A 71,450-nucleotide genomic window follows, 5' to 3' on the forward strand; every position below is an offset into this window, starting at 1 on the left:
ATTCTTTTCGGCGTTAAAGAAATAAATGTGTCGGAGTTTTCATGGCTCTGTGCGGAATCGTCTTTATCTTTTTATTTTTCTGAAAAAAAAAACATGAAAGAAAGAAGTTTCTTCTCACGCCCCTCAAAATTTCATGAAATTTTACATCTCTAGGCCAACCGTGGCTGCCACATTCACGAAATAATAATTTGCGTAAACGGCATTACGGCAGTTGTATAGACGAAAACACACGGACGTGTCTTGCATTTACCTCGCCGTCAAGGTTTCTCCGCTCCCTGCAGGTCGCACTGTCGTCTGCGCGCTGTGGCCTGCGCACTCAACATCAAAATTGGGCCTCAAAATTAGGGCCACGTAGCGTCCACCTCCGCAAAGAGTAAACATTTCTTAAAGCGATTACCACAGTGCGTGGTATCAGCGTAAATTTTTTTCCAGGATGAGTGCCCGTCTGTAAGAGGGGAGAGGAGGAGGCGTTGGTCTGGATTTTTTTTTTTTTTTGGGGGGGGGGGGTGCTAGAGGGGTGTTGGGGGGGTATAAATCCCTGCCCAAGAGACGCGAAGTGCGTTTGGCTCCAAAAGCGACGAAGCCAAGCCTGGACCGACCGTCGCGCTCCGCTCAATCGGCTCTGTCGGAGCTATATAGGGGCAGCGTTCTGGCTTCCACTGAATCAATCAATCAATCAATCAATATATTTTTATTCTAGTTTCCTTATACAAGAAACCAAAGGGTCCCGGACAAAAGGTGCTTCCTTGCACCTGGCTGGGTCCGGGGCCCTATATACAAACTGTACACGGAGGAAACAGCAAGTGTAATGTATGCGCACACAATGCTAGCATATGTGTGCGCATACATTACAGCGTTCCTACTGAGCAGCTGTCTGCCTACCATACCGTGCTCAACGTCAAGCTACATTTATGCAATCCTTTCTTTGGAGAACGGCGACAACTTTCCTTTTCGTGTACCATTGCCGTGCGGCACCTACAATGCCGTTGGCACGCTCATCACGCCAGCGTTCCAAGACGCCTTCAGCGCCACGCTAATTCTCGCAATCGTTCTTAATTCGAATTTCAAACAAATTCTTATATCCCTCTGCTAAAGAGGAAGTACTTCAAATCACAGCTTCCCTTACTAACTTCCGTTGTGAGCACTGGCAGAGCAAGAACACGCGCGCTTTTTGCTGTTCGAGAAAGCGCGCGCGTGGCTGCCATGCTTTCAAGCCACAAGAAAGGTTCGGATTTTTTGCAGGTCTCACTATTCGGTGAGACGGCCTAATGTATCACGCAAAGGGGGACAAAGTATGACAAAATTGGCGAGATGAATTATGATCCGTTTTTTGGAAATGGCTGTATGTTAACTTCTTCCTCGCGTCCAATTAAGTCACAATTGCACACACATTCATCAATGAGCATGTTCGTGGCAGCTATATCACAGTCTTCTTCTCTTGCCCGTTTAACTTGACTAGTCAAACGCATCCCACCCATTGCTGTGCGCATGAAAGGTGCACTTATGAATACATTCAACACGAGTCCAGCACTTTTCTCCCGAATCTCCACCCCGAAACATTGAAGACGAGTGTGGCCCATCCGGGATCACCGCAGTTTGCCACTTGAATGTTTTCCGCAAGACCAGCATCACCCCCAATACGAATTTGTTTGCGTGAATATTTTCAGAAATGGCTGAGGGCGGCAACGATAATTCGCAAGCAATATTCGTTATATCTAAATTATTATCGAAGCGGATGTGGAGAAAATTTTCTTTACGTGTGTGCATGGCGTGCTGGTTCCGAGAATCTTATGGACCCAATTTCGTCGAGGTTGGGTCTGCTCTAAACAAGTAGTCGACGAGGAGGAAGTGCGTTTGGAGCCCAGTTCTGTTTCATTTCTAGGATGTCAAAACGGTCAGCTGTTATTACCACGGCTGGAGGTGGAGGGAAAAAAAAAAAAAAAAAAAAAAAAAAAAAACGGAATACGGAAAGCAATGCCACTTTCACAAGTTTTCACACTAGCTCCCCACCGTGACGATGTTATCGATTTTGACACATGTTATGATTTTGACACAGAATCTTTACACTGCGATGGAAAATTGTATTATTGAATTTCGTTAAACGCGACGCACAATACGACAGAGATGTAGAGCCTAGAATTTAATGGGCCATTTCTACTTTTATTTCCTGATGTTAAACTCTTTTATCTCAAAATTCCCTATAACGCTTCACTTTCTAGGTTTATTTTTCTTTCACCCGCGCTCCGATATGCAGTTTTATTTTCGTTTCAATCATAATAGAAACACATTTGAAACCGCCTGCTTCTAGGCCGATCCCCCGTAGTGGGTATGAGCGTATACAAGCCAGTGCTTGGACCCAAGAACAACTAGAGAAAAGCGAAGATACAGCGCTGTCTTCGTCTTCTCAGTCGTCTTGCGTATACCGTGAGAGAGACAGAAAGCTCTTTATTGAAAAGCAGAGTGGTTAGCCAGCGTGTCCCGTTTGTGCATCACATCATTCTATTTTTATTTTCTTCTGCTAATGATTCTTTTTTAAAATGTCCTAAACATATTTTTAAATAAAGGCTTCACAAATTCATGCCGCTCGATTCTTAACCGATCCCACACAGTGGGCATGGACCACAGTTACCGAGGTCACCATCATCAGCTCTGCCGGTGTGCACCGCGGCCATGTGCATAAAAAAATTCAAAGGCTGCCGATGCAGGCCGAGCGAAGCCTGATCTGTATCGCTACGAAATCAGCAGTTGTATTTGCTCACGCTAGAAGCTGCAGATGTCCACTGTGAACTTTTCTTGCATGCCAAGCTGCACAGCGCAAGGCATTCAGCCAGCGTACTAACCATGGCTACCATCAACTTCGACACCGACGCGGCTACAAATGCTTTGACTGGTCGCACCTATCATCGGGCTTCAGGTCTTCACGAAAAAAGTGCATACTACGACCTCCACCTCCTGGTACGCCAGCATTGACCAGCGGCCCAACTCGTCATGATTGTTCTCACTTTGACTTTCCTGCTTTACGTCGTCCTGCCGTTCCTTAGGAAAGCCTGTAAGTTTCAGTTCGGCACGGAAAAAGCCTTATTTCCGGTAAAACGTGGCTGATGTTTCTTCTATCGAAAAATGTCGCAGTTTCGCTTGAAAGGCGAAGCATCAATTGCAATAGCCAATTAGTAGAGAGCTATAAGGGGTAGGAATATATAGTAGTTTTATCGGCTGCATATACTTGACACATTCGCTTACTAACTGAATTAACTAGTGTGGTGTCAGCGCGCACAAGCAAACATGAATAGACTCGATGACCGCAGACAACCACTGTCAAAACGCGGGCGTGGGGAAGCGCGGCCGCCGCAGCGAGCGAACGTTCATGCGACCCCTTCAACGGAAACTGAGCGGCGTACGCGCAGCGCATACAAAGGTCAGAGCCGTGTGGAGATCGCTTTCAAGATACGGTGCGCGCGACAACACCGACAGCCGGTACAGGCGCAAAGTACAAGAACGCATTTGTTGGCAGAGTAGAAGCCGCCCCCCCCCCCCCCACTCCCTCCCGCGCTGCCTTCCCGCTTTGCTCCTTTGCCGTACGAGATTGCGTCGCCAGTTACCCTTGCGCCCGGTTGCAAGATACGCATTTGGTGCCGCAGCACAGCGTCGTCATACCTCCACGGCCTTTCGCGCGACGGACTCGCACATACGGCGCGCGGCGACGATTTTATCGCCCTTGGACTTTATACGGAACCTCACGGCGACGGCAGAAATCCGCTTGAAGTGTCCATATAATTGCTATCGGAATAAAAAAATCCTACAAATTAAGAGAGAGCAAAGACAATCGCCGCCTGTGTTGCAAATTAAAATGTGTCATGGTCATTCTCGGGAGCTTCTGGAGCTCAGCCATGCATTACGCCGGCAACATGGTCCGCGTTTCCGACTTATTTTCGGCATGGTGTCGCCCGCCGTCGGCGCGTTCGGCCTGGACATACCATGTAGTTACCGAACAAAGTAGACACCCCACTGTACATTTTTCGTTCGTGATAATGGTTGCCGGCAAAAAAAAAAATGAACATGCTGACACCGGGCGACACAATGCCGAAAATACGTTCCATGTGTTTGCATGAGCGATTTTGTCCAATCCAGTGCATCAGTTAAACCAACAGCAGAATTCAACAAGTTTCCAATAGGTTCCATTAGCTTTCCAACAGTCGCTGAGGCCATCTATAAGATGTGCCGCACATCGTATCGAAGACTGCGTCATATTATGTGCATTCTGCTCAAGGTTCCAAGATATACACTTCTGAGGTAAAATGGAAGTTGTATGTTTTTAATTGTCCAAGTCTTGAAGCCATTTCGGGTGCTTTGGTTTTATTTAAAGTAAAACTGTACGCTGAGTAACAGAAAGCTGATATAATCTGTAGAATACTGAGACATTTGTAACAACTTGATGAGGGCTAGTTGGTTCATAGTTGAGCGAAGGTAAGAGCACGTAATGAACAAAGACGAGAAAGGAACGAAGACCACAGGACAAGCGCTGACTGCCTGAAAGATTGGCATTGTGATTAGCGAGTGTTTGATGTGCGCATGTATTTTGAGTATGTATAAAAAGGCTGGTTTTCTTGTAATAAACATTCAGTTGGCAGTCAGCGCTTGTCCTGTGGTCTTCGTTGCTTTCTCGTCTTTGTTCATTACGCGCTGTTACTTCATACCTTCGCTCAACTGAGACATTCATTGCTTTTGTAAGCATTTTAGAGCTGGCTTAATTTAGTCATGATGCCCCAGTTCCAACAGTGAAATAAGGTAAAAAGAAAGTGCAACAGGCAGTTACACCAGTTTACATGATTTTTTTTTAAGAGCAAGCACAGCTGTCATTGCCAGACACAAATTTTCTGATAGCTGGGCTCTATTTTTGAATTTGAAAGTTAATAATATGGAGTCATCAAAACATCACACTATTAACCTTGTACCTCTTCAGTGAAAAAGGTGTACATGTACTGCATACTTTCTGTATGCCGGATGGTTCACAACAGACGAAATTGAAGAACCTCATGCAAGCCGCCAACTGAACAACAGCTCTCCTGTACTGCCATGTGTAAACCTGGACAACACACAGTTGAAAGAATTTTTAGTAAAGGGCAAGCACAATCCTGCTTTACTAGAATTGCTAGCACCTGGGAAAAATTGTTGTGAAAACTAGAATCCCCCTTGTGTCTGCCACCTGCAGCCCCTTCTGTTCAGCTTTGTACTGATGCATGCTTATGATCATTGCATCCCTCCATTTGATCATATTTTTCTCTTTCCAGTTTCCAGGCTGTTCAGGAAAGCAAAAACATCGGCTACAAATGAAAGGCCAACCTAATTATGCAATCAGAATTGCAGCATTTACTACATCTACTGGCAACACTTGTACAGACTGTGGATTATAAGTTTGCCAGATGACGACAAAGTAGAGTCAAGCTGTTCACTGCTAGACATGTTTTCCACAATGTACCAATAAAGAAAGATCTGCAAAAGCAGTCACTGTCAGGGTTTTATTTTCCTACTTACAAATAAAAGCTGCACACACACAGGCACAAATACCAACAGTCTTGATGTGCATATTTACATAAAGATCACTCTGCGTGTCTCAAGGGAGGACACGGGTGAAGAACACTCGGCCTCATTACCGGGATGGTCAGAACACTTTCTTGACACGCTGAGGCAAGATGGACTCTTTGGCCTTGTTGAAGAATGAGAGCAAGTTGTAGCGCTTGTTTCGCTGAGAGAAGTAGTTTGAGACAACATCATTGTCATCTAGAAAACAATGCAAACATAACATGCTTTTAGTGTAAATGTGAAAAAAGTTTTTTTACACAAGCATTTGGTACCTAATGCGCAACTTTTCCCTTGAAGAAATTAAAACAAATAATGTGGTTTTATGAACCAAAACCACAATCGGATTATGAGGCACGTCGTAGTGGGGGACTCAATTAATTTTGGCCACCTAGGGCTCTTTAATGAGCACCTAAATCTAAGCGCACACGCGTTTTTGCATTTCACCCTCATCGCACTGTGACCACCGTGGCTGGGATCGAAGCCGCGTGTTCAAGCCAACTTTAGAGGGACACTAAAGGGAAAAATGATTTCTTCTGTATCAGTAGATTACCCTTCCACAATACCGAATACATCACTCTTACCGTGAGAAGCCGCTTGGTAAGCCAGAAAGAAACGAACAACACAGAGGCGAGGGGCCACCTTGAAGTTCCTGCACCAGCTCATCGTGACGTCATGAATTTTAACAGCGTCTTCTAGGTCTCAGTTAATTCTTTAGTGGTAAAGATTGACTACATCGTGTTCTAAAGCTCGGAGCCCAAGACTGAATATGGCAAGTTTCGCGAACTTTTACAGAGCCAATGTGGCCCAAATACGAAAAATTACTTTAGAAGTCGTGACGTCACACAAAAGTGCTGACATTCGAGTTTCTGGGCGAAAAAAAAAAGTAATAATTTGAGCTTCATTTTCTCTTCTAATAATTGACCTATTGCAGTGTAATTAACGACAGCAGAATTTTCAAAGAATACTTTATCAGTCTAAGTTGATTTATTGTTTTGCTTTAGTGCCCCTTAAATGAGGACATGATGTCTAATTCCAGCAAATGTGCACATCATTATACCTTGCTAAATACTTATTAAGGGGACACAAAAGAGAAGCACTAAATCAATTTTGACTCATGAGGTATTCTTTCAAAACTCCATTTTAATTTACTTTACTGTAAGAAGTTGATTACTAAAACAGAAAATGAAAGACGAACTACCTCTAAAAAAAAAAAAATGTTGCGCCATTACTCCAGTGCTGGTGCAACAGCACAATGTCACGGAATTTTGAAGTATATTCTCATATTTGGGCCTTGTGCTGCAGTAAAAGTTATCAAAACGCACATGTTCAAACTTTCAGTTCTTTAGAACTCAAAGTTCTAGAAGCGCTACCGCCTTTGTCGGCGAGATTTTCCCGCGGAAGCCGCATTATAACCGGTATTTCGTCTCACGCGACTGCACTGTAAGCGGTATGCGTATACATGGAGTGCTATGGGAAAATTACCAGGAGTCTCAGAAGACCGTACTATATCCAGTCCTGCACTATAAGCAGTTACATTATAAGCTGTCTATACTGTATACAGTGGTTGTTGACAGAGCTAAGGGTAATACTATAGCACCGTGCATTGTTATGAAGCAATCCAAACATGTTGGGGTTGGCCAAATAATAAATTGTTGAATAGAGACAGCGAATTCATAGGCTGCCTAATGCGAGAGACATTTACTCAATGCCTGGTGTTATGCACAAGTGACCTGCTCCATGTGTTTGTTCAGGAATGACTATTTGGCAATTTCAATTAGTGAATTCTCAAATAAAATATAAGTCAAATAGCAAATATTATTTGAATATTCGCACATAGCTACTCAATCAATTTACAACATGTGTTCTCATCACTGCCCAATTGATGCACGCAGGACCCAATGATGTCTCATTATACACAATTTAAGGTACATTTCATAAATGCAGCAAGCAGGGTGTAGTTTTTATTTTCCATTATTTTAAGCCCAATTTATGCAAGCCAACCCCAATTTTTATGTCTTTCAGTGAAAGGAGGTGTGCAAAGCAGCACTTTGACATAAACCATTATAGCAGGTATGATGAAAGAAAGGACCTGTTTGAATTTAGTGCACATGCCTTAATCCTAATTATTTACCACTCACAATCATGTTTTTGTATCGGGGGAATAAATCCATACAGCAGCTAAAGGCTTTGGTTAAACACCTGTGTAAGTTTGATAAATTCAGGGACATTTTGTCTGCAGTACGATAGTCATCAGCATTCAACACATGGTATACACACAGCTTGCAGTGACACGCTTTATTGTTATGCATTTATATGATTCACATTCAATGCATTGGTGCATGCGTAGTACTAGTTATGGGGCATCAGAAATGAGAAAAACACAACGAAATCCCCCTAACAGCTATTACAGCAACAAGCCAGCATAATGTACCTCAAGGCTGAGAGCTTGTCTTCGGCTGATACACCCTATATTGTAACATGCCACACACGACAACTCATAACATGTCATTTACTTGTTGCCTTCATTCACATTTAGGCCGCTGTGTGAAACTCTCATGGCCACACACCGATAAGCTAGTGTGAAGCACACAGCAAATTCTGGAATACTCATATTTCTTTGTTGCTAAACATCCACACTTAACAGCGGAAACAACAGAGCTATAAATACACTAGCGTCTTAATTTTTATTAATAATGACTGCTTGAAATCTCAAAGCAACAACTGGAATGTTGGTTCTAGGATAACATTCGGGGTTCGTTGCATGCACCAAGATCTGAGTATATACGTTAGAGCACTGCATGGGCCTGATTTTTCGGCCCGAGCCCGGCCTGGGCCCGCTTTACGAGGCCCGAGCCCAGCCCGGGTCCGGCCCGAGTTTACAAGACTGAGATGAGCCGGGCCCGGCCCGGGCCCGTGGTTCCAAGCCCGGGCCTGCCCTGGGCCCGTGTTACTGAGCCCGGGCCCGGGCTTTCATTACTAAGCTTAGCTAGCTAGGGCCCGCGTGTGCATGACGAGGCCCGGCCTGTAAGATTCTTTTTTTTACTTACAGATTGTACTGTATCTGTCAGCCTCGCCTTCTTGAGGTATAATCAGCTGCAGTATATAAGCAATAAAAGACTGAAATATTTGTTTCTCCCACGGGAACATCAGCGATCCGGCCCATTGCCTGTGCTGCTATTTTTCCACTGGTGCGCATGCACTTACCTTGATTTGTACAATATGGTTCTATGATGTCATTTAGCATGCAACTATACAGGGTGTTACATTTTAGCTGCACCAAAATTTTTAAAAATTGCTTGTGACAGATTTATCAGTCATTATCAGCCTATATTTATGACCACTGCAGGACCAAGGCCTCCCCCTGTGATCTCCAATTACCCCTGTCTTGCACTAGCTGATTCCAACTTGCGCCTGCGAATTTCGTGACTTCATCACCCTACCTAGTTTTCTGCCGTCCTCAACCGCGCTTCCCTTCTCTTGGTATCCATTCCGTAACTCTAATGGTCCACCGGTTATCCATCTTATGCATTACCCATGACCACACTGCTCTCTTCTGTCTCTTAACGTTAGGCCTAACATTTTTCGTTCCATCGCTGTTCGTGCGGTCCTTAACTTGTTGTCGAGCTTCTTTGGAACAAATTCTTGGAAGGGATCTACTTGAAACGAATTCTCAGGACTGAACCAGTTTCGAGATAATAATTCTCAAGGTGTATGACGAAATGCATGGGCGTTCCAGTTAACTTTTTGAGGAAAACGCTGTTTTATGCATTGAAGCCCAAAAGTAACTGGAACGCCCACGCATTTTGTCGGACGCTTTGAACATTATCTCGAAACTGGTTCAGTCCTGAGAATTTCTTCCAAGTGGATACGCCTTGTGAACTCAGCGGCTATAGTTCGTTAGATTGAAAGATGTACTGTAAAATAATTAATGAAAACGTTAATTAGCGTAATTGTTATTTATTCAATTAGGCATTTTGATTTTTCGTGGAAGTAATGGCCGCCTCATCGAGTAGTTTATATCAAGAATTATAATTGTGCAATCTGCCACAGGCAATTAAAAAAAAAATTTGGTGCAGCTAAAATGAAACACCCTGTTTATATGTTGGGTATTACATGGATTTGTCTGATCTTCGTGCTTGGGGCTTCAGACGTGTTTTTGTGGCTTTGTTTCTATGTATATATAAGCAGGCGAATTCACAAGTATACAACATCAAATAAACGCACAAGTAAAGACACCCCTTGCCTTAACGCTAAAATAATGCAATAGTATCGACACTGGTAATAGAGCAGTCGCAAAAGCGGTAACATGAAAATGGTTTGAGGAGCGGTTCTTTGTGTAATTTATTTTTCTTTACGCGGAAAACAATGTTCGTTTTTGTGGAAAAGAAAAAAAAATTTAGCGTAGCTTGCACTGGCGGCGCAATGCTAAAGAGACAGCGGAGCTGATGGGCACCTAGCTCGTCCAGTCTTTTGGGCCAGGCTAAGCACTACCAAGCCATCCCCAGCATTTCCCAGGATTTATTGATTACTGATCGATTATTGATTAGCTATTGATTGACTATCGTTTGTCTATTGCAAGGTATTGCCCACATATTTGGGCTAGGCTAAGCACTACGAAGTCCTCCCCAGCATTTTCCGAAATTTATTGATTATTGATCGATTATCAATTAGCTATTGATTGGCTATCGCAAGGTATTGGCCACGTATTTGGGCTAGGCTAAGCACTACCAAGTCATCCCCAGCATTTTCAGGAATTCATTGAGTATTGATCGATTATCGACTAGCTATTGATTGGCTCTGATTACCTCTGGAGCCAATAAATAGCTAGTCAATAATCGATCAATAACCAATAAATTCCAGAAAATGGTGGGGATCACAGGGAGAGGCCTTCGTCCTGCAGTGGACATAAATATAGGCTGATGATGATGACTGATTGGCTCGCAATTGCCTATCGATGACTGACTAAGCTTAAGTAGTCCCAACCATGCTTGCTAGACTTATCCAGGCTCAGCTTCACTAGTTCACAGTTGTATCCATTGCACTTGGACCCTTTCTGCACGACCTGCTGCCAGGATCGGCCCACATTTTTGGATTCAGCAGACACATTACACCCGGCTGAAGCAGCTCTGTTAAAAATGTGAACCCCCCCTTCATTTGTTTTCCTATTTTCAGTGATAAGATATACAGTCATCTTTCTTGCACGTGTCACTTCAGCTTGGCACAGAATGCATTGAACCATGCAATGCATAATGTTAGCGTGTGCTCGAAGGCCTGGCCCTTTAATGAGCGGGCCAGAGTCTGGCCCGGGCCCGTGGCTTCAAGCCCGAGTCAGGCCTGGGCCCGCGGCCTCAAGCCCGAGCCCGGGCTTTTGGGTCGGCCCGGGCCCGTGCAGTGCTCTAATATACGTGTTAGTGCATACATCTTTCACCAGAATGAAGCTGCAGTAGCTGGGTATCAAACCTGCCACCTCTTGTTCAGCAGTCATGGCTGCTGATGCATGACAAGGAGTTGATTGGTGATTTTAATGTCCATGATGGGAAACTGCTAGTCAAACTAGTTGTGGCTCTTAGTGGTATACCAGGCTTGATTGCAGTCAAAGATACACCAAATTACCAGCATCACAACTACGTATAATAAAAAAAAAATGATGCCTCAATCCACATTCACCCTTATGGTCTTGCAAAAGTGCTTTTTGTTTAGCTTTATGCCTCATGCTTGAATTTATTAATAAAATTTACACCACACATACCACTGAGAAGTGGCCTCCGTTCTGCAAGAGTCGGGAGGACGCTGTCATTGGCATTAAGCGAGACCACAAATGCAAACGGCACCAGCCACAGGCAGAGGGTGAAGTATGCAAGCACCTGCATACATAATGACCATTAGTACAGTATCCGCTAGGAGGCGCAACTTGACTACGCTAATAAATTTTAAAACAACACTTGCCTCACTCAAAGTATAGGCTTTGTTAGAAAAGTAGTTGAATGCAAGGTAGTGGTTCAGGATGACAAGAGCTAGAAAGGAAAGAAATATTCAAAGTTAGGTAGGCTAATTGTATTACAAATGTATGAATAACCCTTCAAACTATAACTAATCCAGAATGTGTGGCGTCAAGCACCTGAAGGCAACCTGTAAAACAGATGGTATTGCACATGATGACCGCAATTTGCGTATCTCAAAGGATGTAGCCATGCAAGCTTCTTGAGTGTGCATCCTCATTAGAAGTTCCAGCTTGCAGAGAGTTGTTTTCTAAGTGAGAGATGGTGACAGACTGACATGTGTTAGTTGGACAATCACACATGATGCCAAAGTATGGCTTTCCAATGCTTAAGCATTCCATTTTCAACATACATTCTCAGAACAAGTAAGTCACAAAATCGCAATAAACTGCCTGGAGATCAAATTCATGGTCAACTGCTTGGTGTACACAATGTTGGTTTTTGTTTGATCTCCACCAGATTGGTGCTGACCCTATGCATAATGTGCCATTTTCTTTAAAACTAATTACATAGTCAGGAAGCATTTGTCTTGTCTTTCTTCTGTCCTTACATTTATTTTTTGCACTCTATGTACAGGATGAACAAGGAATATTCGTTATTATAATGGTACACCGTTAAGAGTATATTAAGCGCCACCAATGAAAAGTTTACAAGACAAGGCAGACAAGACACAATGTATTGGATACAGGCACAATATAGCAATGCAAATTGTGGTCCTTTTAATTTTGTAGGAAATAGACAAAAAATCGCCTTCCATCCCACTGTTTCTTTTATTGCTTGTGATAATTGAGCTATTACTGATAATGATACATGTTGCAAGATTTCCAAGCAAACAAACATTTTTTTTTTTTTTTTGCAACTACCTCAGTAACCCCACCAAACAACCCACGAATTCACATCCAAGCCACAGAGTCATCCTTTCTCTAAATAAAGGTTTTATTAATTCATTTTTATAAAGTAGTTTAGTTTGATCATATGCAATCTTTGGCAGTATTCTTGAGGAAAACGTTTGGGAGATACTGCATAAATAGCAGTGGATGCATCAGCGCCTATGGATGACAGCGTTTCTGGCACTGTGCCAGGAATGCTGTCACCTGTAGACTAGTGATTGACCAAGAACAGTGCCGCAAGTATAGAATGTGGCACCACACTTTTCAGAAAAACATGTATTTTATACAAAGGTAATGACAGCTGCAGCGTTAATTACTGTCTCAAAATGTAACAGGGCCTCACCACAAAATACCCTTTGCTTTCCTACATTAGTACATGTAGTTTTGCCTGCTATGCACGTCACAACAGCCACTTTTGCACACATTTGGCATTTACACATCCATTCTGTAGCATCACTCTGCAGAAAATCACACCGCATTCATCCACTGTGGTGATCAGTTTGCTTACTGTACACTGGCAGATTACACTGATTTATTACTGTTAATTGCGAACCAAGTACTCTATCATGAGAACAATCTTGAAATAGCGCACAACAGAAAGGAAGACGAACACAGCCGCCTGTGTTCGTCTTCCTTTCTGCTGTGCCTTCCCGTTGCGTGCTATTTCAAGATGGTTCTCATGTCAAAATAGAAACTAGCCCAACATTCAGCTCTCTTCAAGTACTTAAGGAATCATAAATCAAAATTTCTGCCAAGAGAAGCAAAATATTTACTTGAGGCTTTTCATAAAGTAACATTTAACTTGCACAAGTCTATTAGAATTCAGGATTTTAGGCAGTTATTTTACAAAAGAAAAAACTCATGCTAAAGTGCACTAACAAGTTCTGAGAGATAGAACTTCTAGCAAACAATAAAACTAACAGATCACCAGCAGAGAAGTACTTCCCATTCATTCACTTTGTGTTTGCTGTTTCTTACATATTCAGAATTACATGCATGACTATCTGTACTCCATTTCTTTATCAAAGCAAAACTACCCAGGTTTTGAACTGCCCTCTGAGCATAAGTTCTTTGTGTAAATGCGTGCAGTAATGTTAATGTAGAGTTTATTTTTCACAGGCTGGAGGGTACGTGGCTGTATAATGTGAAAAGATGTATCATGACAATATGTAAGTTTTCGGTGGGTCACACTACGCACATTGTGTTGAAATATGCTCTGTGTTGGCAGTCATGCAAATGCAAGCAGCTAGCCACTGGAATGAAATGCAACTTTCTGTAGTATATCAAACATTGCCACAATGTGTGCAGTTCTATCCCAATAGTAAATGCCTTATGTACAGCAATTAGTTTCGCTCTGTCACTACCTTGCGGGCTTTGTTAGTACTGTACAAAAACACGTACCCGAGGCCGACAAGAAAGGCACAGAATAGAGGTTGAAAAACGGGAAAGTGCGCAAAACCAGCATATGCATCACTTGGCTGAGCATGCCACAGCCAATCATTGTCGTGGGAAGATCTTCAAAAACAAAGAGCCCGATGTAAATGGCGAGCGTCACCTGCAACATTGCAATTCATAAATTAAATCCAATGTCACAACTCTTTACGGCAAAACACAGAAGGCAAAAAAGTAAAACTGGACGCACCAGAATTAGTATCCTAATTATCTTGCCAGTCATAACGGTAAATTCTTCCACAAGCTCGGCCAGGTAATATAGACCAGCCGCTGAAATGACAACAAAAATTTACTCATGTGAAGGATAGACAGACGCGTCATCACGCACCACCAAGCCACGCATCAAAAGACAATTAAGAATAGTTGGCGTGATTTTGCTATTGCGAGTACAAGGTCCCAGTACACCTAAGCATGCACCAATAGTCTACGACGAAGCGATAATATATATCATATATCTTTAATTATCGAACGCCGTACAAGAACGCACCAGCTCATGGGAAATGGCTGTTAATTTTCAGTACGGGAGTTAATTACAACGTACCCACTGCCAGGATGGAGAAGCATACTTGGACGAACGTTGCCACCCAACTTAATAAATATAAATAAAGCATTTCGTTTGGAAAACGCGAGTCCTTCTAACCAACGAAACTTGTCGGCTGCAGAGCGCCGATACACCGCAGCGGCCGTAGCGCCGATCCATAGGCCGATCCGCCTAGCGCGCTTTGGTTGCCAGCTCCGGCCACGCTGGATCTTGCACCTCACCAAATCTGTCAGCAAGTTAAAAACTATCTTTTCTAACGTTTCATTTTGTAATAATTATTTAAAATATTTCAGTTAAATAGTTTAATAAGCCGTAAAGTAATAAAAACACTTGTAATTTTGGTACAGTGTACTGAAGTATTGTCAGGTCACTTGTCACCAGGTGGCCAGAGTCCGCTTTTTTTTACTATTATTTACTTGCGTAAAGTTTCTGTAGCGGTTTCGCCTTACAGCACCGTGGTTGCGGTGATCTCCGACAGAATGATTAATTTTCGTTCAATATTGAAGAACTGCAGCAAGTTATGCAGCCTTGTACGTTCAGCAATTTCATTATGCGGTGTTTTTAGCCAACTGCTTGTGATTCTGGTGCATCAAGATGACCGCTAAATCTTTCGCTCATTTCCCCAGTTCAGCGATTGAAGGAGCGAAAATGTGTGCGATGAATATTATAATGTCGCAAGAAAAGAAAGAGAAGCACTGTGCATTGGGACGCCAGCTGTATCAGCTCACTGTACCATCTTAGTGTTACTGCGCGCATGATGCTGCACTGATTGTGAAGCTCTCCGTAGTGCATTGAAAGCCGTGCCAATAGCGTGTTCCTCTCTTTTCGACTGATGATTAAATTGTGTTGCCATGCCGAATTTATCAAAATGCTTTAACATGATGTTTATAAGCAACTACCTTCTGCAGTTCCACCTTGCAACTTAGCTTTAGAATGTGTAAATGTTTACTTCTCATTTGCAGAGCACACACAGGCATCAGAGGTGCATAGCGGTCACCGCTGGTCAACTACAAGCCGTGGTAAGTTCTTTGCGCATGCGGCTGAGGTGTTCCGTAATTATGTCCCTTATTTCTGGTCGCAAGTCGTTACAAAATTATTCAACGGCGCTACGTCCTGAAATTCTTGTGACCTTGCTGTTACCTTGGTGCTTCTACTAAGAGCTTTCGCGTATTCATTTTACATGTGTTGACCTGGTCTTCACCCAGATTTCGGTGAGTTCATGGATTCACAGACATATTTAGTCTTCTGGTTGTATAGCATGCACGAGTGTGTATCAGGATACCTCTAACCTACAATACTGGTTGCCTGTGCACATATACGCCCGCCCGAACTCTTTGGGGAGCACTTGTGGCGTGTATGTACTTAATGCATGTGCATTAAGTACGCAAAATAGTAAAGTAACACGACACCTAACTTGCCTTTTATATGTGTGAAATGTCACTGTTGATGTAGGACCATGGGCGATGCTTTCATAAAAAAAAAAAAAAAAGTGTACTATATATATGTCCATATGCGAACCAAGCTCACCTTCTTGATCACACTTCCTTTCAGAGCATTGCATATTACATCTAGGAACCACTAACACTTAATGATAACAGTGTGATGTGTGCATTATTGGTCACCGCAGTCACTCCTACATTAAATAAGCAGCACTTGGCCTGTAAAAAGCTGCTCTTTTCTTAGAAAGACTTGCATGCACCAGAGTAGTGCATGCTCTGGTGCTTGGGAAGCTTTAGCTACTTGCATTTTGTTTACTTTTCATTGCTTGGACCGCACTTCCTTGTGTGTGTGTGTGCTTTGTGCAGATGCCATTGTTTCAGTTTCACTTCTCTTGCTGGCTTGTGCCATGCACTTGCACCATTCGTCAGTTTGGGAGTACATTTGCATTGCACGGAAACGCAGTGAGCCCATGATGAAGTGAATGTACTGGCTGCTGCAGTGTTCTGTGAAACTATTACTTTTTCGTGCATACAGATTTCTCTGTATTTAAGTTTGGGTAGGACGCGAATATGAATAGTAATGTATAGTTATTGTGTAAGTATAGCAGATAGCAAAAAAAAAAAAAAGCGGTTACTACAATAAAATTAAAAAAACAAAACAAAAAAACTTCTACATTATTTGGCAGTGCTCGTGATTAAGTGCTTCAACTCTAAAGCATTGTCAAAGAAAGTTCTGCTCAAGAATAAATATCTTGTTTTAGCTAGGGCTGTCCCATTTTCTTTGGAACACAATCCAGGTATCTCATCTCTATCTTGAAATGAGACGACCTAATCTCCTGTTTCTTTGTATGCAAGTATCAATATTCCACAACACAGCAAGGCTTTGTTTATTAAAGAGAAAGAACACACTTTATTTATCGAATAAAAATTAAGTAGAAGGCCCCCAGTCGAGGACTTCGCTGGCGTTATTCCTCAGTGCTTCTCTGACAAATTTCATCAGGTCCAGATAGGTCGTGACTCGAGTCTGCCTCTCGGCCTTCTTCTTCTTATTTCTGAGGTTTTACGTGCCAAAACCAGTTCTGATTATGAGGCACACCATAGTGGAGGGCTCCGAATTAATTTTGAACGCAAGCACACGGGCGTTTTTGCATTTCGCCTCCATCGGAATGCGGCTGCTGCGGCCGCATTTCTTGCAGACTTGCACTCGCACAAAACATATTATGTCGCATACTGAAAGCATAAAATTGCACAAACAATGCGTGATTTGACATAGCCTTAAGTTTCAAACATGTAGTTGTAATATATGCAGTTATTCTGTAGAAAGTGTTGCAGAGCGAAAGGGAACTCCACTATGAAATGCACAGACTGAGATTTCTATAACCGCTGTGTTTGTGCAGCATTGCCAGCTTCGTATGAAACAGAGTACTATAAGCAAACAGTGCCTGTTGTGTGGGCATCACCACTCAAGGTAACTTAAGCATGCTTCGCAACTGGCCACACAATTTTATTAGTCCCAATGGGTGCTCATAGCATATGTGAAGTCCTTTATGCCACGCAATGTGATTTTGAAGTTTTGCCTGCCACATGACTCACCAGACACTTTAGACTACAGTAGACCTCCATTGATATGTTTTTTAGAAGACCATGGAAAAAATGCATGGTCGAGAAAAATGTAACATGCAGTAATGCTCACGGAAGTACCAGCTACTTGCACAAATCTTTCTGTGAAGTTCAATAGAAAGCCAACGAACTATTGAAAACACGCTATCTAAAGCTTTCTATCGCTGCTTGGCAGTTACCGTGAACGTGGAGCAGTCTTAGCTGTAAATCACACTAAATGAAGGTTGTGATTTTCATCTGGTGATCGTGTCGAAAGTTTGATAACAACCTCTTTTTGAGCACTTGTACCTTTTTTTTTCAGTATCTGTGCAGCCATGTACAGTGGAATCTCATTGATACAGTCTTCACGGGAACCAGAAAATAAAGCGTATCATCCAATGTATTAACCAACTAAATCCTATTATCAGGAAAAGAAGAAAAAACGTAACATCCCGAAAAACGTATTATGCAGAATTGTATCAACGAGGTTCCACTGTATATCGAAGTAATCGCACAAGCTATGAAAGACCACAAAAGAGCCATTTGATGTAAGTGCTGCCGATGGGCGATTCATGTCGGTGGTGCACTGTTGCAATTTTTAGAGTGTAGCTCTTAGACGCCTATTCCTGCGTCGAGCGTTGGCGTTCCCGACGTAACCGTGCAAACGAGTGCAGCGGGGGAGGAAAAAAGCGGCGAGAGCGAAGAGAACGTGAGGATGAGGGTTCAGTGGAACCATGAGGTGGAAAGTGGAGGAGCATATGGGCGAAAGTGTGAGAAGAAAAGCTTAGTGCCGGTGCAGTGTCTGTGGCCACCACCGCTACGAGATGGCGCCAGAGTAGCACGCCGTCGTCTGTTCACTCGTGACTTCTTTATCTTTCTTCAGTCATCGCTTTTCACAGGCTAACAAATGTTAAACGTTATCCCACGATGCGCCTGCATGTATCAGAAGTTTCTCGAATGTTATCGGTAGTTCTATCCATTGGCTGTTGACATCAAAGCTTTTAGTAATCTGATTGTACACGCGACGCGAATTGTGTAGTACTTTCTGGAAGGCACGCGGGCACCACTGATTACACTGCAACCTTCCATGAGTCACGTATAAAAGCTGACGCGCTTTACCCGTAGATCAGATTTTCGACGATCGCCAACTCTGCTACACATCTCTCTCAAATTCTTTGCCTCAATATATTGCGAAATGAAAACACATATAGAGCTGTGCTCAAGTTTCGCATTAGGGAGTATTGTAATCGTCGGTTCATTTTTTACTTAACAACTTCGAAGAGAAACGTAAGGGGAAGCTAACACACATGACTCTATGAGAAAAAATGGTATCAACATTTTAGAACATAAAAGTCGGGGAAACATACCAATGAAGTTCTACTGTATGCTATAGTATTGCCTGCTATTCACAGAAAAAGCTTTCTTACATTTCATGTGTTTTTATATTTGATATCTTAGCAAGAGCCAGTTTCACGCCCTCAAGCCAAGATCAAATGCACTCTCATTCCTGGTGATGGTGTTGGGCCAGAGCTTGCTGATGCCGTCAAAAAGGTCTTTGAGGCTATCAGTATTCCTGTTGAGTTTGAAGAACTCTTCTTGAGGTATGTTTTGAAGCTGAATAAGTGGCAGTGGAAAGTTACTGTTTTTTTTTTAACTTGTTACAGTGAGATTCATCATACAATTAGTGCACCCCTTGAAACTGTGATAGAGTCTGTGCAGAAGAATGGCATTGCACTCAAAGGAATTTTGTCTTCACCAAACATCTCGCACACAGGGGAATTGCAAACGTTGAACATGAAGATCAGGTAAAGGAAGTTTTTTGCATTTTCATATGAAAATATCTTGTTTAGGTGAATAATTGCTAGTGCTAATAAATGCTTCTTGTTTTGGTTATGGATTTCAGAAACCAGTTGGACCTGTTTGCCAACGTTGTTCATGTGCGCAGTCTACCGGGGATCAAAACTCGGCATAATAATCTTGACTTTTATGTTATTCGGGAGCAGACAGAAGGTGAATACAGTGCTCTTGAACATGAGGTAAGGTGGCATTTTGCATTTGCATCTTTCAGCCTGTTTTTAATGGATGTACTGTACATTTTGTTGTGAGTACCGTACTTGACTTTTTTTTCCAGAGTGTACCCGGAGTCATAGAATGTCTTAAGATTGTCACGGAGACTAAGTCCCGCAAGATTGCGAAATTTGCCTTTGACTATGCCACCAAGCATGGCCGGAAGAAAGTCACAGTGGTACACAAGGCTAACATAATGAAACTTGGAGATGGCTTATTCTTGCGCTGCTGTCAGGAAATATCGGAACTCTACCCACAGATTGAGTTTGAGTCAATGATCATCGACAACACGTGCATGCAGGTGACTACTCTTTTGTCTGCATTGACTTTTTCTTTTTTTTACTTTTTCTAGATGGGGCTTGTTTGGCATTAAGGAAGGTTGATTGAGAAAGTTGATGCTAATTTTCCATGTGGTACTATAAAGAGCAAAAGTATTAACACTGCTTAATGTGCCAGAAAGTCCTGTTACCTGAAAGCTTGGAAAGCAACAGATTTCTGTTTTCAGTTGGTGGCCAATCCTCATCGGTTTGACGTGATGGTCATGCCCAACCTGTATGGAAACATCATTGACAACTTGGCTGCTGGCCTTGTCGGTGGTGCTGGTGTAGTTCCTGGAGCCAGCTACAGCTCAGACTGTGTGATTTATGAGCCAGTAAGTTTCTCCTCCTTTTTGTTTTGTGGCCTGCTGTCAAGTCAATAACTGTGTGTGATAAATATGAAATGCTCAATTTGTGCTGCTTATGATGCAGAATGGCAGGTAGTTCCTTACAAGCATAGACCAGAACAAGACAAGACGCAGGGTTCTTTGCTGTGACAGCTCTTGTACTGCATTCTTTTGGTCTAGGCATGACCTTTGGGAGCAAAAATGCATTATGATGTCATGGCACATGGGGGCGTGACCTGCATTTCATGTCAGCTTGTGGTACAGCGATGCATTGTAGCAACTCGGTCTGGTCATCTCATTCATGTAGCATAAGCAAGCATGCAAAGATTATGTACATGCTATTTTCTCAATACGTGCTTCATAAAAGTACTTTGTTTTTCCAAGCGTGAAAGAAGCCCGCGAATACACGCAAAATTGCTGTGTGGCTGGCTGCTCGAGGCACTTTGCTTGTATTCGTGGGCATCTTTCACGCTCGGAAACAACACTTTTATATAGCACGTATTGAGCAACAGAAAGCTGTATCTGGAGTTTTTCATGTTGCTGTACAATTTTCTCCTTGACATTTTTCATCTAATTATAATAATTGATAGGCTGATTAATTTATTAGGACTAATTATCTCATTAGGTGGAATGCAAAAAATAATCTGAGTATCTCCATGAGACGGCAAACAACATTATCTTGGTTCTGTCCAGCTACGTGGCATTTTGCATATTTTTAACGTTTGGCCCAAGTTAAGTGAAACACCCCGTATCTAGCCTTATTGCTACACAATGTCAGCAAATTTTGTTCGATGTCATTATGTTCTATGACATTACGATAATGTTGATGATGGCATGTCAGCAGTCAGAGGCCAACGTTCGCATCAAATGAAAATATCTTGAATGCCTTTCTCGACCTTCTTACTTGATAAGTGTCATCCTTAAACATGTGAGAAGCATGTGGTAGGTAGAGTTTCTACAACTTCAAGAGTATGTGTCAGTATTCCTAAATGGTTTTCTTCCTAGATTGTGGTGTGTGCTTGCAATAGTTGCAGTGATCTGATTGCTGGGCCAATAGCTATGCTAATTGTGTCAGGAAGCCAATCATGCTGTACTGCTACACTTAAGCAAAGTTTGAGTACTTTGCATCTAGCCTGTGATAATTCTTGCTCTATTTCAAACACAAAACGGTTAACAAATTCTGTTTATAAGTTTCTCTTGGCAGCTTTGTGATTTTTGCGATTGTGTGTCATTATAATAGCAGTGCCTGATAAAGCACCGACATTTCCACTCAACCTTCAGAACAAACAAAACCAAAGCTACCGTAGCAAGACTGGGTGGCTTCTGAGATTTATATCATAATATTGTATTCTCTCACATCACCCTAAGCAAGGTATAATAAAACATTTCTACATGAAGCATTTTCCACATGTGAAAACACTAAGTGAAAATGCAGGTGCAACATCCCGTGCTCATACTATGCAGGTCAGTGCCTGTTAATAAAGGTAACCTAGTTAAACCCACACTACCAGAGGCACAGTATACGGGGTGATAATTTTTCAGTTTTATGGAATTTTTAAAAATCCCCTGTGGCAAATAGCATAATTCTTGTCATTGAACTGGATTATTAGAAGAGGTGGACATTACTTGCACAAGAAATCGAAGCACATAATGAACTAATTAATGTAAATTCACTAATTAACATTTTCATTACTTTACAGCCCATATTGCAATTTACGAATTGTAGCTGTTGAGCTTACAGGACGTGTCTACTTGAAATTAAACTCCAGAATTATGTTATCTGCAACAGGTTATTTTTTAAAGTTCCGTAATTAAGAATGATCACTCTGTATATTCTCCATCAGAAAGATGCAACCACACCATTCAGTATAAGGGCCACAGCTGATAGCAGTTTTAACTGGTAATAGCAATTCCTGGGCATACCATGAGCACAAATAGCATGCAGTGTGCACAAATGTCGACAAGGTGCCAGCCAGTTAAATGCATTTTGCTAGCTACTCTTATATGTATACCTGGCAAAACTTGCCTTAGTCCATTGTTTTGCCCTTTATGGAGGTTGCTGATGCGTATGTAATATGTATTGTGCAAGAAGTTATTTCAGTCAATACTGTAGTGGCAAATTGCGTCACTAAAAAAAAGGTTCCTTATGTAGGAACTTTCATTTAAGGTTTGGTTTATCCCCTTCAGGTGCTGTGTGCACAATTGTGCATACCAAAATTGTGCATTGAAAGTAAAAGCACGGATGAAACTAATGATATTTAAGATGTGTTGCATACATACTCTATTTAAACACTTCTAAATGGACTTGTGCTGCATGTTTGAATAGTATGTGTAAACTCTACCAGTAAAAAGAGTTCAAAGGAAGACAGCTGTCTGTTTGTCCTCAATGTCACTATGTCGTCATGTAGCAGGTAAAATCTTTAATTTTAATCTTAAATTGTTTTTGATTCTGTTTTACATCATGCATATTTTTTAAGTGGCTGTGTAGGTGCTTTGCAACTATGCTAGACGTAAAAGAGTTTGTTTTTATATATGACGTTCCTGTAGAGAGTTCTCACTTGGAGTCTGTATTGACACGTACACATGTTTATCTTTCACCGGTAGCCGCTTTCAACATTGGCTGACAAATGTTAAACGTTATCGCTCGGCGCAGGACGCGCCTGCATTGGAAGCTTCTCGGACGTTATCAATGCTTCTATCCGTCGTCTGTGGTCACCGACGCCCATGTAATCTGATTGTATGAGCGACGCGAATTGTCTAGAACTTTCTGGAAGACACGCGGGCATCAGGGATTAATCTGGAACCTTCGATGACTCAGGTATAAAAGCCGACGCGTTTCGCCGCTGATCAGATTTTCGACGATCGCCGACTGTGTTCGCCGCTATCGTTGTGCTTTGAGTGTACCTTGCTTTTGTGGGCACAGGTTCGCCCAATAAACAACCAGTTTCATCGTACACAGTTTTACGACTGTTTTCTTCAGCGTCACTACTACGTGACATCTGGTGGAGGTGCTAGTTCGTTCATGCACCGAACGCCCCCGCAAAGCCGCGACCCAAGCCCGAAACCGGAGAACGAGACCAACGTCGCCAAGGACCAGCGAGCTAGCCGTAGGCAGCAAGGACTTGTGCCGGAGTTCGGACTTCTTCCCGAAAAGACCACTGCAATCAAGGCCAAGTCAACGACCAAAATGGCAGCACCAGCGTCCCCCATCCTGCTGCAGCAACCTCGGGAGCCACCGACTTTTCGTGGATCATCGGCTGAAGACCCTGAAACCTGGCTGGAGACATACGAGAGGACCGCGACGTTCAACAAATGGAGCGACGACGACAAGCTGCGCCATGTGTATTTTTCATTAGATGATGCTGCTCGGACCTGGTTTGAGAACAGAGAGACCACCCTGGTGACGTGGGACCTATTTCGTGAGAACTTCATGAGGACTTTCACGAATGTCATGCGAAAAGAAAGGGCCGAAGTTTTATTAGAAACCAGAGTGCAATTGCCGAACGAGAACATCGCAATCTTCACGGAGGAGATGACTCGCCTCTTCCGCCACGCCGACCCCGATATGTCAGAGGAAAAGAAAGTTCGGTTCTTGATGCGGGGCGTCAAAGAGCATCTATTCACTGGATTGATGCGCAACCCGCCCAAGACTGTGGCAGAATTTGTTTCGGAGGCCACAACCATCGAGAAGACCCTTGAAATGCGAGCCAGGCAATACAACCGCCGTGCACTGACAAACTACGCCGAAGCTCAAGCTCTAGGCGCCGACGACCTGCACGAGACGATCAGAGCGGTTGTACGGGAAGAACTACAGAAATTATTCCCAAGATCGCATCCTCAGGTGACTTCAATCGCTGAAATAGTTAAAGAAGAGGTTCAGCGATCACTAGAAGTGCCAGAAGTTCCGGTATCGCCTCAACCACAGCCGCAAGCGATGACCTACGCCGCCGTCGCCCGTCGTCAAGGCCCCCCTCCGCGCTCGCGCCAGGGCCCCGTAACGCCGCAGTTCCGTCGTCCACCGCCGCCGCCGCCAGCACGCCCGCCCGTCGCCCAGCGCAGCTCCCAGCGGAAGACGGACATTTGGCGCGCCCCCGACCACCGCCCGCTCTGCTATCACTGCGGGGAAGCCGGCCATGTCTACCGCCGATGCCCATACCGCGAGATGGGCCTACGAGGGTTCGCCGTCAACGCGCCACGTCCACAGCTTGGCGAGCGACCACGTGACATCGCCGACTACCTTGCCGGAGCCCAGTGGCAACCACGACGGCCCTCACGCTCGCCGTCATCAGGCCGCTACATCTCGCCGCATCGCCGCCTGTATGCCGGCCCAACCCGGGGCCGATCTCCCAGCCCATACCCGGGAAACTAAAAGCAGCAACCGATGGAGGTGCGGTTGCTGTACGACGCAATGCCGAAGATCCTCCGCCGCCGCCGACGACGACGATTCGTGAATCATCACGACGAGATATCAGCACGCCGCCTAGCAACAGCCTTGAAGGCACATCGCCGCCGAACGAAGACCTTCCGACGCGACGTAGCAGCAGCAGAGCAAGCCGACGCAGCCGTGATCCGACGCCACGAATTAACCGCAACGCCAGACGCCGGTCTACCGATCTAGACGTGCTCATCGATGGTCATAACGTCACCGCTCTCGTCGACACTGGCGCCGACTATTCAGTTTTCAGTGGCGCGTTCGCCGCCAAGTTAAAGAAGGTGCAGACGGCCTGGCAAGGACCCGATATACGAACAGCGGGAGGTCACCTAATAACGCCGGCTGGAATCTGCACAGCGCGAGTCACGGTAAACAACCGCACTTACCCGGCGAGCTTCGTAATCCTGCAGCACTGCTCCAGGGACGTCATCCTAGGCATGGACTTTCTACACCAACATGGTGCAGTCATCGACTTAAGGTCCAAGTCGATAACGCTTTCAACACACAAAGCGATACCGCCGGATACATGCATCAGTTACCATGCCTTGAATGTGCTTGAAGAACAAGTCACCGTTCCGCCTCACTCCAGCGTAATGATTTCCGTCGGTACGGAAGTGCCTGCAGACATGGAGGGCGTCATCGAGGGCGATCATCACTTACTGCTGTACCGTGAAATTTGCGTCGCTAGAGGCATAGCTGAGCTACGTGCAGGGAAAGCAACGGTGATGCTCACGAACTTCAGCCCCGAATACAAGCACATTAACAAAGGCACCACGGTTGCCTACATCGACGAAATAGTACAAGCCAGCAGTGCTTTCGCCTTCACGGATTCCAGTGCACCCGCAACGACGACTATAATACCTGAAGCAACTTTCAACGTTAATCAGAACCTTCCCAGGCATAAGAAAGAACAACTAAAAGCTCTGCTCCTGCAATACAAGGATTGCTTCTCGTCGTCGTCAAAAGTTCGACAAACCCCTGTCGCCAAGCACCGAATCATAACCGACGAAAATGTCCGCCCACTGCGTCAGAGCCCGTACCGAGTTTCGGCACGCGAACGCGAGGCCATAAGGCAACAAGTCGACGAAATGCTACGCGACGACATCATCCAGCCGTCCAAGAGTCCGTGGGCGTCCCCCGTGGTGTTAGTGAAGAAGAAGGATGGAACCCTACGTTTCTGCGTCGATTATCGTCGCCTCAACAAGGTCACGAAGAAGGACGTATACCCCCTTCCACGGATTGACGACGCCTTGGATCGACTATACAACGCAAAGTATTTTTCGTCGATGGACCTCAAAACCGGCTACTGGCAAATCGAAGTCGACGAGAGGGACCGGGAGAAGACGGCCTTTATAACACCAGACGGACTGTTCGAGTTCAAGGTCATGCCGTTTGGTCTTTGCTCGGCACCTGCGACTTTCCAACGCGTCATGGATACAGTACTGGCAGGCTTGAAGTGGCAGACTTGCCTCGTCTATTTGGACGACGTCGTTGTGTTTGCCTCAAGCTTCGAAGAACACCTGCGGCGCCTTGAAACAGTTCTTCAAGCAATCAAAACCTCCGGACTCACGTTAAAGCCAGAAAAGTGCCGCTTCGCATATGAGGAGCTCTTGTTTTTGGGCCACGTCATCAACAAGTCTGGAGTGCGCCCCGACCCTCAGAAAACTGCGGCCATCTCCAACTTTCCTCTGCCCGCTGACAAGAAGGCAGTGCGTAGATTTCTGGGACTGTGCGCCTATTACAGGCGCTTCGTCAAGGATTTTTCACGAATCGCCGAGCCACTGACGTACCTCACGAAGGCCGACGTCGAGTTCAAGTGGGAGATGCCGCAAATCGAAGCATTTGAAGAACTGAAGCGACGCCTACAATCGCCGCCCATCCTTGCGCATTTCGACGAAAATGCCGATACCGAAGTCCACACCGACGCAAGCGGCGTAGGACTCGGCGCCGTGCTTGTGCAGAGGACTGATGGACTAGAAAGGGTTGTAAGTTACGCTAGCCGGTCTCTATCGAAGGCGGAAGCAAATTATTCCACAACAGAAAAGGAGTGCCTCGCCATCATCTGGGCTACATCAAAGTTTCGCCCCTACCTCTATGGCAGGCCCTTTAAAGTTGTGAGCGACCACCACGCCTTGTGTTGGCTAGCTAACTTGAAGGATCCTTCAGGTCGCCTCGCACGATGGAGTCTGAGACTTCAAGAATTCGACATCACCGTCGTTTACAAGTCCGGGCGAAAGCACTCTGACGCCGACTGCTTGTCTCGCGCCCCCGTCGAACCGCCGCCACAGGATGACCAGGATGACGACACTTTCTTGGGACCCATCAGTGCCGACGAATTCGCCGAACAACAGCGAGCCGACCCGGAACTAAGGAACCTTGTAGATTACCTGGAAGGCAAGACCGTCACTGTGCCGAAGGTGTTCAGGCGAGGATTGGCGTCGTTTTTCTTGCAAAACGACATTCTCCTAAAGAAGAACTTCTCGCCTCTCCGAGCCAACTACCTCCTCGTGGTACCCTCAGCATTGCGTCCAGAGGTTCTGCAAGCTCTCCATGACGACCCAACGGCTGGACACCTCGGTTTTTCCCGCACGCTCGCAAGGATACAAGAAAAATACTACTGGCCTCGCCTCTCTGCCGACGTCGCCCATTACGTAAGGACATGCCGAGACTGTCAGCGACGCAAAACACCGCCGACAAGGCCAGCCGGACTTCTACAGCCGATCGAGCCACCTCGCCGACCGTTCCAGCAGATTGGGATGGACTTACTGGGGCCTTTTCCGACGTCGACGTCCGGGAATAAATGGATCGTCGTAGCTACGGACTACCTCACCCGCTACGCCGAAACAAAAGCCTTGCCCAAAGGCAGTGCTGCCGAGGTAGCCCGATTCTTCGTTGAGAACATCCTCCTGCGTCACGGTGCCCCAGAAGTCCTCATCACCGACAGAGGTACTGCCTTTACGGCAGAACTAACTCAAGCCATCCTGCGATACAGCCACACAAGCCATCGCCGGACCACCGCCTACCACCCGCAGACGAATGGCCTCACCGAGCGCCTAAATAAGACCATCGCCGACATGCTGGCAATGTACGTCGACGTCGAACACAAGACGTGGGATGCCATCCTTCCGTACGTGACCTTCGCATACAACACGGCCGTGCAAGAAACGACGCACATGGCGCCGTTCAACCTGGTCTACGGAAGGAACCCGGCAACGACGCTTGACGCCATGCTACCGGACGTCACCGACGAAGAAAATCTCGACGTTGCCACCTATTTGCAGCGTGCCGAAGAAGGTCGACAGCTCGCCCGCCTGCGCATCAAGAACCAGCAGAGGACCGACAGCCGACACTACAACCTTCGACGACGCTACGTCGAGTACCAGCCCGGTGACCGTGTTTGGGTCTGGACTCCGATACGCCGACGAGGACTTAGCGAGAAGCTGTTACGTCGCTATTTCGGACCATATAAGATCACCCGACGTATTGGCGCACTGGACTATGAGGTCGTGCCAGACGGCATTTCGCAATCACAGCGGCGCCGGGCACGACCTGAAGTCATCCACGTGGTGCGTCTTAAGCCTTTCTACGCCCGCTGACAAACTTAGGTACTTCGTTACTTTGTTATTGTTTTTTGTTATTTTGTTTATTACGCATGGTTTTGTTTTCGCTTTCGTGTTTGTTTGTAGCATCGGGACGATGCTTTTTAAGGGGAGGGTATTGACACGTACACATGTTTATCTTTCACCGGTAGCCGCTTTCAACATTGGCTGACAAATGTTAAACGTTATCGCTCGGCGCAGGACGCGCCTGCATTGGAAGCTTCTCGGACGTTATCAATGCTTCTATCCGTCGTCTGTGGTCACCGACGCCCATGTAATCTGATTGTATGAGCGACGCGAATTGTCTAGAACTTTCTGGAAGACACGCGGGCATCAGGGATTAATCTGGAACCTTCGATGACTCAGGTATAAAAGCCGACGCGTTTCGCCGCTGATCAGATTTTCGACGATCGCCGACTGTGTTCGCCACTATCGTTGTGCTTTGAGTGTACCTTGCTTTTGTGGGCACAGGTTCGCCCAATAAACAACCAGTTTCATCGTACACAGTTTTACGACTGTTTTCTTCAGCGTCACTACTACGTGACAGTATTGTCTAAACTTGCCAAAACTCACTGGAAAATTAAAAATTCTTAATCCGTTCTGCAGCTGTATGTTTTTCATGATTCAGAAAATGCAAGAAATGGGGTGAAATTAAATCTTGAATGGGTAGAATTCATTGGCACCTGGAAGGAACATGGGTCTTTGGCCTTCTTCATAATAGTTTTTCGAGCCTTTATGCAGCGAACCTGACGTTATCAGCAGGTATGAACTGTGTGCAGAACTGAATCTGAGTATTTTGTGTATCTTGGATACGAACTGATGCTCCCCTTATGGACTTGTCACGTAACTGTAGTGCCTAGCTAGCACCCAAAATTGTGGCAACACTAGAAACGGGTGATTTTTTTTCATTTCTAGGGCTTCAGTATTTTTGTTGTGAGCTACTGCCTGGCCTATATCTTGTTAGATTTCATTTTAGTTTCCATTCTTCTTTTTTTATCATATGGCGCACCAAGTGGCTGATCGCAGCGATAACGGTGGTGCGGGGGCATGCGAGTCATGCTCAAGTCAATGACAGAAGGCAACAAAAATGGAAAATGAAATGGAATGTTACAAGATATGGGCCCAACTTGCTTCTTAACCCCCGGGCCAGCTTGGTATTCTTAAGGGGGGACGCTTTCGCATCGCGAAAAATGGCTAAAAAATCGATTTTTTGAAAATCAAATTTTCAGTTTCTATAACTCTTATTCTATCTGATTCCGAAATATCATCACTGAAAACCAAGTAGAAGTGCTCTAAAAAAATGTTGTATCAGCCAAGGTGCCGAAAATTTTCGCGGAAATCGCGAAAGAACGGCGTTTTTAAAGCCACGATATCTCCGGAACGGCGCAGCCGAGCGCCGCCATCTTGGTCTCGTTGGAAAGCGCATTTCTCCGTCTTCAAATTTGCCGCTTCAGCTATCTCCTCCATACAGAAACGAGCACACAAGAAGCCAATGATTGAAGGTCTTGCCGGAGCCACCGATTGGCCGCGCCCGCCACGTGACTCCAACGCGGTTCGCCATTGGTCCGGTGCTCGCTCCGTGACGGCGTCGTCTGCTCCGCTTGTTGCGGTCTCCTCGCGAGCTCCTGACAGTTTCCGTAATCTCGACGAGTGTTAAAGCGGGCGCTATGCGGACATCGCAGTAGCGTGGCCGATCCCCCTTTTTGTGGACGTCTCAGACCCGCGGCTAGGCATTCCGAGCATCGGCGACGCGGACTTCGCGACCAAGCTTCGGGCACGGAATCCTCGGACACGAGGCTAAGCCTTTCGCGCGTAGGCGCCTCCGACTCGGCGACCAAGCACATCGCGCGCGGACTTCTCGGATCCTTGCCTAAGCATTTCGTGCATCGGCGCCTCCGACTGCGTAACTAAGCACATCGAGCGTCGACTCCTCGAGCCCGCGGCTACGCATTTCGCGCGTCGGCACATCGCTCATCGAGAGTCGACACCTCGGACCCGCGGCTACGCACTTCGCGCGTCAGCATCGCGAGCGTCGACTCCCCGAGCCCGCGGCCAGGCATTTCGCGCGTCGGCACCTCAGACTGCGCGACTAAGCTAATCGAGCGTCGACTCCTCGAGCCCGCGGCTAGGCATTTCGCGCGTCGGCACATCGCTCATCGAGTGTCGACTCCTCGAACCCGCGGCTAGGCACTTCGCGCATCGGCACCTCAAGCGTCGACTCCTCGAGCCCGCGACCAGGCATTTCGCGCGTCGGCACCTCGGACTGCGCGATTCAGCTCACCGAGCGTCTATTCTTTGGACCCGCGACCAGGCATCTTGCACATCGGCGCCTCAGACCCGCGACTTGGCACATCGCGCGCCGACTCTATTATCGTATTGCCACGATATCTCGTACCAATACCTATCATACCACCCCTTCATAAAAAGAACCTCATCATGAGCTCTGTTCACTAGGCCACTTGGGCTGGCACAGACACCTGGCTGCAGAAGTGAGGCATCATACAAAAGTACAGGCTGGAAAGCACCTAGCAGCTGCATTGTTGCCTATCTATCAGTGGCTCTCCTAACATCCATAGCCATTGTCAATGGAAGATGATCCAAAAATTCAGTAACATGGTCGATTCTACCAAAAGAAAATGCCTCACTGACTGTACTAGAGACTGCTATCAATGAGGCAGTCTGCAGGTACAACACTAGAACTACTGTATATTTATGCCCACATAGTTCTGCACCTCACTTGGTTTGAAACCCAGGCACCATGCTCTTTGTAGAGCAGCAGTAAAGAATGCCATACAAACATGAAAAACACAGAAAAAAGGCACAGCAGACCAGAGGCCACATGTCCAAGAAGCCCCACATCACAAAACACATCAAAGATTACAAATTGGGTGCATTTTAGAGAACTGAAGAGAAGGGGAAACTTTGAGAGCCGTTTTCTCAAAACTGTTTTTTCGCCTTTTTGCTCAGTTTCTGGAGCTGATTTCTTCGTTACCGTTTAGCCTATTTTGATTCTGTTTTTTTTGTCACTTTCCTTGGACTACAGTGCAGGTCGAGACAGTCTCGCATTTTTATCTTGACTTTTTATAAATTTATGGTGTGGCTATTCGTTCACTCCGAAAGTGTGCAAGGTGCGAAGGTAACTTCAAAAATGACTATCTAAAAAATTTATGTTGCGAAAAAAAAAAAGTAAGACTGTCACGACCTCCAGCAGGCATTGAGCTATGCATTCAATACTCAACGAGCCTTCCATCATGTTTTTTAAGCTCCCCAGGCCCTCCAGAAAGTTCAAGAGAGAAAAATTCTGCTCAATAAAATGTTCTCAAGGTATCACTCTGAAACTTTTATGGAAGTATCAGGGAGACATTCTAAACATTTGTGCCAATTTTCATCAAAATCCATTAAGAAATCGGGAAGTTGATTTTCAAAGCCACGTCCCCCCTTAATGGCATTGCATTAGGTGTCGGTGGGTAAGTCTGCTTGCACAACTTTCCAAGCTTTATTTTGTAGAAAAACACATGCACAAAAGACAGTGGAAAGCTTGGGTATTTGAGGAAACAAGAAAGAACTGCCATATCTAAAGAAAGGACATACTAATAGCAAACAAGGGGTGGTGAATGCAGATGAGAGAAGTAAGGAATAAGTAGATAGATGTAGATACCGAGAGGGAATTGAATTCTGGGGTTTTACGTGCCAAAACCACGATTTGATTATGAGGCACACCGCAGTGGGGCACTTCGTATTAATTTTGACCACCAGGGGATCTTTAACATGCCCCCAGTGCATGAGACACGGGCATTTTTGCATTTTGCCCCAATCGAAATGCGGCTGCCGCGGCTGTGATTTGATACCGCGACCTCGTGCTTAGCAGCTCAACACCATAGCCGCTAAGCCACTGCAGTGGGTGACACTGAGAGGGAGAAAGTGCATGTAATTGTATCTATAACCGGCACCGTATGTGTGTTTGTTTTTCTGCTATAAAATACATCTTTAGCTGCTCCATATTACTGTGATCAAATCATGCTTGCCTATGTCTAAGAATGAAATTTCTAGTTAAGAAAGCTGAATTGTAGTAGTTTTATGTATCTTCCTAGTGAATGCTGTGTTGAGCCGATTACATGCTACTGCTGGGGACAAAGAAGATGTCTTACTGGCATCATCCCTGCCTTGTTCCTGTCTGTGATCTACTTTTTACAGCTCTTGTAGTACAACACTGACACTTGCTTTACCTTGAGATCTTTTTTCACTCGTTTACAGGGAGCACGACACACATTTGGAGAGGCCACAGGCAAGAATATTGCAAACCCGACAGCTATGTTCCTGTGTGCTGCACAAATGCTACGTCATGTGAACCTTCATTACTATGCTACTCTTGTAAAGGATGCAGTGGAGAAGGTCATCAAGAGTGGCAAGGTATGCTTCCATATTTAGATCAGCATAAGTGCCCACAAAGATTTAAATATTTTACAAAGTGAATTCAGGAACAAAAAAAAAAATCTTTTGTCTTTTAAGCATACTCAGCATTACCTTGAACTGAAGATTCATTTGCACTTTAGGTATTCTTTTGTATTGGCACTACTTTTGTATTGGCACTACCATTTTTCTTCACTTTTAGGTTCGTACTCGAGACCTTGGTGGCTATGCCAGCACAACCGATTTCACTGCTGCAGTCATCCAGAATCTCCCACACTAGGAACATGCAAGTGGTCACCCCGGCTAGCATTTGTGCTGTGTAGTTTCCAGTATAGTGCTGTTTGTTCATTGTCAATACTGAGACGCACACATGCTCTTAAAGAAAAGACTTTTAATTAAGCTCCACGCCACAACATGACTCTTTGAGTGCAGTCAGTTGCAGATTGTGGCACGACACCAAAATAAGGTTCTTTGCGCTCATTTAGGTGCATTTTAGATAATTTAAGGAGATTATTACACTATCGGCTGCTATGTTTTCCTGTGAGATTTTGGCAGTCAAGGAATGGAGAAGCCACAGTGAAGCTTTCTGGCAGATGCAGCCTACTCCTATTCCATTCCCTCAGAAGGACTCACATTTTGGTTTTTGTCTAAGGGAACTAGTCTGCAATGTTTTGACTGAGCTTGCTTGCCCTTGGGAGAAATAGTGATAGTGTGTTTGCAGGTTAGCAACAGTGTTGTGACATGCTACACAGGAAACCTGGGTGCTTCGGCATTCTGTTATCTTCTGACTGCATTTTATGCTGAATAAAGTTATCTCCCATTCATCAGAAGGTGCTCTGCCAATCATTGTACTGTGCAGTGCTGGGATACCCCATGGCGAGGAACAATAGAGTTCTGCAGCTTTCAGCGTTGCTTTACTTCCTTTTGATGGTCTTGCACACCCATTCAAGTCCATCCTGAAAAAATGACAAAATTCGAGTTAGGTAACATTTCTGGTGGCATTTCTATCTGGTAACTGAACCACTTCATGATCGAACAATCATGTGATTCTCTGGTGCAGTTTTGGCACACCTGTGTTATGCAAAGGAGATAATGACTATGTGCATGTTGTGAGCACAGCCTCAATGTTCTTTGCACAAAAAGCTCCAACGTCTTGCCTTGTTTCAATAGAGGAAAAACAATATCGCACAAACAAGACATAGGATGCTAGTTCAAACAAGCAACAAGCCATGGAATGAATTTGAGAGGACTGCTCTTGGGGGGGGGTTCCAAATACACTACAGTTACTACGAGTTTGAGGAATTAAGCCTTTGCTTGTTTGTAATGCACATTTCTCTATCAAAGCAATTTCAAGCATAATCCTGAGCACAGTCACAAACACCAGAGTGTGCCTCACAGCTTTCAATTCAGTGCCAGGTTATTGTATATAACAAAGTGTAGGTCCCCAGAGAACAATGTTAGCAACAATCACGTGAGTCTCATGCTACCCTCATGCGTAGAGCAAATGCATTGAAAGGTGGTGCGCTGACTTGAAATGGTGGAAAAAACGTGACTGGAGCTTATTGGTACCTTGTCCAGTTTTACAGCGATAGCTCCTCTCAGTATTTTTAGCATTGTCGTCGTCCAATACATCAACACTGCCACGTACACTGGGGCCGTTTGCCCGGAGCAGCTTCCAGGTGGAGTCGCAAAATGAAAGGTTCATCACTCCTTCATGCTTCTCGGAGACTAAGTTTTCATGTATGCGACTGAGTACATATACCTAGGCGGTGAACCTATGCATTGAGCCCAACTACACTGCTACACACTAAGACAACCTGCGAACGGCATCAAGGCAGGCTGGCAATGTCCTCCATAGGCGAGGGTTGCTGTAGGGGTTCAATCGATATGTAATGGTTTGTGAACTATGGATGGTGATACACGTCTCTGCCCACACTTTTGCCAACAATGTCATTTGCTTGACTTCGCTGACTTGGGAGTGGCTCGAGCAAGGCCAGCGAGTCATTGGATGCCTGGGAAGGGGCTGCCACAGGAACATTTTCAACGAGGCCATCCAAGGGGACCTTCGCTGGTCAAGCTTTGGGAAATGCAAGGGGCACAGCAAGATTGCGTATGATAGGTGACTTGGTGACTTTTGACTTTTTTTGATTGTGTATGATATGCGAGGGCATGCAAGGTGTTCGACTACATCAGTAACGGCTTGCGAATAAGGTGGAGGAAGCACCTGTTATAACTGTTCGGGAAGTTCTGTGTTTTTTGGCAGCCCTATGGCAAGCAGAGAACGCTCAGATGTCAGCAAAGGAGGTAGGGGCTTAGGTGCACCAACGCAAGACAGATGTAGTGAATGGCCATGGATGCTGGAATATCATCACCAGTATTATCCCACTAGAAATAACCATTCATAGGACTATGCTGTAGGTAGGGGTCTTAGTTTTCGGTTTTTATTTCCCCCAAATTTGCCATAATATATTCAGTTTCTATTTCGACCCAAAAATTCTGTGTTTTCTGTGAACATATTTCTTCAGATGAACTTTTACATATGGTGGATAAATTTTTGTGTGGAGCTCACAGGTTTCGTTTGGTGAATGTCTATATTTCACTAACTTAGTTGACAGTGAAATGTGCTTTATAACTACAGATGCTGGTCTTGAACACTGTAGTTGTACCTAATACACAGAATAAAGCAGTCTAGCAAGGGTGCAATACCATACCACAATGCGACTGTGCAGGTATTAATAGTGAGCACTTTTGATATTCGAACACTAATAGAAAGAAACTTTATTCATAGCCATACTCGCTTACAGAGCTGAAAAGAATAATAGAAAAAATTAGTATGTAGATACGATGCCACATTAGCGTCAGTGAACTTGCATAGTTTGTCCATTGCAGTGGCCGCAGCACAAAGACTACAAGGGCTAGGACTCTCCTGACCCCTCTGGGTATCCCACCCTTTCTCATTTTCATTGCAGCAGCAGACAAAATGGACATAAATAAGAAAGAAAAAAAAAAAGGTAAAGATTGCTTGGGTGGCAGGCTGACATGTGACCGTTACCTCGCCAGGCTCCTTCATCGGATCACATGTAGGCTTTTGATGTGCCCATTTGCTGCATTGCTGTCTTAGCTCTCTGGTAAATTGACTTAATTTGCTAGCTTTTTTTCGTTAGAAACTAAATTCAGGGAAAGAATGTGGACATACTTTATTTTGGTTTAAACCAAAAACGCTGAACCCCAGCTGTAGGGCATGTAGCAAAAAGGAGAAGAGTATTGAATATGTGGTTAGGTGATCAAAAAGCCTCCCAACTTTGCCGCCACTAGATACTACTATATAGGGTAGCTTGTATATAGTACAGGCACTAGGGTAGCTGGTAGATGTCATGCAGCAGGAGTAAGACAAACACGGCTACAATAAATGTTGAGTGGTGTGAGGAACTTGAAAAAGGAGTAATGGTGCTGGCACTAACGTTCACAAATTTTTGCCATTCTGTGCTATAGAAATTGGAGATATAGTCTGTTGGAAGTTAACTAGAGGTCAGTGGGCCGATTGGCATTGGGGGCCTACGGTAAAACCACTTAGTGTACTAGAATCTAACTGCAGCCTTGTATGCATGGCATGCATCTCTCGTACCAACTCTGTTCTCAAACTCGCGGCAGTTACCTTTGCTGAGTTTCGCGGGAAAGCGGCGGCGAAAATGAATTGCGAAAATCCTCGAACGGCGATGTCTATAAATATTGTTACAAGCCACCTCCTTGGATTAATGAAGAAGATGACGATTGCTGGGACATTGCGTGTGTTCTGCCATCTTGAACATCTCTGTAAATAGTCTGTTTGTATACTGTGCTTCTCTTTTAATCTATTTGAAGCCCCATCACACATCTGCTCGCCAAGAACGTCGCTCTGCCTAGCACCCTCGTGACTGTAACTGGCAATCTCATCTCCATTCCCATTTTAAACTTCAGCGCCTCTCCTCAACTGATTCCGGCAGGCACGTCACTCACCACCATCACTGCTGCGGAAGACTGCGAAATTTGCACGGTTAAATCCCACCAGTCCCTCCAGTTCGTCCTTCATTTGCACCGCAACCAGTTCACCGCGCGATGCCTTTGTCGGAATAATCCCTGCTGATCTTACTCCTGCTCAGGCTACTGACCTTCGCCACCTCCTGGAGTCATATGACCTTTTCAACTTCGACGATCATTCTCTGAGCCGAACGTCTGTTGTCCAGCATCGAATCGACACAGGGGATGCAAGCCCTATCAGCCGCCGTCCCTATCATGTCTCCCTTGCCGAACATCGTGTGATCCAAGGCGAAGTTGACAAAATGCTCACAAAAGGCGTTATCGAACCTTCTTCCAGTCTATGGGCGTCCCCTGTGGTGCTAGTCAAAAAGAAAGACAGCAGCTGGTGATTTTGTTTGACTACCGATGCTTAAACATCATCACGTTTAAGGACGTATACCCACTGTCCCGAATCGATGACGCCTTGGACTGCTTTTACGGAGCCACCTACTTTTCTTCCATTGACCTGCGCTCCAGATACTGGCAGATTACCATTGATACCATAGATCGTGAGGAGACTGCGTTTGTCAGATCAGATGGACTTTACCAGTTCAAGGTTATGCCTTTTGGATTGTGTAATGCCCCCGCAACCTTCGAGAAAACGATGGATTCTTTCCTTCGGGGCTATAAGTGGTCTACTTGTCTTTGCTATCTAGATGACGCGATTGTCTTTTCGCCTACTTTTGAGAACCACCTGACCTGCCTGTCGGCCATTCTTAATGTGTTTCGCTGCGCTGGCCTGCAACTTAACTCCTCCAAGTGTCGTTTCACTCGACGTCACATCACCGTTCTCGGTCACCTTGTTAGTGCTAGCGGTGTCCAACTTGACCCCGACAAGGTGCGTGCCATCCAAGACTTTCCTGTTCCTCGCTCAGTCGGAAATGTCCGGAGCTTTATCGTCTTGTACTCTTACTTCCACCGCTTTGTCAGGAATTTGGCCGACATTGCCCAGCCGCTTATTGACCTACTCAAGAAGGACATCTCTTTTTCTTGGGATCATGAGCAAGATACCGCATTCACCACCCTGATCAGTTTACTTACATAACCACCCAATTTGACACATTATGACCTGCCGTCGGCCCCTACAGAAGTTCGCACCGACTCTAGTGGCCACGGCATCGGTGCAGTCTTCTCCCAACGCCAGAACGACAAGGACCGTGTCATTGCAATTTTTCAATAACTGACCGCAAATGCCTCGCTTTAGTCTGGGCTGTGGCAAAATTGCTCCCTTACTTATACAGCCGCACATTTTCTGTCATCACGGACCACCATGTCCTTTGCTGGCTCTCGTCACTGAAGGATCTTACAGGAAGGCTCGGTCACTGGGCTTTATGGCTACAGGAGTACACCTTTGACGTTCTGTACAAGACTGGCCGGATGCACAAAGATGCTGACTGTTTATCAAGCTACCCTGTCGACCCTCCCAACACTGCTGAGCGTGATACCGGTGATTTCGTCATAGCTAATGCAGATTTGGCCAACATATGCGCTGAACAGACAAGCGACAACACGTTACGATCTATAATCGGCCGCCTCTATTCTCGTCAGTTGCTGCTTCTGTTTCAACTTCACGACAATGTTCTTTAGCATTGTAGTACCACTCCCGATGGCCCAGAAGTTCTGCTTGTTCTGCCAAAGCAACTTCGTGCTACTGTTCTCAAAGAACTCCGCAATGCCCCAACCACTGGCCATCTTGGAGTGTCCTGCACATACGCCCGCATGCGGTGCCGGTTTTCCTGGCCTGGTCTGTACCGATTTGTTCGATGCTACGTTGCTGCGTGTGACCTTTGTCAGCAACGTAAACGGCTCTCGGCGTTGCCTGCAGGCCTTCTACAGCCCATTGACATGCCCAAGGAGCCATTCTACCACATCTGTCTTGACCTCCTTTGTCCATTCTCTACGTCTGCTTCAGGGAACAAGTGGATTGCAGTTGCGACCGACTGCACTATGTGGTATAGCATCACTCGAGCTTTGCCGACTAGTTGCGCCACTAACGTCGCCGATTTCCTCCTTCATAATGGTGCCCCTAGGCAACTGCTCACAGACCAAGGCTGCTGCTTCTTGTCCAATGTTGTCGATAACCTACTCTGTTCCTGTTCTGTGGAGCACAAGCTCACTACTGCATACCACCCACAGACCAACAGGCTCACTGGGAGGCTGAACCACTCCTTAACCGATCCACTGGCGACATACATGTCTGACGATCATCGGGACTGGGACAGCACTTTGCCATATGTCACATTCGCGTACAACTCATTGTCATGACACCGCCGGTTTTCCCCATTTTACCTACTGTTTGGCCACCACCCTAGGGTGCATTGCCCTGCAGCACAGAGTATGCCTGCGATGCTGCCGCCCGAGCTCATCTGGAATGTCAGATCGCTCATGAGCGACTATCCGACTCACAATTATTCCAAAACGACCGCTATGACCGCCACCACCGACACCTCAGCTTTTCTCTGGGATCTTTTGCACTTCTCTGGACTCCATCTCACCGTGTAGGTCTTTCCGAAAAGCTTTTGTCGCGTTACACCGGACCTTGCAAGGTTTTACAGCAACTTAGTGATGTTACCTATGAGATCGCACCACTGGACAGTTCTTCATCATCTACCCTGTCATCTTGTGAAGTCATGCACGTATCCCGGGTGAAACCATACTTTTTCGCTGCCTCCTCCTTGTGTAATTAGTCTGCGCCAAGCTGGCGCTCCGCCCGCCGGGGAGGTTAGATGTTATGAGCCACCTCCTTGGATTAATGAAAAAGATGACGATCACCGGGACGTTGCGCGTATTCATTCCGCCATCTTAAACATCTCTGTAAACAGTCTGTTTATATACTGTGCTTCTCTTTTGATCTATTTGATGCCCGGTCACAATATGAAGCCCTGCCCAAGTGTGTTCCTATCTGATGTCTGTGAATGCATATATTTGCTGAAATTATTGCTCTTAGAAGGCGATGTTGAACTGAACCTCGGGCCACCTAAACAGGATCCTAGCCAGTCCGATCACGATGTCGTCTCCCTCTTGAAAGTGTTAAACGAAAAAATTGACAAAAACTGTGGCGAAATAGTCTCCCAGCTCAATGAAGTCTGGCAAACACAATCAAAGCTTGAGCGTCAGATGACTAGTAAGAACGATAGTCTTGTTGCCGTTGAAGAAAAAGTAGCTGCTTCGCAGGCCCCTAGTGCGCTCGACATTGCCCAGGAAGTGTCCGAGGCTGTGCAGAATAAATCAGAGGCACTTCATAGACGACTGGACAACGTCGAAGACAGTTTACGGTGCGATAATCTAATTTTCCACGGCTTAACTGACGCGCAAAACAAAACATGGGCTGAGTCTGAACAGCTTCTGTGTGAGACACTGCTTTCTGGAATAAGCCTTCGGCTACCCAATGAGGTAATAGCTCGTGCACAATAGCTACGTAAATTTTCATCCAATCGATCTCGTCCTATCATAGTCAAGTTTTCGAACATTAAGATTCGGGAAACTATTTTTTACGATAGAAGAAAAATGAAAAGTTTTGGGGTAAATGTTACAGAACATTTTTGCCTGTCAACTCAGAATTCGCGTAAAAAACTTTTGGAATTTGGACAGGCATGTGGAGAGAAGTTTGCTGTTTGTCAGAACAAGTTGTTAATAAAGAATAAGTGTTACGTCTACATTTCAGCATTAGATAGCGTCTGTGAATATCACATAAATAACGAGGCATCTTCACACAGCCTTCACAGTAACACCCCTTAGCTATCTGCTTCTGGTCATGAGCCTACAAATAACATTTGCGTTTTGTTCTCTAACATTCATAGTGTTGTTAATAAGCGTGATTGTGTAATCTCGTCGACACATACAGTGCAGACATAGTGGTCCTCACAGATACCTGGCTGAATTCTAAGATATCTAATGATATTCAAACGTATAGCCTCACTGGCTTTACTCAACAATAAAACAATAACAAAGCATAGACGTTTTGCCACCTATGCGGGTGGCATTGTCAGTACAAAAATGGCGTCCCATGAAAGAGTACATCAACTTATATCTTGCCGTAAAAATTCGGCAAAGGACCACGATTACTGTTGCATGCATTTTGATTATGACGGATGAACCATGATTCGATGAATCATGGTTCATCCGTCATATACGGGGTCAGATCCTTCAGTAGATGTAGATTTCCGTTGTTTTCACTTCAAATTGGTTGTACTTTACTGCATCACTCACTACGTACGTACAAAAACAAAGCGCCCTCCAAAAAATAATCCATGGATCACGCGAGAAGTAATTCAAGCAAAGCGAAGTTTGATGTAACATTACCTAATTTTCTTGTTAATAATCCGCAGAGGTTCTGGAATTACTTTTGTGCCAGCAAAACTGTTACATCGGATCTCCTTCCCGAAGAAAGAACTGCTAAGGCTAACGCATATAACTATTTTTTTCGGTCAGTGTTTACTAGGATGATATTATTCCCGCAATTATAATGTAACATTACATGAAAATCGATAAACTAGACATTACGGACGCTGGTATTTTCAATCTACTGCTTCAACTTGACCCCAAGAAAGGTAGTGGCCCCGATGATATACCTAATACTTTCCTCAAAAGATATGCAGAGTGCTGTAGTAAATATCTTGGGCTAATTTTCCGGAAATCACTCGCGACCACAATTACCTCATGATTGGAAAATTGCAAAGGTAATCGCGATCCACAAAGGAGGTGACACAAGATTACTTTCAAATTTCGGACCCATTTCACTAACTAGCACATCATGTAAACTTCTCGAACACATAATCTCAAAGCACATGACAGTATTCCTAGAGTGCATAAATTTTTTCTCTCCCAAACACCATGGTTTTCGCAGTCGTTTATCAATGGTAACTCAACTAACAGAACTGGCCCACGATCTTGCTGTTACAGTTAATAACTGTGGTCAAACTGATTTGATTCTACTTGATTTATCTAAGGCTTTTGACTGTGTGTGTCACAGCAAATTAATAGCTAAAGTTGAAAATGTTTTTGGTATAGGAGAACTTTCTGCTTGGATAAAAGGCTTCTTAAGCAACCGCTCGCAATTTGTCGTTTACGAAAAAAACGCTTTCCAACACATTTGCAGTAACAGCCGGAGTTCCTCAAGGGTCTGTTCTGGAACCATTGCTTTTCCTACTCTATATTAACGATATCACAGCTAACATCAAGTACAATATAAATCTATTCGCGGACTATTGCATCATTTACAGAGAAATTAATCATTACAATGATCATATTGAACTGAATGATTCTCTAGCTGACATAGGTAATTGGTGCTCTAAATGGCAGATGAAAATCAACATACAAAAGTCCGTGATTATGACTAACCTGAAAAACGGCATCATCCATCTTTACGTACGCAATTAACGGCACTCAACTTAACAAGGTTGAAGAACATAAATATCTAGGCATTACATTAACCTCGAAGCTCAAATGGGACAAACATATCAGTAACATAATCTCAAAGGCGCTGCGCAAACTATTTTTCTTAAAACGAAGCCTGGCGCTCGCAACCATGTCAACGAAGCTGCTAGCCTACACATCATTTGTAAGGCCTGTTCTCGAATACGCTAACACAGTCTGGTTTCCGCATACACTGACTAACATAATCAAGCTAGAATCAGTACAAAGAAAAGCTGTGAGGTTCATCCATAACAAATATAAACGTACAGACTCGCCAACAACTTTTAACCAAGTCCGGTTTGCAAACACTATCCACAAGAGTGAAACACGCTCACTCAAAATTCTTGTTTCAACTACTGAAAAATAACTGTAGGATAGATACCTCCAAATACATTTCATTTTCCCAGGCTCGACCTACACGCAATAAGCATGCGCACACATTGGCAGAATACATATGTAAAAATGACAAGTTTAAGTATTCTTTTTTCTCGCTCGCAATAGCACAATGAAACCAACTTGACGCTTCTATCACCAACATCGAATCATTATTTGAATTTATCTCACGCATAGAAAAAAACTGTGTGTGCGTAAGAGTACCTATGCATGCAAGGGCATCGGCACAGATTTCTTTGTTCGCTTGGAAATTTTAATAAACATCCTTATTTAGGATAGCTTATTTGTTTGTCATACTGATTTTCAACGTTCAATGCTTAAATTTGTTACTTCTGTTTCATTACTTGCCCCTTGTGATACCTGTGCTCCTTGGCCATCTTTCGTAAAGCTTCATGTACTTTTTTTTCCTTTCTTTTTTTCCTTATTACTATTTCGTTTGATCTTAATATCGTATTTATTGTATAGATTGTATAACTTACACTGCATATATCGTTTTTTGTATGACCTGCATTTTGTTTGACTTGCACTGTACAGAAGAATTATTGTACTGCCCAACTGCCACACTCTCGAAAGAGAGCAGCAGTATTGAAAATAAATAAATAAATATGTACTGATGCAAAATGCTTGACTCACTTTAGCTTTTTCTTTACTGTATGCTGTCAACCAAATAATTGCGCTACGGAGCCTCAACTCCCCTTGAGAGTGCAACAGATTACATATTCGAACAGTTGAGAAGGCGCACAATACAGTGTGGGTTCGGACGGGATGTCGTGGAAATCTGAGGCAGTGGTCTCGTGGTACTACACCACTGATGCATGCACACACGCTATGACTGACACTGGATTGAGCGCTTGGCGGGATAAGAGGGGAAGGAAGGTGATCTGGAGAGCGCAGCCAGCTTTCGTTATATGGTCTTCAGCCACTGCTTCAGAACGACAGGCCTGCGCGTGAGTGGCTTGTGATACCTTGTGGCCATCATCTGTTGTTTCTATGCCATATGGAGTCGCCAGTTTCACTTCAGAAGCCGCACTTCACTTGACGCACGTTTTGGACTGGCTGCATTAAAGATGTAAGTATATATTGCGCTCTTAAGGAATAGAGGCTTCATATCGTAATTGCAGAATTCACAGCTATCTAAAAAGGAAAGCGAGACATTCGTTTTATACAATGAGCGAAAAGGGACGATGGGAGACAACGCAAGGAACGACAAGTAGGCAGAGCTGTCATGGCTGATGAAAATTTATTTCGGCACAGGCGCCAGCTTTTGTGTCCGTATTCCTTTTGCACATGGTTTATAATAGGGGTGGGCGAATATTCGAAGTTTCGGATACGAATCGAATATTTCACACTGACTATTCGTATTCGTGTTTTTGACAGCCTAGTAATGTACCAGGATTAGTTTTTAAGCTATACAATCGGTGATGTTTTCCTTGCAATGTGCTTTTTTACATGTGTCTATGGTGCACAAGTCCCTCAATAGCTTTTTTTTTGCAACCTCAGATCTTTTTTTTTTTTTTTCGGAAACCATTTATTTGATATTTTGGAAATCTAGTCGTACGTACAGCCGCCATTCATTCTTGGAGAGGTTGTTTGCAACCAGGCTTTAAAAGTGGTTGAGAGGATATTCGTGTAATTTTTTAAATGACAAATTAGTGATCTTATGTGTATAGCTAATCCTTTGTACCTGATATAATTAGCTGTCTCTTTTGCACTAGTCAGTACAGGTGTGGTACCTAACAATACCGGAATACATATTCCTGCTGTAAATATATGCTTCTACGTTTGACTATTCTTTGTTCGATTCAATTTGATACTTACTATTCGTATTTGAAAATTTTGATATTCGCCCACCTTTAGTTTATAATGAATCCGTTCCGACTTGCCCAACTTGGAAGTCGTTCTACAAGCGATACATTATAAACAATACTCCTTCAACAAAGTAAATGTAGCATCGCGATGCAATGCGCTCGGAGATTTCCCCTAAGTGTGAAACAGACTGTACCTATGGCTATGTCATGGTACATGTAACGACGATGTCATTAACGACTATGTCATGTAACGACGATGGCATTTGTACTTCAGCGAAGTGTTAAAGCGTGATTAACTTGGACGATAGTGAAGTTAGCAGAACGTTTCATTGTTTCTACGTAGCGTAAACTGCTACCAGGAAATTGCTGGGGAAAGTGGGTCGGTCCCGGATATAGTGCAGTCTGACACGGCGCCTCAAAGCGCGAGTTGTCACGTGGAAAGACGACGAGAAAGTAGCACGTGGCGCGCGCGTCCACTGTTTCAAAGAGCTGGCTGCATTTCGAACGAGGGAAGTTATGGTTGCGATCGTGGCCTAGTGGTTAGAGCACCGGGCTGCTGTGCTCTACGGCAGCGGTTCGGTTCCACCATTGGCCACATATTATTTTTTATTAAAGCGAGCCGAGACAGGAACCTGCCTACCACAAAGTGCTAAGAATGATGCAAAGACTGTTTCGCAAAAAAAAAAAAAATAAAAAAAAAATAAGGTATACATTACGCCAGTAATGCGCGCCGGTTCTCGCCTAGTACTTTAAGGGGCTTGTGGGGACAGGTCTACCGAATAGCTGCAGCTGGCACCTTCTGAGCGGTGTCGATGGCCGCGGGAAGGTTCTGAGTGGCAAGTCGTTGAGCGTTCTCCTGGAGCGGTGTCATACAACAACGGTGTTAGACATCCGCGTTGACGTACCTTGAGTCCCTCGCCGGAGAGCGCACTGCAGGCCTGTATCTGCCAGGGCCGGTCGCGAACGGCGGGCAGGTTGAGGCCGTCGGCCAGCTCAGCGGCCGGCGCGCTGTGCACCAGGTCCTGTTTATTGGCCAGCACGAGCAACGGCACTCCCAGCAGCTTGTCCTCAGAGAGCAGCTCAGCGAGCTCCACGCCTGTCTCCTCGAATCGCGCCCTGTCCGAGCTGTCGATCACGTACAGCTGCACGAGGAACGCTTCAGAGCTGTGTGCGTCGGAACGGCAGCACGCCGGAACGGCAGCACGACGAGACAGAGAAGTACACGGGCAGGTGTTGCGACAGTGCGTGAAGGAAGAAAGTAGTCAAAAGACAGGGGTAACAGAAGGCAAGGTAGCTGTGGTCGATGAGGTCGTCTGCCAGGAAAGGCGCGATTGATGGAAGGGCTGTGCGAGGTGCGGAAAGTGGCGAAGGCCACTGAAGAAGAAAAGAGTTGTGAGGGAGAAATAGTCGTGTAGCGGCTGGGATTTTGAATGAAGAAGGTATAGAACGAAAAAGTTGCCTCTACGAAAAAGTATACAGAAAAGACTAGACAAAAAAAAAAAAAAAAAAAAAAAAAAAAACAAGAAAGAAAGAGGGAGGGAGGGGGGGGGGAGGTAATGCGCGAAAAAAGGGAAACCGCCTCCGCATTCGATGGTCGCAATCGACGGCCATCGACATGCATCTGCCTTTGCTGTGAGCAAAGTTCATTTGAAAAGGCTAAGAGAAGAGCTTAGGTGTTTATCGAAACATAACAGAGCTATTCACGGGTGAGATGCCTAAATTCGTCGACGACATGCGCGATCCTTACGACGTCCTTTACAGCTAAATGCAATTTCTTCCTGTTGGGCTTCCTCGATAAATTTTTCCTGTCGAGAAAACGCATAAGCGCCATGAAAGGACGTCGTCGTACAACTACGAGGGAGATACACGAGACGCAACTAATAGCCGAGTTCGCAGCGACGCGACTTCTTCAGCGGCCGCTGCCAGGTTGACTATATAGTTATGCGACGCTCTTCACATTTTGTGCAGCCTGACGCCCTCGATGGTAGCAGCTCAGCGCCGTTCACGACTTCTACAGTGTCGCTGCGGTCACTGCTATGCGACATGGTTTACACGCAGCGAGATTTGCTCAATACTCCAAGCCCTAGAACATTTTGACGGGGAAAGAGCTAAGGCTGTTTTAAGATCGTCAATTTGGAACAACAGTTAGGTCCTTGTTGGTCAAAACTACATGAATGCTGGATATAATTGGAGAACTTACTGTTACTAAATGTACTAATTGATGCTTACTAATTTACTGGTAAATAAAATGAATTGAACTTGATTTTTCTTCGACAGGAGGGTTCAGGCTACTCGACTAGTGCGAGGAATATTGCCCCGTGGACGTGGCAGGCACGTATAACCGCCGCGGCAGATCGGTGAATACGATGTCTCTTTATTGGGTGAACTTGTACCTTCTATAGAAACAATACAGCTTGGCCGCGGTGATATAGCGATAATGCAGTTGTCGATCGTCGGATTGAATGACCAAAGGTTCGCGGGTTCGCTTTGCGACCGCGGCGGCCGCATTTCGATGACGGCGAAACGTTCGTGTACTTAAATTTAGGTGCTCGTTAAAGAATCCCAGGTGGTCGCAATCCGGAGCCCTCCACTACCGTTCCTCTCTTTAGCCCCAGTGTTATTTTGGGATGTTAAGCCTCATTAATCAAATAAGAATAAACGACAATGGCTTCCTATCGGCCCCTGTGTATACCACTTCAGAGAGTATTCTTGATTGACCCATGTTGATTGCGTTTAGTATAAAACGTAGTCGCGTATAGGCCTGTCTCTCTAGGAATATAAGAATAACTGATGCATCAAGCTTGTCTCGGCCAAGAACTGAAACGTAATCAGTACTAATTACACTGGTAGCATTGCGAAGAAAACAGATGATAATATCTGAATAATGAACAAAGAGCCGCACAGACCAGCACATCGGTGTTCTCGAAGTAGTTCTGCCAGTAAGGTCGAATCTTGCGCTGGCCGCCTATATCCCAGACGTTGAGTTTAAAGCCTTCGGCTTGCACGCTCTTGATGTTGAAACCCTGCAGCAATGACAGCAGTGGACGGTACGCCATTGTTACGGGCCGTGCTAGTGTGTGAAAAATCGGCTTCACAGCTATGTGCTTGTCGATTTGCATTTTCGTGTTCTTTGGTACTCGAAAGTGAAAATTAATTATTTGATGTAGATTGCACGTGTATGTATTTATCCCGCCCGATATAGTATATCTTTACTGTGGCATAAAGCCTATGAAGACAATGACCGTTGCATACCGTGTGTTCCAGCACAGGTAGAAAAAAATTGTAGAGGCACTTTATTGTAGGTAAAGATGAGATTTTCATGAGTGTGGCCGTCATACTTGAGTCGCGCGAAGTGATTTGTTTAACCACCTAATTATCCATGTTATTACAAAAGTTGCTCATTAAGATTGAAGACACATTTTGCAATCGCGGAATTGAAACCAATCACTGCTCATGCCATATGTCCGTTTGACAGAAGACCAAACAAGCTCCGGCTTGGAAATATCTGTCCATAAAATGCGCACCGAAATGGATTCTCATTCCGCGTTTTTCTTGTTTCCCCAAAGCCTTTCTTGCGCACGGTAGAACAAAACTCCCTGGAATGACAATGATTTTCATGGCGCATTTTGACGGCAGATATATCGAAACTGGTGCTAGTTTAATGATTCATATACTGAACGGACGTGCTTTAAACGCCGACTGGCTTCAACTGCGTGATTACCATGTGCGCTCTAAGGTTACCAAGAAGTCAATTACCGAAATAACTCCGCTTCGGTGCCCTTCATAACCCTGCAGATGCATGTGGCTTTGGGACATAAAACCCCATTGATTGTTCTTACTAGGAACACATCGAAAGCGCCTGATAGCGTTAAATACATGGGTCACTCACGGGACAGCCACAACCACAAATAGCCAGTGACCTTTACTTGCTGCTTGCATAGAGTTTTTACAACGCTTAGACTTGCATTGTCGTAGCCCATTACTGTGCCCAAAGCATGATTTGGACACCCGCCGTGGTTGCTCAATGGCTGTGGTGTTGGGCTGCTGAGCACGAGGTCGCAGGATCTAATCCCGGCCACGGCGGCCGCATTTCGGTGGGGGCGAAATGCGAAAACACATGTGTACTTAGACTTAGGTGCGCGTTAAAGAACCCCAGGTGGTCCAAATTATTCCGGAGTCCCCCACTACGGCGTGCCTCATAATCAGATGGTGGTTTTGGCACGTAAAACCCCATAATTTAATTTTTAATAATTTATTCAATGCTTGCAACAATTACACGTTAGATATCTTTAGTGGGTGTTTAACAAATATACCATATTAAATTACTTTTTCTTTTATTCATTCGACACATAATTTTAGTGGACTGGAGTCATGCTTGATATTACAAATCTGCTCGAAGACTGAGTTGTGCTCCAAGGACTTTAATCTGCCTGAGCTGTCCCAAATAAAATTCTGAGGACCGCTTCCACCGTTGCTTTAGGAAAAAGCTGCTCGTTCGTGGTGTTTTAACTCAATATGCGGCAGGACATCTGAGTTTCAGATGGCTTGCGACATGAACTTGCACATGGTCCGGATTCACAAAAGCGCTTGTGCAGGTAATTTCGGTCAGTTATAACTGGCTATACTGACTAAGCTTACATGGAACGGAACGTTCGTGAATCCGGCTGATGGTATGGAAGTTCTTGTCGTAGGCATCCTAAACTCAGATGTTCTGCCGCAGGGCCAACTTGTGCTAAAGCAGGACGAGCGAGCGGGTTTTCTAGAGCAACGGTGGGAGCAGGTGCGTCGTCATTATTTGGCGGTTAAATTGAAAGGAAGGGATGTAATGGGAGAGAGTGGATGGTGGGGCTTTCACTTGCCTGCCACTGAGCTGTGTGGCTGATTATGTGCTGTATCCTCTGCCCCCCCTTCACTTCTAACGTCACTGGGATAAAGGCAATGGGAAGGAGCTACGCCAGCCCCCCTTGGGACCATCGAGGGCTGGCGTGGCTCTAGGCGTCCGCCTTGAGCGACACAGTTGCAGTGTTCCTTTCTACCTCCCACGCACACATTCTTAGCGAGCACTGTCGCGTATAATACAAGCCGGGCTCTTGATTTTCCAAGGTGCCAACAACGGCCCCGCGTGCAAGCAGTATACCGTTCACTGTGAAAGTGATCCGTCGGTTTTGCAGCATGCTCACGCACACCTTCGGAAGATCGCTCGCACTGCATCGAATAATTAAGGTACCTGTGTCGGTGTGATGTGGGTGATGTCTTCCGACGCCAACTTCTTGAGGATGGTTGTCTTGCCGGCGTTGTCCAGACCCAGCAACAAGATCCGCAGCTCGCGGTCGGGCGTCGACTTGAGCTTCCTAAGCAGGGCCAGGAGTCCCTGCGGGTGACTACGCCTCAGAATACGCGCGCTGGGTGTAGGCGCGACATGTGCTTCTTAAGTGGATGAAATCGCAGCAAATTTAATTAATTCATTCGCGTGTGAAATTCGCAACTATTTTACATGATACGCCAGCCAGCTGCGGGAACGAGCCACCCAGGCAGAGTTGTCTGTCAGACAACTGAAGTCACGCTGCTGCTCGCAACATATGCTTCCATATATTACGCTGTACGAAGCCTTCTACGCCAATGCTTACCGCAGCGCAATACACTACAGCATTCCATAACGTGCTACTGATAACATTGAGTCATACCGCATAAATAGCATATACGGCATAATATATGAAATGTGCGTACGCTGCCATACACCGTAATATAGCATGTCGCACGCGCTGTGCCATTTCACCCGGACACTGTTTTAAAGCGCGAGCATCCAAAGTGTGTACTTTCAGCAGCACGCGCCTCTCGTTCCATAACTCGCTGTGATTTCCTCGAAGCGCAATGAGAGGCAAAACATTAGCACTCGTCCGGTGATGGAGATTGTCGTTTGGGCATCTTCCGGCGGACGAGCGTGCATGATTACAAAGACCCGGAAAGTACCCGAAATCCACTGCTGAATATCTGCGGGTATCCAGCGGACGACGGCGCTCGTCTGTATGCGAGCAGCACGCGATCAATGCGCCTCTCACCATTTCTCAGCGTTGCGCGACGCTCGTTCTGGAAGGGGCCTTCTCCGACGCCCGGGAGGGAGATCGGGGAGGCCAGTGAAGTGATCCGGAAAACAGAGTGAGAGAAAAAAAAAAATGGCGCACCCTCAGGACTGTCTGGAACGGGGCATTGGGGCAGTGCCTTCACAAATGGTAGCGCCTTCTGCCTTCGGTAACCATTTCGCGAACCTCACACCCTTCCCAAACGGGATCCCGACGAGCGCGTTGTCTAGGCAACGACCAAACAGTCTCTGGGCCAAAATGGACACATGGCCACTGGAACCAGAGGAGAGCGACGAAACGGTATAACGCCGGTGACACAGTTTCACTCTCTGCTTGCGCGGAAATGTGTGCTCCGTGAACGCGGCTTTAGCGCAGAGCGTGACACTTCTGTCGTGAGTCTGTGCACATCTAATGCGTCGAGCTTTAGCGTTGCGTGGCGCTCGTGGCGTCGTACTGACACTTGGCGAATTCCGCCTTTCGAAAGTTGAGCTTCATGACTCAGTGTCATCGCATGCAGTTCGGCGATGTGGGGTGCACAAAGTACAGGAGAAGGACACTTGACTCAGCGCTAATTATTGCGTTATTCTAATTTCAGGAACCGGCTGACCTCAGTACACCGGCGTTCTTTAAGCTCGCAGAATTCGGTAAGATAATTTACATGAATTGCCATTTTTTGCTAAACAAAAAATAAAATAAAAATAAAATAACGGTTTCACCTCTAAGATTCCTTAAGAGTGCAAGAGGAACAGCGCGCGGCACAAGAAGAGTGGGACAAAGTAACGAATGTTGTCGGTAAGCGCCTTATGTCTCTCTGTGTAACTTGCAAAAAACGCCTTATTTGTTGTTCTTTTAGGTATAGGGACTGTGACATTTTGTTCGCGTATTATCACGTATGAAGAAGCTCTTTGCTACTTCAAGGATAGAGACCTGAGTTCCTACATGGTAAGCTTGCTGAGTAAAACGTGCATGCTATAACATCACATGTTCGAGTTCATTAGAAACCTGCTTTCGCACGCAGTCTGCCATCAGGCCTGTGATCCAGCGGAGAGGGATCAAATTGATTTTACACTGCCTTTTCGGTCCGCCGCGCTTGAAGTTGGGACTAGTGCCGGCTAGAGACTTCACTTTCGCCTTGGCTCAGTGTATGCTTGAGTTTCGCATCTAATAACACCAGCTCGGGCAGCGTGTGAACAAGTCGTAACACGTGCTTTTTTATGATCCTCTCAGGTCCGTTCGATAACGAGAACACGCTGCATTTGGAGATTCTGCAGACAATCTACAGGAAACTCACGAACACTGTGTATGACTGCCCGAGGTACGGCAGTCATTGGGAGAGAATCGGGTTCCAAGGTAGCAAGCTTTCTTGCAATGGCCAGTTTCCGCGCAGATTCCGAATATATTGTCACTCTGCAGGAAACGACCCGGCTACTGACTTGAGGGGCGTCGGTCTACTTGGTATACTGCACCTTCTCTTCTTGACTACAGGCTTTGGGAACATAGAACTCGTTAACGACATTTACAGCCTTTCCCGAGATCGAGAACAGGTCTGTGTCCATTTATCGCTGAAATGATGTAATAGGTTGTAAAAAAAATCACACCCGCAAATAATGCTGGCCTTTGCGTTGCGCCATGTTTGCCCCCTTACACACTGCTTTTGACCTATATTTCAGCCCTAATTTCTCCTGCCGGGAGGGGGGGGGGGGGGTTAGCACGGTGCACGGTATCATTACATAGCTAAATTTATTTCTCTTGAGCTATATTATTATCATATTAGCTATTTCATAAATTACGAAAAGGAATTTGATTCAGTAGAGATACCAATATTCCTGGAGGCCTTGCGTAGTCAAGGAGTACCGAAATCATGCGTAAATATCTTCGCAAATATCTATAAAAGCTCCACAGCTATGATAATTCTCCAGAAGAAAAATGGAAAAATACCGATCAAGGAAGGGGTCAGACAAGGAGACACAGACTCTCCAATGCTATTCACTGTGCGTTTAGAAGTATAGCATCCAAGCTATTAGACTGGAAAGGATTAGGAGTGACGGTCAACTGCGAATATGTAAGCAACCTGCGATTTTCAGATGACATTGTCCTGTTCAGTAACACAGTAGGGTTGGACATAAAACAAAGGTAATGTTCAATAGCCTGGCAAGAGAACAAGAATTCATGATTGGTAGTCGGCGTCTAAAATCTTTGCAAGCGTACGTTTATCTAGGCCAATTACTCACTAGGGATCTTGATCATCAGAAGGAAATTTGCAGAAGAATAAAAAAATTGGTCGGAGCGCATACGACAGGCAGTACCAAATCATGACCGACAGCTTACTGCTATCCTTGAAAATATAAGTGTAAAACCATTGCATTCTACCAGTACTGACATATGCGGCTCGAACTTCGGTTTAACTGCGAAGCCAGAGAAGAAGAACCGCTCAACGAGCTGTGGAACGAAAAATGTTAGGGAGTAACGTTAAGAGACAGGAAGACAGCGGTATGGATCAGAGAGCAAATGGGAAGAGTGGATATTCTAGTTGACATTAAGAGAAAAAATGGAGCTGGCAGGCCATGTAATGCGTGGGACAGATAACCGGGGGACCATTAGAGTTAAATAATGGGTGCCAAGAGAAGGGAAGCGCAGTCGATGACGGAAGAGAATTAGATGGTGCAATGAAATGGGAAAATTTGCTGGAATAAGATGGGCGCCAGCTGACGCAAGACAAGAGTAATTGAGGATCGTTGGGAGATGCCTTCTTCCTGTAGTGGACATAAATATGATGATGATGTAATTATCAAGTAGCATACTTATTAGTGAACCAAGCATAAGTTGTTGAAGTCCAAGAATTTCTGGATAGAAATAATGCAGGGATATAAAAAGTGCACCTGCAAATCAGAAGGTAGTAACAACATTTGTAGTTAAAACTAAAGGTAAGAATTACTCGAGAAGTATGACTGCTCCATCCAAATAAGCTGTTCCAAAGTGAAGGCAAGGGTCGTAGTAGTCGTGACCAGTAGCGCACCCAGGAGCTCTGCCGGGGAGGGTTGAATTTTTTTTTTGTATGCCGGGGGGGGGGGGGGGGGGGGAGCAAGCACTTGGCATAATATGCAATTTCCTTGATTTAGCCAGAGAAATCCAACAGCAAATAAAATGCCTAATAATTATAATTTAACGACACCAAGGATGATGACGATGTTTATTTGTTCAGCGTTTTACTCCAAGTAATTTAAGAGTGAATGAATAAATACAAGACAGTGATAGAGTGTTTTGGTTAATCCGGAAAATTCGACCTCAAGCCACCTCCTGAATTGTAATTACAATGTGAACAGAGCGCTGAAGGTACCCGTTGGTACCCGCTGAAGGTAACTCGGCCTCAGGGGGGGGTATGCTAGCTAACATTTTACTTATCCACTGTAGGGCACATGTTATTGCGAAATTGAAGCCGAGGAGTAGTGAAGTCACGTCTGCCTAGCAGAAATCGTAGGATATATATATATATATATATATATATATATACATATAAAGTTGAGAAAGTGCAGGCGCACCTAGAAAAGCAAGAACATACCGGCCGGGGTCGAAACGGCTGGTATGTATATATATATAGTGCAAGTGGCGGTCGTCCAGACCACCGTCAGTAGCACTTCGCTTTCTCGAACAGGCAGGGCGTGTGTCGAGTGAGCTCCTGCACAACACATTGTAATGTAATGAATGCGGTTTAGGTCATGGATCCGGCACCTCAAAGAGGTGCGGCGTAATGCTAACGCATTTCTCTCGCATTTAGCGCTAAATCGCCGCTGATTTTTTTAAACGTATTTTGCTTGTGGCGGACAGTTTGCAAAAAATTCGTCTCGCGTACATCTTATGCACGCGAATTATTCTGCGGCGCAGGCAGCACATCAGAGTTGAAACATTGCCGAGTTCGCGGGATCGAATCCCGGCCGCGGCGGCCGCATTTCGATGGAGGCGAAATGCAAAAATCCCGTGTGCTTGCGTTGTAGTGCACGCTAAAGAACCCCAGGTGGTCAAAATTAATGGGGAGCCCTCCACTACGGCGTGCCTCATAATCAGAACTGGTTTTGGCAAAGAAGGGTATTCTTCAGCCCTGTAAACGCGCGCACACAAACGCGGGCAGCGCTCCGCGCTTGAGACAGGATGTGAACATGTGAGCAGGTTTTCTTGTCTTTTTTTCTTTTTCTATCTTCTTTTCATTCTTTGTTTTCTTGGCTGGGAATGTTGGCTGCGGATCTTCTCAGGGGAGTCAACTAACAGAACTGTGAAAGAGAACGGTTCTAACGAGTTCTTTGCGGGCGTGAACATGGTGTAGTCCACCTCGGTGCACTAGAAGAGACGCTGCCTATTTGCTTTTCAGAACTTCCCATTTGCCCTGATGAGCCTCAACATCACGAAGGTGTCCATAGAGGCACTGAGGGAGGAGGTACTGAACAGGTGCGTATACGCAAGGTTAAGGCCTGCTTCAAGCAGTCAGGCTGCGTACACGAATTTGCCTCCCCTGAGGTTCGGAAACTCCGGCCAAGTGTTTGACATATGCAGGGTGTTTCATTTTAGCTGCACCAAATTTTTAAAAATTGCCTGTGGCAGATAGCAAAATTATAATCCTTGATCTAAACTACTCGATGAGGCGGCCATTACTTCCACGAGAAATCAAAACGCCTAATTTAATAATTAACATAATTACGCTATTCTCGGACTCTCAGGACTGAACCATGAGTTCTCAGAAGGAATTCTCAGGACGGAACCAGCTTCGAGATATTAATTTTCAAAGTGTCCGACGAAATGCACAGGCGTTCCAGTTAACTTTTTGAGGAAAACGCTGTTTTATGTATTGAAGCACAAAAGTAACTGGTACGCCCATGCATTTCGTCGGACACTTTGAAAATTAATATCTCGAAGCTGGTTCAGTCGTGAGAATCCGTTCCAAGGATCGCCTTGCGAAATCAGCGGTTATAATTCGTAGATTGTAAGATCTGCCGTAAAATAATTCATTGAAAAGTTAATTCGCTGTGCAGGCCGCACAGATGCTGAGAAGATGTTGCACCATTACACGTATAGTACAAAGTGCGGAGAACCATTGCAGCGGTCAGTGCAGCCGGCGGTGAACACACGCACACACGCACGCACCACGCACACACATACGCACGCACACACGCACACACATACGCACGCACACACGCACACAAGCACACGTGCACACGCACACACGCACACGCACGCACACACACACACACACACACACACACACACACACACACACACACACACACACACACACACACACACACACACACACACACACACACACACACACACACACACACACACACACACACACACACACACACACACACACACACACACACACACACACACACACACACACACACACACACACACACGCACGCACGCACGCACGTGCGCGGTGATGGGCTCTTGACATGGTCATCGCCTTGCAGCACGCTTTGAGGTGCGCTTGCGGCTGCATTCTCAGTCGGAGAGCCCCAAGAAAAAAGACCAGAGCCCCTATTCGAACTAACTAACTAACTAACTAACTAACTAACTAACTAACTAACTAACTAACTAACTAACTAACTAACTAACTAACTAACTAACTAACTAACTAACTAACTAACTAACTAACTAACTAACTAACTAACTAACTAACTAACTAAATAAATAAATGGCGAACAGCACTTACGAACGAGAAGCTTTGTGAATTCGAGGTTTGCCATTATACTGAGCACAGAAGCGGGCTGCTCGGTTGGCTTGTTATTAAAGCGGTAACTTTAGTTGGCTATTCCCTCCACATTTAGGTTTTTTATGTTTCTGGCCGTTCATAGCCAACTAGGGACACTAGATGCCACTAAGTGCCACTAGAAATAGATTAAACAAATAAATATGTCCGATGGTCGGTTTCGAACCATGGAATATGCTGCTCTTCGGGGGGGGGGGGGGGGGGGGGGGAGTGACCCTTGACATACACTTGGAGATTCTTGTATGAAGGTCCTTCCCTGACCTAGTAATTCCACAAAGAATCTTTCTTGCCCCTTATTTGGACCTGTGCAAAGAAAGCAAGTGAAGAGGTTATCTGGTGTGAAGATGGGGGACAATGCCAACTGGAAGCGACCTTTCTTTGTTCCTGTCTAACCCCATTTGAGGTTAAAACTGCCATGGTTAACCGCCGCGGTCGCCCAGTGGATGGCGCTGCGCTGTATAAGCTCGATGTCGCGGGTTCAATTCCGGCCGCGGCGGCCGCATCTGGATGGAGGCAAATGCGAAAACGGCCGTGTACTGATTAGGTGCACGGATTTAGGTGATTTTGTACAGATTTAGATGCACCTTAAAGAACTCCACGTGTTCAACATTGATCCGGAGTCCGCTAGTATGGCGTGCCTCATAATTATGTCGCGGTTTTGGCACGCAAGACCCCGGAGTTTAATATTTTTCTTTGGGTGACAGATGACGCCACCATTCCTTTCTTTCTTTCTGCCTGTCTTTCCTTTTTTTCTTTCTTTCAGATAAAAAGCCGGAATAATGAAACGATTCTATTCCAATCCTATTCCTTTTCGCGCTTAGCCCGAAAAGGAATAGGATTGGACCGCCCACGTTCTCACCGGCTTCAGCCGGCGGCGTGAACGGACGTACGTGTTGATAAGAAAGGGGTAGAATCGGGCGATCGAAAGGAATCCTTACATTATACCGGCCCTACAATTCTCTTTGACACCCCCGCAGACAACTTGTACTTGTGATTTATTTAGTAAACGTGCAAACACCACATCCTCATGAATGGTACTAAACAAAGCCCATTACTTAATTACTCAACAATGGTATAGCGGATCGAGAGCGCCATTTATACTAGGCTTCTTTTCGACGCAGCGTTCCGTACGAAGAGATTAGAAAAAAAGAATAATTATTCCACCATCTGCATGCCCAACTATAAGTGAATTCAGGCGTAGACACATGGTTTGCAAAAGATTGAAGAATAGAAAAAATACGCACGCACATTCGTTGTGTCAGAGCTGCGAATGCGTGCTTGTTGCGTGCTTGTTGCACACACACACACACACACACACACACACACACACACACACACACACACACACACACACACACACACGCACACGCACACGCACACACACACACACACACACACACCACACACACACACACACACACACACACACACACACACACACACACACACACACACACACACACACACACACACACACACACACACACACACACACACACACACACACACACACACACACACACGGTGAGAGAGGGTTCGGAGACGCTTTTACCAGAGAGGTAATCATGGAAGGCAGGGCAGCTGCATTGCATATGTTTGAGCTTGTGTTTGAGTATACTCTCAGATACATGAAGTGGGAAGATATTAACAGGCGTTGAATTACGCGCAGGTGCTGCAATGAAAGAAATGACGTCACGGATGTTGTGAACGAGTTTTACGCTGGCACATTTTTGCTGCTCTACCTGTCTTGGAAGAACAAAAAGCTAACGATTAAAGATTCCGGGTTCATTTTGAAAGGTACATAACTGCTCTCAGTTCCTCGTCATAACAAAGCTGTGTTGCTTGCGAACACAATTTGCGTTTATACATTCTATACACGTTCTGAATTCCTTCCAGAGACATCGTTTCTCGCAAAGAAGAAACCCGGATACGTGCTTCAGAATTTGATGGACTACCAGGAGGAGCAGAGTTCTTTGACGACTTCGCAGGTGTTCACGAATTTGGCGGCAATTGAAGCTCAGTGAGGCAACCCCAAGTCTGCCAATTACCACTTACCATGGCGACCACCTTGGTAGGGCCACATATGCTCCACATAAAGAGCCGTATGTGAGGAATGGTGCGGCCCAAACAATGAACGTACAGTGTAAGTATACCGTTAAAAGAAAATAAAAAAAAGAAAGAAAAAAAAAAGGGGGGGGGGGGAGAAAGAAGAAGACAGCCGTGTGCGTATGCAACTACTGAGCATTTTGTGTCGCAAATGCGCTTACAAGCGTGTTTATGTGTCACTTCGTATCAAGGAAGTTGTTTTTTATGCAGAAATAATAAAAACAAGCATCAAGTAAGTTGAAACAAATTCTCGTCGAACAAGAAAGTGTTTCATGGTAGCTAGCCACAGCGCGACAGACACGGACAAATGGAATAGAATGGGACACAATACGGCACTGTTTTTTGTCCCCTTGTATTCCTTTTGTCTGCGTCTGTCGCGCTTTAGCTACCACGAAGCTTCACCAACTCGCCCTATTTTCCATCTTATGGAAGAAAGTGTTGTAAAGCTCCTGATAAAGTGGGAAAAAAAGAAAAAAAAAACTTATGGGTTACCAATATATATATATATATATATATATATATATATATATATATATATATATATATATACATTGGTTGCATTGGTTGCAGAAAGTGGATGGGAAAACAGCGCCGCGGTAGCTCAATGGTGAGAGAATCGCACTCGTAATGCGAAGACGTGGGTTCGTTCCCCACCTTCGGCCAGTTGTTTTTTCAATCCTTTTCATTAATTTATCATTCCTTTAATTCAATTAGTAAGTACAAGTAATTTCCCTTTGTTGTCCTTGATGTCATTGTTTGTTGGCTTCTGATGATATGATTAATAAAAATCGGACCCCTCGGTTGCATTTCTTCTCGTTCATTTATATACAGGGTGTCCCAGCTATCACGCAGCACGATTTAAAAAAAGACGAACGGCGTTACGTGAAGCAAACCTATTGCGTACTGTTTCCAATACAGTGGAGTAGCCGCCAGTAATTTTTCATTACTGAGATTTAATTAATTAAATGTAACTAATTATCTAACTCGAGAAGTACTGTCCTAATTATCAAAGTGTCAATGAGAAAGTTGTAGAGCAACATGAAAAACTCCCGATACAGATGGAGAGAGAGAAAGCGAAGAGAGGAAAGGCAGGGAGGTCAACCAGACGAACGTCCGGTTTGCTACCCTACACAAGGGGTAAGGGAAAGGGGTAATGAAAAGAGGAAAAGAGGAAGAGAGTGAGCATTGTGTGTGCAGCGAGGCACCATGACACCAAAGTCAAGTCCCATAGCTGATGATGTGCGTTGAAGACATCTGACATGAACCAAGGGCCAGTGGTCGTTGCGTGAATAGGAGGCGGCGGGTGAGCCACGGGGCTTACTCGAGATTTGCAAGCACTGGATTAAGGGTATCCAGTACTTGCACTGCACTTCGTGCTGACGGAGTATGCAGCTTGCTTAACAGTATACGAAGGGTATTTACAAGGGAACGAAACATCACAACCACTTGCCGGTCTTCTTCGGGCAATTTATCGGGAGTCGGCATTCTGGACTCTACCGCGGTGCACTGTATACTTTGACCTGACTGTGGTGCCGGCTGTGGCATCGGTTGTGGCTTCGCCTGTGGCCTCGACTGTGGCGTCGGCTGTGGTTTCAACTGTGGTGTTGGCTGTGGCGTCGGCTGTGGCATCGGCTGTGGCATCGGCTGTGGCATCGGCTGTGGCGGCGGCTGTGGCGGCGGCTGTGGCGGCGGCTGTGGCGCCGGCTGTGGCGTCTGCTGTGGCCATGACTGTGGCTTCGACTGTGGCTTCGACTGTGGCTTCAGCTGGGGTGTTCGCTGTGGTTTCGGTTGTGGCTTCTGCTGTGGTGGCGGCTGTAGCTTTGGTAGCGCGGGCCAGGTTTTAGTATTGTTCTCCGGTACGACCTTGTCAGTATTAGACTCGACTCCGCCAGGCCTAGGGGGCAGAGGAGGAGGAGTTGTCGGATGTGCCGCGTTCTTCATAGAGGAATCTTCGTTTATTGAAGTTCGACGGCGTCGACGGCGTCGGGAGCGTCGCTTTCTAATGGCCGCAACAGCTTCCCGACGAGACGAATGGTCTCTTGCCATCTGCTTCAAGACCGCCTTTTCGTTCCTCATTTTAGGGCAGTCCTTTGAGGTAGCATCATGGGACCCAATGCAATTTGGGCATTTGAGCACCGTGGCTACACAGGAGTCTGCAGCGTGGGGTTGTGCGCAGCGCGAGCAAACTCTCGTATTCTCGCACACAGCGCTCACGTGACCCAGCCTCAGGCAGTTGCGGCATTGGAGTGGTCTTTGGATAAATGGACGCACGGGGTGTCTAAAGTGGCCCACCTTGACGTGTGAAGGAAGAGATTCGCCCTTGAAAACCACCTTCACACAACGGGATGTGCCGAGTCGAGACACGTGAGTGATAGCGCAGCCATCAACGGCTGGCTTAATTAAAATCGGCAAGTCGGCGCTGGAGATGGAGACGTCCACGTCGCTGGTGACACCAGTAGTGGTATCACTGTCCAGAGGAATGCACGAGCGGACCTTTATGCCACCAAGTTCGATACAGCTTTCCGTTGCTCAATACGCGCTACATAAAAGTGTTTTTCCGAGCGTGAAAGAAGCCCGCGAATACACGCAAAGTGCCTCGAGCGGCCAGTCGTGCGGCAATTCTGCGTGTATTCGTGGGCTCCTTTCAGACTCGGAAAAACACATTTATGTAGCGCGTATTGAGCAACGGAAAGCTGTATCGGGAGTTTTTCATGTTGCTCTACAACTTTCTCATTGACACTTTGATAATTAGGACAGTACTTCTCGAGTTAGATACTTAATTACAATTAGGTAATTAAATCTCAGTAACGAAAAAAATACTGGCGGCTACTCCACTGTACTGGAAACAATACGCACTAGGTTTGCTTCGCGTAAGGCCGTTCCTCTTTTTTTAAATCGTGCTGCGTGATAGCTGGGACACCCTGTATATATATAGTGGAGAAGCACTGGTTGTGAAAGCACGGCCTAATTCCTGTAATAAAACATGAATTGCGAGCTTGTCTGTGTCCTCGTGTGCTACGTGGTCGTTTTCTTGAAGTGCAGGAAGTCGCTAATTGTACTCCATGCACGGTGCATTAAGGGGCTCGCACACACCTTTGACTGGTCATTGAAAGTGCTCCGGCAGCGCCGCAATTAAAAGATCGTGCAATGTACCACTAAGGTTGGTTTTCGCGATAAAGTGCATTTGCACGTTGTCCTTTGTAGCGCTGACCAACACATATAAGCGAAACGGTCCTTCCTGCCGATTGCGGCCGACGAGGTGCTTGAAAACGGCAGCTGTTAACAATGCGGGATTGATCACTGGGCAGTCACTTCTGAAACACGGGCGGCACGTCGAATCAGCCAAATGACAAGCATTACCTAGGAAAAATGTTTCCTTGCAGTGTATTGGAAACAAATCAGGAGGAAGCACATTTAGGGCAATATCGCGCTCCTGATACAAGTGTGAATGGCGCGTTTCACGGCCTGATGTACAAAAGCAAGCACCCTGCTATATAGAACTCTAGGCCACTCTTACTCTGCACCCACTGTGTTGCGGCAGCAGAAAGATCTGCGCGCGTTGTGCTGAGTGTTTCAACTTGGCGACAGCGCTCCCCGTCGCTCAGCTTTGAGAAGGCCTGCAAAGGGCCACCGATTTCGTGGTGATAACGAAAAAGGAACTGGAGTATTCTGCGCAGAGCAGTCTGTGTAGTGCCAATAGACTCACGTGACGCCAGTGGAGGAAAAAAATTGTCGCAGTTTCACCCGAAAGGCGAAGCACCAATTGCGATAGCAAATTAGTAGAGAGCTATACGGAGTAAGGATAGTAGTTTTATGTCGACGCCGTCGGCGTTTTGCCCGCGTTCGCACCGAACGCGCGTGGCGTTTTTATATAAATACGTATTTGGTGCCGCAGCTAAAGGTCGCCTCTCCTCCCTCCCTCCCGTCCCCCCACAGCCTTTCGCGCGACGAAAAAAGTTGCGTTTGCTTTCTATATATGGAAAGGAGGAAAGAGACGCTTAATTCTGCAGCCCTTCAGGGAGCACGGCGCAGAACGCGCGTTTGCTCTCCGACGTGCGTTCGCTCCCCGTGAAAGCGCGCGTCCCTCGCGCCCTTTCACTCGCACATACAGCGTCCGGAGCGCGGCGACGATTTCATCGCCGTTGACGTCATACGGAACCTCACGGCGACGGCGACGCCGACGGCAGAAATCTGCTTTGGAGTGTCCGTATAATTGCTATCGCAATAAAAGCTCTACAGCACGGGCGTCTCAAAGAGCTGTTTGGCGACTATTGCGCCCGTTCGATTACGTAAGTGGGCGAAAGAACCAAGGAAAGCTTATTCACACCCGTCGTGGTTGCTTAGTTGCTATGGTGTTGAGCTGCTAAGCACGAGATCGCGGGATCGAATCCCGGCCACGGCGGCCGCATTTCGATGGGGGTGAAATGCGAAAACACCCGTGTACTTGGATTCAAGTGCACGTTAAAGAGCCCCAGGGTGTCCAAATTATTCCGGAGTCCCCTACTATGGCGTGCCTCATAATCATATAGTGGTTTTGGCACGTAAAACCCCATAAATTAATCAATTAAATAAAGCTTATGCACTTTAATATGGCAGAAATAGCCAAAAAATGAATTAGGTTTACTTAAAAATTTCTGGGGTTATAGTTGTCAAAACCATGATATGATTATGAGGCTTGCCGTAGTGGGGGACTCCGAATTAATTGTGACTACCTGAGGTTCTTTAACGCGTACCTCAATTTAGTTTCACAAGTTTTTTTTCTTTTTATTTTCTTTCCATTTCTTGACCATGTGTGACGATATATCTACTATGACGCGGCCTCGGCGGCGACCCCAACGCTACGAAGTCGAAGAACATCTACAACCAACTACAAAGGTGCTATCAGAGGGCATAGCCCGCATATCGTAATTATGTACAGAGCATGACTCCTCGGTCGACGCGTTGAGAAACTCCGTGGAGAACAAGTGAAGGGGCTTTGCATTAATCAGTTACTAAGGTATTATTGCGCAACAAAAGGACATGGACGGCAGAGAAGAACCCACACACCAAGCGCAAACACACCAAGCGCACCAAGTGCGCTTGGTGTGTTTGCGCTTGGTGTGTGGGTTCTTCTCTGCCATCCATGTCCTTTCGTTGCGCAATAATACCTTAGTAATGGACTACCAACTTGCCCGGAATGCTGCTCGCATTAATCAGCAATAGCATATATAAGTCGTTGTATAGTCAATTCAGAATGTCGAACTAAAGAGTTATTTCGCGCCGGTTTTCGTTCAGGGTCAGCGAAAACGATTTAGTCCCGGTTCAACGCCGGAGCGAAAACAATAACGGTCCAAGTTCATTTGGATAACCGAATAATAATAACAGGAAAACATCATGAATTTATTTTATACAAAAAGGCGAAGCTGCTGCTAAGCTGCTCGGAAAGATTACGCGTGTTGTTCTTCAGATCCAACACCAATGCTGGAATCTCTGTGAAACGAAGCTAGTTAGTGAGGGAGAATGAATTTATTGAGGAAACACAGAGAATTCTCTAGCCTGCTACTCTGCTCACATAGGGAAGGGGAAGAGTACGACGAGTTACGATGAGAATGGACTGTACAGAATGCGATTATCTACACGTTCGTGTCCGAAGAGTTCGTTCACAGCCTTGAATCTAAGCCTGCGTGAACTAAGAATTGTAAGAGAACCTTGATGGCTCGCTTCGTTCATATCATGTCCGGTCAAGTGCCCAGTACCACATTTTCGCTCAACGGCCTGTGGTTAATTGGAACTAACGATCGAAGCGGTCAGTGCCTGCCGCTAACAGTTGAACAAGCAAGTATATGTGCTCTGTCTCAGGTACTTTGCATGCATCACAGTACGTGGTGAGTCCGCGTGTCGGATGCGATTCAAGGAGGGTCGCATGGTTGGATGCCACAAGGCGTCCGAAATTCGCTATGAGGATCGATCCTATAACTTGAAGAGGTTTGTGGTGATTTTCGTTCTGCACAATGCCTTCGCTTTTCGCATAGCTTCGGTGAGTGAGTGTGAGTGAGTGAACTTTATTCGGTCCAATTTGCAGTCTGGCCTTGAGAATGGGATAGTGACAAGCATGCCATCATACGTGTTGTTCTCGTGTTGCTTTTTCTCGTACGGGTGTGCGACATACACTGCTGTTTTGCCGCTGTTGTCTGTAGGGCCCCAGGGCTCCATTTTTCTGGGATCCATTTTTCCTCGAGGAAAATAAAAACTGTTTCTGATTCTGATATAAGGCCATTTTTACTGTTTCGTCATCGAGATTATTCCCGTGCAGTCCGCAGTGTCCGGGGATCAACTAGTATACAAAGCGGTGTCATTTTCTTACTGCTATGTACAGCAACGTCTATACGGCCAGAAAATATTCTGCTTTGCCTCACGACGCACCCAAGTAGCCGTAGCTTTAGTGAAGTGGCTCATTAAAATATCATCATCATCATCATCATCAGCCTATATTTATGTCCACTGCAGGACGAAGGCCTCTCCCTGCGATCTCCAATTACCCTTGTCTTGCGCTAGCTGATTCCAACTTGAACCTGCAAATTTCCTAACTTCATCACTCCACCTTGTTTTCTGCCGTCCTCGACTGTGCTTCCCTTCTCTTGGTATCCATTCTGTAACCCTAATGGTCCACTAGTTATCCATCCTACGCATTACATGGCTTGCCCAACTCCATTTGTTTTCTTCATATATCAATTATAATATCGGCTATCCCCGTTTGCTCTCTGATCCACACCGTTCTCTTCCTGTCTCTTAATGTTAGGCCTAGCATGTTTCGTTCCATCGCTCTTTGTGTGGTTCTTAACTTGTTCTCGAGCTTCTTTGCTATCATCCAAGTTTCCGCGCCATATTTTAGCACCGGCGTAAGTGACGTCGCAGCAAGCACCGCATCGTGTGAAAAATAGGCCTCCCTTTGATGCCACATGTTTGGTGCGCTGCGACTGTTTTCTTGATGATGCGCTGCCACAGTGTTCATGAAAATCTTATAATAAACATAGCTTAATTTTATCAGCCTATATAAGTTGTCACGAGCCTATAATTTGTCCACTTAGGGATGAGTACGGTATGCACTTTGCCAAAAGAAGGCGGTAAAGCTTTGTTATCATACGCAGCGTTAAACAGGTCTGTTAGCACGGGCGACAGTTCTTTTTTGAAGGCTTTATACAAACCCGTGCTTAAACCGTCAGGTCCGGGTGATTTGCCACGGTTCAAATCATCAACAGCCTTCTCAACTTCGCGTTCTGTTAGTTTCCCTTCTAATCGTTCCTTCGCGTAGTCACTCAATCACGGCATGCGACCGACGGCAAGTGTGCCGTTCCATGAAATCTTAACATGATTACGTCGACTTCGCGCTTTTCTAGTCCAAGCGCCCTTTTAGCGGGCGTCTCCCACGCCCCTAATGCGTTTTCGTTTGCGCGCACCATCGCACCTTGATACCGTTCCTTGTCAAACTGCTCATTTTTTTGTCTTTAATGGTTCGGACAGGTTGTTTACACGGCCTTAGATCTTTGCAATCAAGCGCTATCAGATGCTTAAGGGTCTTTCGTAAGCCCCTTTCTTTCATTTGCTTCTCAAGCTTGAGGCAGCTCGATCTTTCTAAAGCTTTCAGTTTACAGCGAAGCTGCTTACCTCTAGCCCTCGTATGCATGTATGTATATACAGGGTGTTTCAGCGAACACTTTCAAAAATTCTTAAAGGTTGCCTACGGCAGATAGCACAATTCTAGTTCATGAGCTGGTCTACTCGAAGAGGCGGACATTACCTGCACAAGAATTGAAAAGCATAATCGAATAATTAACAGAAATTCACTAATTACGTTTTTAACTAATTACCTGATGGCCCATATTGCAATTTACAAATTGTAGCCAAGGAGTTCGCAATGCAGATACACTTGGAATAAGTTCTCAGGATGACACCAGATTCGAGATAATAATTCCCGAACTTCGCGGAGAAATGCATTGTCGTTCCAGTTAATTGTGTGCTTCAATGTATAAAGCGACGCTTTGTTAAGAAACTAACTGGAACGCCAATGCATTTCTCCGCAAAGTTCGGGAATTAATATCTCGAATCTGGTGTCATCCTGAGAATTAATTCCAAGTGTATCTGCCTTGCGAACTCCATGGCTACAATTTGTAAATTGCAATATGGACCATCAGGTAATTAGTTAAAACATAATTAGTGAATTTTTGTTAATTATTGGATTGTGTATTTCAATTTCTTGTACAAGTAATATTGCCCGATTCTTAGTTGAGAACATCCTCCTGTGTCACGGTGCCCCAGAAGTCCTCATCACCGACAGAGGTACGGCCTTCACGGCTGAAATAACTCAAGCCATCCTGCGCTACAGCCAGACAAGCCATCGCCGGACCACCGCCTACCACCCGCAGACGAATGGCCTCACCGAACGCCTAAATAAGACCATCGCCGACATGTTGGCAATGTACGTCGACGTCGAACACAAGACGTGGGATGCCATCCTTCCGTACGTAACCTTCGCATACAACACGGCCATGCAAGAAACGACGCACATGGCGCCGTTCAACCTGGTCTACGGAAGGAAACCGGCAACGACGCTTGACGCCATGCTACCGGATGTCTCCGACGAAGAAAATCTCGACGTTGCCACCTATTTGCAGCGTGCCGAAGAAGGTCGAAAGCTCGCCCGCCTGCGCATCAAGAACCAGCAGAGAACCGACAGCCGACACTACAATCTTCCACGACGCTACGTCGAGTACCAGCCCGGAGACCGTGTTTGGGTCTGGACTCCGATACGCCGACGAGGACTTAGCGAGAAACTCTTACGTCGCTATTTCGGACCATATAAGATCATCCGACGTATTGGCGCACTGGACTATGAGGTCGTGCCAGACGGTATTTCGCAATCACAGCGGCGCCGCGCACGACCTGAAGTCATGCACGTGGTGCGTCTTAAGCCTTTCTACGCCCGCTGACGAACTTAGGTCCTTTGTTGCTTTGTTATTTTTGTCCCTTTCTGTACGCGTGGTTTTGTTTTCGCTTTCGTGTTTGTAGCATCGGGACGATGCTTTTTAAGGGGAGGGTATTGACACTAAAGCCCCTATATATAAAAAGTATCGTCACGCTTTGAAGAATGCCGCCGCCTCCTCGCACACCCTGTCCGAGGCCGACGCCGCGTCGGTATTGGCCTAATGGCATCACGTGGACCGTCGAGCCCCCGGGCGCTGGCTGCGTTTGTTTACGATCACGCTCCATCGCCATTTTCGCCCGAGAAGCGTCTGCCGAAAGGCGAGGAGCACGACGATAGCGACGAACACAGTCGGCGATCGTCGAATCTGATCAGCGGTGAAAGATAAATAAGTGCACGTGTTTCAAGCGGTGTAGGCGGCGCAACGGTCGAAAAAGCAGCGCGAAAGAGAGGAGAAACTAGGAGGAGGGAAGGCGGAGGAGGAGAGTGTCGCTACTTTTTATATATAGGGACTTTAATTGACACGTATACATGTTTATCTTTCACCGGTGGCCGCTTTCCACCGGCTAACAAATGTTAAACGTTATCGCTCGGCGCAGGACGCGCCTGTATCGGAAGTTTCTAGAACGTTATCGATGCTTCTTTCCGTTGCCTGTTTTCACCGACGCTTATGTTATCTGATTGTATGACCGACGCGAATTGTCTAGAACTTTCTGGAAGACCCGCGGGCATCAGGGATTAATCTGGAACCTTCGATGACTCAGGTATAAAAGCCGACGCGTTTCGCCGCTTAGGGGATTTTCGCCGATCGCCGACTGTGTTCGCCGCTCTCGTTGTGCTTTGACTGTAGCTTGCTTTTGTGGGCACAGGTTGGCACAATAAACAACCAGTTTTGTCATACACAGTTTTACGACTGTTTACTTCAGCGTCACTACTACGTGACAATATATATATAAGGAAGTGCTGTTGCGGCTGCAGCGGCTGTTGCAGATGCATGGGAGGTGCGGTGACTGCGGCGGCGCTTGTGTCGGCGTAGTGTGGTGCAGTATGAAAGAAATGTAAGATTTCATAATGTATGCAGCGTTTTTTACCTTCTGTTTGAACAATTCCTATTTCTCTGCTATTGTTTCAGTATTTTCATTGCGTACTTCCTCAACAGCCTCATGTACGTATTGTCTCTACAAATGGTTTGTCGTTTAGTAGTAAGGAATTCATTTTCCATAGCTCCCATTTAAAATATTCTTTCTTCTCCATCCCTATGTGACACTTCAAGCAGTGATCTGAAAACGATACAGGTGTAACAGAATAACTGTGATTTGGAATAATATCCTGCGATATGGACATGCTGTCTAACAGCGCATGGCTACTACCCATAAATCGGTTGTACAACACTTCCCGCTCCCCCTCCAGACACTCACAAATATCATCCAGTTAATTTTCAATAATTATCATTGCTTTTCTCGCGAATACCGGCATTATTGGCTCTATCCCGAGCACTCACAACACAGGTCAAATCCCCCAACAAAACCATGCACGTATCACATCTAATATAATGGAAAAGGTTAGAAAAAATAAGGCACGCCCTTCTACAGCATTCGGCGCATCTATGCACATCACTTGGAATTCAACTTCGTCAAAAGCAAAATCATATATAACAATACTTCCCGATTGACATGATTATATACACTTTGGATCGCAAGGTCAGGTAACTTCTTAAACAAAACACATCCCGCGGACGCCCTACCGCGTGGTTCACGACCGCATAATAGACACTTTTAGTTGGGCGTCCGCAACCACCCACGTTACGCAGCGCGCGGTCTCGTGCGCACTTGGCGAAGCAAGCGCACTCGAAACGGCAATAGTTGGCCGGACGCAATAGTTGAGAAGTGGATTGCTGCCTTGTGTGCACTCCTTACACTCCCTCCGAACGTGCCCAGTGCCTTGGAAGCGCAGGCACTGCATCAGGCGACCGGGCAGCACCACCAAGATCAACTCTCCGGCAACGCGGATCTAGTGAAGAATGTCTTCCACTTTCAGGCCGCTCTTCAGCTTGAGAAGAACGGTCCTCGTGGTCGAACATTTGTCTGCAATGCCTTGGACACGCCATCTTCTCCCGGCTCAGCCACCTTGCCAAAGGCCGCCAACGCAGTCCGGGCGTCTTTGTCAGCCACGCCATACAGCAGCCAGTGAAGCCTGCTGGTCCTGAGGGTCGACGATTGCACATCGCCGCCCCTTCACCTGAATTTCCTTCAAGGACAGCAGACAATTTGTTGGAGCTGCGTCACTGCGGGTTACCGCCAAGACATGATTGACCTGGTACGCAAGGTCGATCCACATAGGTCGCGAAGCTTCGGGCGAAAAGCGGTTCAGAACCAATTGTCACCGACATCAGCAAGGGTGGTTATGGGAGCAGCGATTGAAGCGCGACTTTGTTTGGAGGGAATAAACACTGGGAAAGAAAAAAAAAAGCGTTTTTAAATTAAAGCGAGACGCAGTTAGATTCATTCAACAAAAATAAAATTCCTAATTCATTTTATATACGCATGGCGAGAAAAGATACAACTGTATTTTACTAGATCATTATCAATATATACCTTTTTTCAGTGCCCACCATGAGAGCGCCCATCGATAGCGGCGGGCGTTGATCCGCTATCACTTGCAATGCCATGCAACTCTTGGAGTGCGTGGAAAGGCGCGCTCGTAAAGTTCACCTGTTACAATACGCCCCCCTCATATGTGTTGTGTTGCATGTCGACGTTTGTCTGAATTAGGTGACGCGGGTAGTTTTATTGTTTCTTAACCTGTGCAGTCAAAAGTAGTCAGTTGCGACCGTCAGATACTTGTTTACTTTAGTTGTTTTCGTGCAACAGCGCTGGCCGACGGGCTTGGCGTCCGACGAAAGGACGGGCACTCTACGCAATCTACGCCCAAAGTGTTTGTCGGCCTCCAAAGAAAGTATGTTCTGTGCAGCGACGCGATTTCGACACCCGTACGGCTGATCTTTTCCGGCATCGTTTTTCGCGCTGAAAACTCGGAACGCCCATGAAGTCGAATGGCGGGGCATTTGAATATACAGCTCTAATGGCAGGCCTCCGAAAACAAATTTCGCGCATATAAAAACAAAATGACGTCGCTTCTGTTTTTGACGGATATGACGTCAAATTATTTTTTCTTCCGCCGGAAGTGTTCCCTCCTCACACAGATGGCGCTAAGCCCCATGAACCGCCGGTAAGCAACCATGTTTTGAACGTATGGGCTTCTATGGAAGCTTCGCTACCAGGTATATTTACCTTGTGGTACGTCCCAAGGCACTCAACTTTCGGCAGCAGGCACGTGGGCGTAAGGACATCCCTAAAATACTCGATCTTGTACGGCCTCGCTCGTATATCATCGTGTAGAAACGCGGTGTTATTCACAATTCGTCCTTTTGGCAGTTGAAGCAATAAACTAGCAGTCAGTTTCTTCATCGTTGCTGAACCTGTTTCCGCTTCCAAAAGTGACCGCTGTCGCCGCTCCACTTGAGGCCATGATTCCACTATCCGATAAGCACAGCTGCCGGAAGCAGAATGCTCGGACACACTGTCACTGTTCTTCGCCCACATGATAATCGGTTATCCTCCTGCAAGACGATCGCGAGCACGTTTTCGCGAAGAGCGCACGTAGAGAAGCAAAACAGTCTGACAGCGGTGGGATTCGAGCCCATCCCTCCGAAGACACGAAGTGCCTTAAACCATCGCCTTAAACCATTCGGCCAGACTGCCCCCCCCCCCCCCTCTTTTTTTTTTCTTTATACATGGAAAACAAAACTGAAGATATGTTACAGTGCGGACATAGCTACACAAATACAGAAATGCGTCCAACAAGTGCACCCAGTCGGGCGGAGATTCCTGCGCAGCGTACACACTTCTTACATAAGCTGCACTTTCACGATAGAATGATTTTGTAGAGGGCGGGCTTTTTCATGGCGATCACACAGTCTAGATCTCCATCGGCTGTATAAACCCAGCGCTATGAACATGTCATAGGGAGGACCGCCAGTAATCTTAAACGGCAGGAACCTAATCGAGTATGGAGGGATGTCAATGTCCTTTTTTTAAGCGTCCGTTGCAGAATGTTCCAAAAAATCTAGCATCCGTACAATCTATGAAACTGGTGAAGCCATAGACCACTCTACCTTTTCTTCTCTTTATCAGCTAG

The 71,450-nt window shown here is 45.7% G+C and overlaps 4 protein-coding genes and 1 long non-coding RNA gene across 5 annotated transcripts; 3 read left to right on the forward strand and 2 right to left on the reverse strand.

The window, feature by feature from the left end:
- The first annotated feature begins 2,672 nt into the window (after nt 1-2,672).
- On the forward strand, nt 2,673-5,501 carry LOC119459868 (uncharacterized). Its single transcript, XR_005193845.2, has 2 exons — nt 2,673-3,049; nt 5,289-5,501. It is a non-coding gene; the product is annotated as an uncharacterized LOC119459868 (long non-coding RNA).
- On the reverse strand, nt 5,498-14,633 carry LOC119459826 (protein TEX261-like). Its single transcript, XM_037721382.2, has 6 exons — nt 14,463-14,633; nt 14,112-14,191; nt 13,871-14,024; nt 11,527-11,594; nt 11,330-11,444; nt 5,498-5,778 (listed from the first exon to the last, which is right to left on the reverse strand). Exons 1-6 carry the CDS (start codon nt 14,530-14,532, stop codon nt 5,660-5,662), a joined length of 606 nt encoding a protein of 201 aa, XP_037577310.1. The 5' UTR covers nt 14,533-14,633; the 3' UTR covers nt 5,498-5,659.
- Nucleotides 14,634-14,865: 232 nt separating this feature from the next.
- Nucleotides 14,866-33,502, forward strand: LOC119459784 (probable isocitrate dehydrogenase [NAD] subunit beta, mitochondrial). Its single transcript, XM_037721380.2, has 9 exons — nt 14,866-14,992; nt 15,425-15,481; nt 18,959-19,101; nt 19,165-19,305; nt 19,404-19,536; nt 19,632-19,868; nt 20,073-20,219; nt 32,517-32,672; nt 32,875-33,502. The coding sequence occupies exons 1-9, from the start codon at nt 14,942-14,944 to the stop codon at nt 32,950-32,952; spliced, it is 1,143 nt and encodes a 380-aa protein (XP_037577308.1). The 5' UTR covers nt 14,866-14,941; the 3' UTR covers nt 32,953-33,502.
- Nucleotides 33,494-50,988, reverse strand: LOC119459852 (ADP-ribosylation factor-like protein 3). The gene is made up of 5 exons (XM_037721384.2): nt 50,404-50,988; nt 49,572-49,715; nt 47,251-47,367; nt 45,250-45,486; nt 33,494-33,628 (listed from the first exon to the last, which is right to left on the reverse strand). The coding sequence occupies exons 1-5, from the start codon at nt 50,404-50,406 to the stop codon at nt 33,587-33,589; spliced, it is 543 nt and encodes a 180-aa protein (XP_037577312.1). The 5' UTR covers nt 50,407-50,988; the 3' UTR covers nt 33,494-33,586.
- On the forward strand, nt 50,683-58,528 carry LOC119459810 (ELMO domain-containing protein 3-like). The gene is made up of 7 exons (XM_049671595.1): nt 50,683-50,724; nt 51,020-51,068; nt 51,652-51,774; nt 51,838-51,968; nt 54,788-54,864; nt 57,858-57,985; nt 58,085-58,528. The coding sequence occupies exons 1-7, from the start codon at nt 50,683-50,685 to the stop codon at nt 58,210-58,212; spliced, it is 678 nt and encodes a 225-aa protein (XP_049527552.1). The 3' UTR covers nt 58,213-58,528.
- Nucleotides 58,529-71,450: the final 12,922 nt, after the last annotated feature.

The sequence above is a fragment of the Dermacentor silvarum genome, chromosome 1 (assembly GCF_013339745.2).
Source record: "Dermacentor silvarum isolate Dsil-2018 chromosome 1, BIME_Dsil_1.4, whole genome shotgun sequence".
Taxonomy (NCBI): domain Eukaryota; kingdom Metazoa; phylum Arthropoda; class Arachnida; order Ixodida; family Ixodidae; genus Dermacentor; species Dermacentor silvarum.

Excerpts from the sequence above, each read along its gene's own strand:
- LOC119459826 (XM_037721382.2), bottom strand. The coding sequence starts at position 14,532 with ATGCTTTATTTATATTTATTAAGTTGGGTGGCAACGTTCGTCCAAGTA. Across the intron at positions 14,025-14,111 it reads TAATTAGGATACTAATTCTG|GTGACGCTCGCCATTTACAT; the intron begins GTGCGTCCAGTT and ends GCAATGTTGCAG. Across the intron at positions 11,595-13,870 it reads GCCTTTCTTGTCGGCCTCGG|CTCTTGTCATCCTGAACCAC; the intron begins GTACGTGTTTTT and ends TTTCCTTTCTAG.
- LOC119459784 (XM_037721380.2), top strand. The coding sequence starts at position 14,942 with ATGATTAATTTTCGTTCAATATTGAAGAACTGCAGCAAGTTATGCAGC. Across the intron at positions 19,869-20,072 it reads TCGACAACACGTGCATGCAG|TTGGTGGCCAATCCTCATCG; the intron begins GTGACTACTCTT and ends TTCTGTTTTCAG. Across the intron at positions 20,220-32,516 it reads ACTGTGTGATTTATGAGCCA|GGAGCACGACACACATTTGG; the intron begins GTAAGTTTCTCC and ends ACTCGTTTACAG.
- LOC119459852 (XM_037721384.2), bottom strand. Across the intron at positions 45,487-47,250 it reads TCGAGAACACCGATGTGCTG|CTGTACGTGATCGACAGCTC; the intron begins GTCTGTGCGGCT and ends TTCCTCGTGCAG. Across the intron at positions 33,629-45,249 it reads TCTCCGGCGAGGGACTCAAG|GATGGACTTGAATGGGTGTG; the intron begins GTACGTCAACGC and ends TCATTTTTTCAG.
- LOC119459810 (XM_049671595.1), top strand. The coding sequence starts at position 50,683 with ATGGACACATGGCCACTGGAACCAGAGGAGAGCGACGAAACG. Across the intron at positions 51,069-51,651 it reads CTTTAAGCTCGCAGAATTCG|GTCCGTTCGATAACGAGAAC; the intron begins GTAAGATAATTT and ends TGATCCTCTCAG. Across the intron at positions 57,986-58,084 it reads TTCCGGGTTCATTTTGAAAG|AGACATCGTTTCTCGCAAAG; the intron begins GTACATAACTGC and ends AATTCCTTCCAG.